Source organism: Carcharhinus amblyrhynchos, chromosome 22 (genome assembly GCF_965287045.1).
Source record: "Carcharhinus amblyrhynchos chromosome 22, sCarAmb.v2.hapA, whole genome shotgun sequence".
Taxonomy (NCBI): domain Eukaryota; kingdom Metazoa; phylum Chordata; class Chondrichthyes; order Carcharhiniformes; family Carcharhinidae; genus Carcharhinus; species Carcharhinus amblyrhynchos.
Genome location: NC_137345.1, coordinates 17,986,268 through 18,058,356, shown reverse-complemented (window position 1 = coordinate 18,058,356; position 72,089 = coordinate 17,986,268). Strand labels below are relative to the sequence as shown.

At 41.7% G+C, this 72,089-nt stretch overlaps 1 protein-coding gene across 3 annotated transcripts; it reads right to left on the bottom strand.

Annotated features, from left to right (window-relative positions):
- Positions 1–28,529: 28,529 nt before the first annotated feature.
- LOC145356981 (C4b-binding protein alpha chain-like) lies at positions 28,530–71,809 on the bottom strand. 3 transcript variants are annotated; one of them, XM_080210005.1, is made up of 14 exons: positions 71,442–71,808; positions 67,787–67,978; positions 66,723–66,819; positions 64,926–64,999; positions 63,256–63,438; positions 61,857–62,042; positions 59,940–60,131; positions 49,057–49,153; positions 47,258–47,331; positions 45,590–45,772; positions 44,191–44,376; positions 42,281–42,472; positions 33,226–33,255; positions 28,530–30,340 (listed from the first exon to the last, which is right to left on the bottom strand). In XM_080210005.1, exons 1-14 carry the CDS (start codon positions 71,494–71,496, stop codon positions 30,285–30,287), a joined length of 1,797 nt encoding a protein of 598 aa, XP_080066131.1. In that variant the 5' UTR covers positions 71,497–71,808; the 3' UTR covers positions 28,530–30,284. The 3 variants fall into 3 exon arrangements, with proteins under 3 accessions (XP_080066131.1, XP_080066132.1, XP_080066134.1); XM_080210006.1 differs by lacking the exons at positions 47,258–47,331; positions 49,057–49,153 and having other exon boundaries at positions 71,442–71,807; XM_080210008.1 differs by lacking the exons at positions 45,590–45,772; positions 47,258–47,331; positions 49,057–49,153 and having other exon boundaries at positions 71,442–71,809.
- Between the last annotated feature and the right edge of the window lie 280 nt (positions 71,810–72,089).

Genomic DNA, 72,089 nt, shown 5'->3' with positions numbered 1-72,089 from the left:
TCTTCAGAAATCCTAGAAGAGCAGAGGGATGCCAGAGCTGAAGGTTCTCACAGACTTTGAGGAGACAGCATCCAGCTGGCCATGGAGGACATTTAATTCTCAGAAACCAAAGTGGAAGAATTGTGATAGCACTTACTCACACCCTCCACCAGTGCAGAGACAAATAACTTGGGGGATCTATATTAGAGTACCCTCAGGTTCACAATCCAGAAAGCACATGACACTATCAGATCACAATAGGCAAGAGAAAGGCACTCCTCAGGGTGTCAGCAATTGGAAAATTATTGGCGACCAGGAATCTGCTGTGTCCCAGTCAGATGACGAATCTCTGGATTCAGTCATCCCTCACTTGCTGGAGTTATAAAGTCAAGGGAGAGAATTGAAAGGCTGTATGAAGGAGTCTGTCTCTGCCTTCAGTCTGAGGTGATTATGCCTATACTCCAATGCAAAAAAGTCACCACAGTGAGAGTGGTGCTCGCTATGGAGAACTTGATCAAAGGAATTCTTCTGCACTGCTGCAGGACATGCAGTTCATGACACAGGGACTTGTGTCAGGATATCCATCAATGCCAATGCCAGAGGATGGTGAGGCTTCTCCAACCCAGCTACCCAGTCGCCCAATGAGGAAATCAGAGGCCCTCAGGCACCAAAGGGGAGAAGGATCAGCTAATGGACATCTGGTAGCATCCACACAGAGTGTCCTTCCCATCTAGAACTCCACTTCTTGTGACCACCTCAGTTCCAACTCTACAGCCCAAGGAGGGTGGCACTGCCACACAGTAGGACCTTGAAAGCTGGCTGGCACACACAGTCTCAGGCCTCCAGGGGACACTGGTCATCACGCAACAGGTATGACAGACTAAAGGCTGCCTCCACCTCCATATGTGGATGCTGTGAATGCACCAAGGCGCAATAACAACATTAGAAAGGTTCAGAAGCTCTAGTTGCACAAAATGGTCATACATGTTAAGCACTTTAACATAACGTTCATCCTGTAAATAAATGAACTTCCACTAATTGCATCTTTTCTATGGCCTCTCGTTCTGGTGAGCTGTATTCCTGTAATTCTTCAGTGAAAACATGATTCCTGCATGGGATAAAGGCAGGGTGCACAGTCCTGGGCTTCAATATGCTTTGTGCAAAGTTCCCAGTTTAATGATGATGTCTTTTCACAGTGACTGAACACAAGTTCACAAGAACACAAGATTCATGCCTGTATCTCATTGGGACTGAGGATGCCTCCCACAATGTACATAGATAGCATCACTCATTCCAGTCATTGTTCAGAAAGGATGCTGTAAGATCAGGAGAGGTAATGCTTTCCTCACTGCATCACCGAATGATGACCCTAGTCATTGAGAGCAAGCATGCTGGCAGCAGACAGACAGGAGTCAGATGTTCACAGAAGCTCTATGAAGATCTACGCACTGTTCCTGTTGTTAATGTTCATCATTCTCCTGGAAGGTAGAGACTATGGCAATCGCTCCATCCCCATCAGGAGCCTTATCACAGAGGATGTGCGCTGCCATTAGTCAGACTGAAGTGCAATGCTCACAAAAGCCATGTGAAGATAATGGGGTGTACTCACTGGATTTCCTCATCACCCTCCATGAATCTACTGACAGTGAGATTGTCTTCCTCGTCTGAACATCAGCATTGCCTCTCCTGAGGACATCTGCAGCCTCATCCCCTTCGATGTGCTCCTCAGTGGAGTGAAAGTGCAGTTCCTCCATCACCTCTTCAAGCAGCTCCTCCCCCAGCAGTCGGGGGAAAGCTGCTGCTGGTAGTGGGCTTATAGACATCGGGACTCAGTGCTTACCAGGGCCAGCAATGAGGGTATGCTGGTTTGTGCCATTTGGGGGGTGCAGAGCTCGTTTAGGTGCTGGCTAGTGTTGAGTGCATCTCCCCCTTGCTGTTGAGTGAATCCCAAAACAGCTCGCTTGTGAGTGCGGACACCAACCCTAGTGCTGTCGCCATGGCAGTCTTCAATCTGTCAACTAAACAGGCTATCCGACTGACAGATGATATTCCATTCCAGTAACCTCACTAACACAAACAAGCAGCAGGTCTCAAAGCTTCCACTCTAAGCAAAGCAGCACAGGTGTCAATATGACTTCTCACACAGCACTAATTTGTCAGTGCTGTCCTCCATGGGAACCTATCCCGTAATGGTAACGAGGGTGCCCCTCCCTCGTGGACCTATATTTTCAGCTAGAGATCCGGTAGGTCAAGGAGCCTGTGCCAGGTCGATTGCTACACAGATGCACGGGGGAGGGGGGGCGGCGCACGCGCAGGGGTGGTGGTGTTTCACTCTGTAAGGTTTCTCCTCCTTGAGGCTATGATGGGATGTGGACTACATTCACATCTATACCTTCTGCCAGGAGTACACAAGGGGGTTGACAAAGGAAAGGAAACCCAGGATCAAGAAACTGGACAAGGAGATTTTTGACCTAGGGTTGCGTCTTGTTCAATCCGATGATGACTCAGCCTTGCGGTTGGTGTACAGTGCAAAGAAGAGTGCAGCGCAGGACCTGCAACTTATCGGATCCTGTGGCATGTCCGTAAGACGCATATGGACCTGGACAGCGGCTCCCCTTTCTTCTACTCACTAGAAAAAAAAACATTGGATCTATCAACAACTCCTTATTCTACTGGCTGAAAACTGATTCCCTGCCTCAGATCTGGAGGGCATCAGGGCTCTCACCTGCAATTATTACACTGCACTGCTCTCTCTGGATCCATCCAGTAAGGTTGCCCATAGAGTTCTGTGGGAGGACCTGCCGCAGGTTGGTGCAGAGGAAGTTGGTGGCTTGATGCTCCTATTGACCTGGAGGAGCTGTCCGGCACCCTTGACAGCTTCTCTCGGGGAAAAGCCTGGGGCTGGACATGCTGACAGTGGACTTCTTCAAGGCATTCTGGGACATCCTGGTGAATGACTATGCAGCAGTCCTGGGGGAAAGTATTGCAACCGGGGAGATGACCCTTCCGTGGTGACGTAATTGCCCTGCTGCCCAAGAAGGGGGATCTCCACCATCTCAAAAACTGGCGCCTGGTGTCCCTCCTCAGCCCGGACTATAAAATCTTTACCAGGAACACGTCATCACACTTTGGCCCCATGCTAGATCATGTGATCCACCCTGACCTGTCCTACATGGTCCTGGGCTGGACAATCCATGACAATCTTCACCTGGTCCAAGATCTCATCCACCATTCCCAGGAGGTTGGTCTATCAAGCACCTTCCCGTCTCTTGACCAGGAGAAGGTGTTCAACAGGGTGGCTCACGACTATCTGTTCAGAACTCTACGGGCATTCGGGATTCAGATGCACTTTGTCACCCAGATCTGATTATTGTATCCTGCCACAGAGTGTCTCATTAAGATTAATGGGCCCCTTACCTGTGCCGTTCACTTTGGGAGATGAGTGAGGCAGGGGTACCCTTTGTTTAACTAACTTCATCTGCATGGAGCCACTCCTGTGCCTCTTGCAGAGGTTGTCAGATTTGACTCCGTGCAAGCTGGGCATCAGAACAGCCCTGTCAGCTGATGCTGATGACTTATCACTCGTGTTCATAGACGCAGCTGAGCTGTGGAGGATGCACGAATGCCAGACCATGTGTTCTGTCACGTCCTCTGCCAGGATCAACTGGGCCACCAAGTGTTCTGGGCCCTGGTCAGTCCTTGGCAGATGGACCTGCTCCCAAATGAGCTCAGGCCTTTCACCTAGAGCAGGACCAGCCTCCTCAACTTGGGTGTTCATCTTTGCCTAGCTGAGAAATCCTGGATGGCAAATTGGCAAGAGCTGGAGGCAAAGGGCAGCGCTCGTCTGAATCATAAGATAGGATTGTTTCAAGTGCTGTCTTACAGAGCTCGAGTTCTTGTCATAATCAGCTGATTGCCTCCACGTTGTGGTACGTGCCGGTCACATTGACCCTTCCCCCTGACTTTGTCACAAACATCCAGAAAATTTTCATACAGTTCTTCTGGGCCAAAAGACTGCACTGGGTTCTGACCCTGCAGCGATACCTTTATGTTGAGCCCCCTCCTCGATGGTGTGCCCTGGTGATGTATTTCTGCTGCCAGGTGCACGGCCTGTACTATGACATGCAGCTCCATGTTCATATACTGAGTTCCCGGGTCCGGACGTGATGTGGGGTGCGGCCCTGAGCCAGTGGCTACTCTCTCAAGGGTTGATGAGCCCAGGCCCAAAAGGCAGACCAGCAGGGGCGGGGGTGGGGGGGTAGGGAGTATGGCAAGAAGGGCACCCAAAGCAATTTTTCTGCAAGATGAAATATTTCAAAGAAAAGTTTTTTTAAAACTACCCAAAGAGGCAGATAATACACAGGGACAACTATAGAAAACAAACAAATATCTATATGGATTGAATGACGCAGCAAGGGTTCGGTATTTTTCTGTACGATCTGTATTGCTAAAAACTGGCTGTGTCCAGTTAAAAGCAGATCCTGCAATGTTCTACTGGAAATCTGAAGTAAGACTGGCCAGAGTTTTTGTGAAGCATGTTGATGACTTCCTATGGGGTGGCACGGAATAAATTGAAAAGATGGTAATTAGTAAGTTAAACACAGAATTTAAATTAGTGAGTCAAGCGGCTAGTGCTTTTCGATGTCTTGATAAACAACAACGCAAATCTGGGATAACAATGAATCAACATGGATATCTAAACAGCTTTGATCTTATTTCCATAACCAGAGAAAAGTTGATTAAAAAAGAACCAACCAATGAAAAAGAAACTGAATTGTTGATGACTATGATAGCACAGATAAGTTGGCTATGCACATAGACATGGCTGGATGGAAGCTATAATGTCCTAGAGCTAAGTAATATATTGAGGCTCGCTTCAGTCCAGGAAACCTTGCAAGCAAATACAACCTTAAAAAAGCTAAATTTAGAGGAATGTGTAATTAAATTCCTAACACTTGGAGAATTGGAAGACACGAAGTTAGTTATATTTAGCGATGCTCACATGCCAATCTACCAGATGGACATTTGAACAGTCCCAGATTCCTAATATTCTTGGTAGGTAAAGAAGGAAAATATTGCCCCCTAGCCTGGAAAGCAAAGAAAATAAAAAGGGTAGTCAAAAGTACATTGGCAGCCAAAACCCAAGCTTTAGTGGAGTCAGTAGATATAGGGATATATCTGTCTGACACATTAAGAGTTATTTTTCAAGTGCAACATTGGGAAAGAAGGTACCAATTGAGTTTTATGTGAACAATCAGTCCTTATGGGACAAAGTTCATTTGACAAAAAATAACAGCAAAGTGACTGAGAATTGATTTGGCCAGTGTTTAACAAATGCTGGAAAACAAGGAGGTGTCAAAGCTCAACTGGATTGGGGTAAATCTACAGTTACCCACTGTATTACTAAAACGGTGCATGTACTGAAAAGAATACTGGAAAATGGTTACTTAATCTTGATTCTAAAAAAAGGAAAAACGGGAATGTGTTATAATATAACCAACGATAACACTGGAATCTGTAATAATATAACGAATGGTAACATTCTGTGACCCATTAGACAATGTAACCAATGGCAAAATGACGTGGTGGTTAGCTGACCAGCTGACCAGGTATAAATCAATAGCAGATGGGAATTGTGCGAAGCTCTGTCAAGACAGAGTAGCACCCGAATTGGACTAAGATAGAGCATGCCTGTTTTGCGCTGATTCCAGATGGGAGAACACGGTGATAAAGGGGAAGTGCCAATAACATTGGGCATGCAGCCCATTAAGTCAACTGAAATGCACACAAATGCATTTAAGTGGCCAATTAGTGCATATGCGGCCATTTTTGGGCCTGGTAAAGAGGGAACCAGTGCGGAGGCAGTCACAGATCATGCTTGTCACCTCACACCCAACTTTAGCAAGTTTTTGTGCCTGAAAACAGGCGCAACTCGAGGTAAAATCGGGCCCTGTGAGTCTGATCTGAAGTGATTTCATTTATTGCTAGTATTTTATTAGTGACTTAAGTCCTGATTATTTGAAATTTCTCTAAGCTACTTGGATTTTCTCGCCAACACTCTCCAGCTGCCTGGACTGAGTACAGCTCCAACTGCACTCATGAAGCTCAACACCATCCAATGACAAAGCAACCTCCTTGATTGCCACATAAGAACATAAGAAACAGGAACAGGAGTAGGCCATCTAGCCCTTCCAGCCTGCCCCGCCATTCAATAAGATCATGGCTGATCTGAAGTGGATCAGTTCCACTTTCCCACTTTCTCCCCATAACCCTTAATTCCCTTGTCTGTCAAAAACCTATCTACCCGTGACTTAAATATATTTAGCGAGGTAGCCTCCACCACTTCAACGGGCAGAGAATTCCAGAGATTCACCACCCTTTGAGTGAAGAAGTTCCTCCTCAACTCCGTTCTAAACTGCCCCCCCTTATCTTGAGGCTGTGCCCTCTAGTCCTGCTGTCCTTTCTGAGTGGGAAGAATCTGTCTACTTCTACCCTATCCATCCCTTTCATTATCTTATACGTCTCTATAAGATCCCCCCTCATCCTTCTAAACTCCAACGAGTACAGACCCAGTCTATTTAATCTCTCTTCATAGTCAAACCCCCTCATCTCCGGTATCAGCCTAGTGAACCTTCTCTGCACTCCCTCCAAGGCCAAAATATCCTTGCGTAAGTGCGGCGACCAAAACTGCACACAGTACTCCAGCTGCGGCCTCACCAGTGCCCTGTACAGTTGCAGCAAGACCTCCCTGCTTTTATATTCCATCCCCCTCGCTGTAAAGGCCAGGGTCCCATTTGCTTTCTTGATCACCTGCAAACTGGGTTTTTGCGACTCATGCACAAGGATCCCCAGGTCCCTCTGCACCGTAGCATGCTGCAGCTTTTCGCCCTTTAAATAGTAATCCCTCCTACTATTATTGCTGCCAAAGTGGATAACCTCACACTTGCTAACATTGTACTCCATCTGCCAGGTCCTCGCCCACTCGCTCAGCCTATCCAGATCCTTCTGCAGACTTTCCACACCCGCCACACGATTTGCTTTTCCACTTATCTTCGTGTCATCAGCAAATTTCGTCACCCTACACTCAGCCCCCTCCTCCAGATCATCTATGGAAGAGCTACCTCTTCCACAAACATTCAATCCCTCCACCATCGATGAACAGTGGCAGTCATGTGTACCATCTATAAGATGCACAATAGTCCACAGATGTGCAGCTTCGGAGGATTGGCCGTGCTAAATTTTCTCCTAGTTATCAAGATATGTAGGTTAGATAGATTAGCCATGGTAAATGTGTGGAGTTACGGAGATAGAGAGGGCCTGGGTAAAATAGTCTCTCAGAGAGTCGGTGCAGAGAATATGGGCCTAATGGCTGTTTACTGCACAGCAAGGTTCCTTAGGCAGCACCCTCCAAACACCGACAACCACTACCAGAAGGACAAGAGCAGCAGATATCTGGGAACACCACCTGGAGGATCCCCTCCAAGTTGCTTACCATCTTGATGTGGAAATATATTATTGTTCCTGTTGTTGGGTCAAAATCTTGGAACTTTTTCCCTAGCAGCATTGAGCATCTACCTATATCTCAGGGATCACGGTGATTCAAGAAGACATGACCACCTCTGAAGGGTGGCCCGGAATGGGCAATAAATGCTGCCAAACCACAGATTCCCACATTCCATAAAAGAAGTCTACAGGTTTTATTTTCACTTTAAATTTTCCTTCCATTGTAATAAGGATTTACAATATAAAAGCAATTATGGGGGTCAAAGAAAAGTCAAGCTATTGCTTAGCAACCAAAGGTTCACACTTAAAAGTAGAAGCACTTGAGTTTTCAGTCTGGGAAAAAAAATAGTCTAGAGGCAAGAAGTTTTCCACAGGAGCTGCTGAATCAGGCAGGCCAATGCAAAGAGATAAAATGGAAATTCCAGAAACTGAAGTAGAAAATCCCAGAAGCCAGAAGATAAAAAAAGGAAGATTGCGAAAGTAATGGGACAAAGAACTGGAATCTGAACAAGGTTTTGGTCACTAAAACTAAACAGCAGAGAAAAGACTCTGAATTAAAGAGACAGCTGCATAAAGTCAGCTGGGTTAGAAGACAGACATCCATGGTGATCTTAACTTTGCTTCACAGGCTGTGTTAGGGTGTCACCAATGTGTTTTTTTTAGGATGGCTGGGTTCCTGAGAGACTATGTGGCAGTTTGAATGGTAAAAAGTCTTACAACACCAGGTTTTAGTCCAACCGATTTATTTGATAATAGACTCACAAGCTCATGGATCTTGGGCTCATGTCGCACTATCTTGAATGCACATGATCGAGGACAGTGGAACACCAAAAGGAGAGACTGAAATCCTGGACGTTGATCCTTGGTGAAGACATTGCGGAGAAAATGTTGTTTTCAACATTATTCCAAATGTGTCCTTCAAAAGGGGAGTTTGGAAACCCTCATATGAAAGACAGAGTTCCAGTGAGACCAGTTCACTTAGTGTGACAATCCACAGAAGCTGTTTTCAGTGGTATCTGTCAATTAGTTTCTGAGTATGGTGCATCTGACCACATTTCACCAATTGGCTTATATGGACAAGTACTTATTGTGAACATTAGATTATAAGATTATAATGCAAATGTTTAATTTTGAGAGAGAAAGACAGAAAGAAAGACAAAGACAAACAAGAAAGGAAGCTAGATAGACTCCTACAGTGCAAAAGGAGGTAATTCAGTCCATCAAGTCTGCATCGACCACAATCCCACCTAGGCCCTTTCCTATTATCCCATGCATTTACCCTAGATAGTTACCCTAACACTAACAGGCAATTTAGCATAGCCAGATCCCCTAAGCCACACATCTTTTGATATAGTTGAGGTAGAGGAATCATGCATTTTTTGCTTAATAAATACTTAATACTTTTGTTAGAAGTTAATCTACCTCCTATGATTCTGTTCACCTACATATCTAAACAAAAAATATAAGGTAAGATCCATCAAGCTGAATTCCAACCTGTGATCTGACTTGCCCAGTAGCAGTCATATTAGCTGAGATCATAATAATATCCAGGTGGATTTAAAGGAATAATGCACTTAAATAAACAGGCATGCAAAGAACAAGAGTAGAAAGAATCTTCTTCATAATCTATGCTGCTGGTTGGAGGAAATTTTAGGGAACTAATTAGTCCCTTGGGTCATAATAGCCAGCTTCTAACCTATTCCTGGAATTAAAGTTTTTAAGCACCAAGACCAGCGCGCACCAAACCCTGCACTGAGTACATAGGGTAGAGGTGCTCTGTCCCATTGACACTAACACATAACCCTGAACTGGGTACAGAGGGCAGAGCTGCTCTGTCCCATTGTCATTAACACCAAACCCTACACGGGGTACAAAGGGCAGAGCTGCTCTGTCCTGTTGACATTAACACCAAACCCTACTCTGGGTACAGAGGGCAGAGCAGCTCTGTCCCACTGACATTAACACCAAACCCTACACTGGGTACAGAGGGCAGAGATGCTCTGTCCAATGACATTAACACCAAACCCTACACTGGGTACAAAGGGCAGAGCTGCTCTATCCCGTTGACATTAACACCAAACCCTACTCTGGGTACAGAGGGCAGAGCTGCTCTGTCCCACTGACATTAACACCAAACCCTACACTGGGTACAAAACGCAGAGCTGCTCTGTCCCGTTGACATTAACACCAAACCCTACTCTGGGTACAGAGGGCAGAGCTACTCTGTCCCATTCAGTAAATCTGCCCCATCACTGATCCGAAAACATCGCCGAGAAGCAGCAATGAAGGGCGGGGACGCCGCTTACCCATGACCCGGGCCATCCAGATGGCCATTAGAGTGAGAATCAGTCTCTCTGACATTCCCCAATTCTCTCGATCTCTCATCTTCGGGAAAACTTTCCCTCAACCGGGACCGGGAATTTGAAGGAAAAATCGAGAACGTTCACTCCCGTTCGTCTTCAATTCGGTTTGTTTGTCGTCTCCGAAAGTGGCGAGGCTCCCGCATCCATCAATGTGCTGATGTTTTATTGATCGCTCGGTCTCCCTGCGCCCCGCGGGTCCGTTAATTTTCGGTTGGATTTTCACTCCCCTCGCGCCAGGGACTTCCCGCCATTTTCCTGGCAGATGCCGCGCATGCGTGATCGCAACCTGCCATTGTGCTCTGCGCGTGACTTATGTGGACGAAGCTCCCAACCAACTCCATCAGCTTCTTTGTCTTTGATGTACTACCCTTAAAAAATAATCTGTGTAATTTTTCTCAACCACTCCCCTTATCCTCCTCCTTGTCAACCATTATTCTCACCACTTTCTGGGCATAGGAGTTTCTTTTTAATCCTCCATTTGATTAACCTTTGATGTTCCCTTTGGAAACATGTGCCTAGCATCAACCACGTTACCCGCCTCAACCCTTTCTGTTCCCCTTTATCTTTTTATTAATTTGTTCATGGGACACGGGCATCGCTGGCTGGCCAGCATTTATTGCCCAACCTTTGTTGTCAGAGGGCAGTTGAGAATCAACCACATTGCTTTAGTTTTGGAGTCACGTGGGCCAGACCAGGTAAGAATGGCAGATTTCCTTCCTCAAAGGACATTAGTGAACCAGATGGGTTTTTCCAACAATTGACAATGGTTTTATGGTCATCAGTAGACTCTTAATTCCACATTTTTTTTATTGAATTCAAATTGCACCACCTGCTGTAGTGGGATTCAAACTCAGGTCCTCAGAAAATTAGCTGAGTTTCTGGATTAATAGGCTAGCATTAAAACTGCTAGACCATTCTCCTCCCCTTCTCTTCCTTATCACAAAAATCAAATATGATGAACATGATTGATTTATTATTATCACATGCATTGGAATACAGTGAACCGATTTACCCTTAAATCCATGCTTCATCCATATTTGTACAAATCACTGGTGACTTTGTTCTGGATTATCTTTTTGAAAAGCTTTCCCACCACTGAGATCAAATTGACGAGCCCATATTTGGTGGATGTATCCTATACCTTTTTGTAATAAGGAAGTAACATTTGCAATTTTCCAGTCATCTGGCATCAGCCCTAAAAAGAGAATTGGAAGGTTAACGATGGCAGACAGCGGAGGCAGACACTTCCAAGAAGGAACAGGGATTGAGAGAACACCTCAATCCTGAGGCACCTTGGAGAGGTAAGTAAACAATTGAAGATGGGGGATTGATTAATGGATAGAATGCAGAGTGGGGATAAATGCCCAGGTAGGCTGTGACTAATGGAGTGCAGCAAGGATCAGTGCTATTTACAGCCTTTACTCATTACTAAGATGCACTGCTCTTACTCTTTTTGTCTAAGTTTACTGACAAACAAAACTAGATGGGAGTTTACACTGTGAGTAGGACATAAAAAAGCTGCAATGCGATGCAGATGGGTTAAATGAATGGGAAAGTATGAGGTTGTTCACTTTTTTTTAAAAGAATAGAAAAGCTAAATATTTTTTACAAGTCATGAAAATTGTAGGAGTTGATGGTCAGAAGGACTTGTGTGTACTTGTACAAGTAAAACAGAGGCCAGCATTGCAGATACAGCAAGTAATTAGGAAGCCATATTACAAGAAAATTGGAGTACAGGAATAAGGAAGTCTTGCTATCGTTGTACAGGGCTTTGGTGAGATCATGCCTGCAGTAATGTATGCAGTTTTAAAGAAAGGATATACTTGCATTTGAGGTGGTATAGCAAAGGTTCACTAGATTGGTTCCTAGGGTGAGATGCTGAGTAAATTGGGCCTTTATTCTCTGGAGTTTAGAAAAGTATGAGGTAAGTGTAGCCCTCAAGTTAAATGCTAAAATGGGGGAAAGCTAAGTACAATAATATTAGGCAGGAACCGTAGAATGTAGATTGGGGGTAAATGATTGAGGGCAAATCAACATCTGGCTTATGGGAGGCTTTCAAGTGTAAGTTGATAGGGATTCAGGCCCAGCACATTCCTGTAAGGATGAAGGATAAGGATGGCAAGTTTCACAAACTTGGATAACAAGAGATATTGTGAACCGAGTCAAAGAGAAAAAGGAAACGTTTGTCAAGGCTAAGAGGCTGGGAACACACAAAGCATGTATGGAATTCCAGGAAGTAGAAAAAAACAAAAATCAAATACGAAGAACATGATTTGATTGATTTATTGTTATCACATGCATTGGAATACAGTGAACCGATTTACTCTTAAATCCATGCTTCATCCATATTTGTACAAATCACTGGTGACTTTGTTCTGGATTATCTTTTTGAAAAGCTTTCCCACCACTGAGATCAAATTGACGAGCCCATATTTGGTGGATGTATCCTATATCTTTTTGTAATAAAGAAATAACATTTGCAATTCTCCAGTCATTTGGCATCAACCCTATAAAGAGAATTGGAAGATTAAGGATGGCAGACTGCTGTAGTTGCTTCCATCAAGACCGTGAGAGGGCATGCAGCTGTAAAGCCTCTGCAGCTATCAGCGGGCGTACAGATTTCTAAGACAGGTCAGGGATTGAGAGAATAAGGCGAGCTAAAAAGGATCACGAAAAGTCATTGGCCAGCAGGATTAAGGAAGAAAAGCATTTATGAAAAGCAAGAGGATAGCCAGGGAGAGGGTTAGCCCTCTCAAAGACAGGGGAGGGAATCAATGCATGGAGCATGAGGAAATAGGCGAGGTATTAAATGAGTACTTTGTGTCAGTTTTCTCCAAAGAGAAGAACTTGGTGGATAATGAATCTTGGAAAGGGTGTATAGATAGTTTGAGTCATGTTGAGATCAAAAAGGAGGAGGCATTGGTGTTCTTGAGAAACGTTAAGATAGACAAGTCCCCAGGGCCTGATGGGATATATTGCAAAATACTGAGAGAGGCAAGGGAGGAAATTGCTGGGGCCTTGAGAGAAATCTTTGTATCCTCACTGGCAACAGGGAAGGTCCCAGAGCATTGGAGAATAGCCAATGTTGTTCCTTTGTTTAAGAAGGGTAGCAAGAATAATCCAGGTAATTACAGGCTGGTGAGCCTCACATCAGTGGTAGGAAAATTATTGGAGAGGATTCTTTGAGACAGGATTTACTCCAACTTGGAAATAAGTGGACGTCTTAGTGAGGGGCAACATGGTTTTGTGAAGGGGAGGTCATGTCTCACTGCCTTGATGGAGATTTTCGAGGAGATGACGAAGATAATTGATGAGGGTAGGACAGTGGATGTTGTCTATATGGACTTTAGCAAGGCCTTTGACAAGGTCCTCATGGCAGACTGGTGCAGAAGGTGAAGTCGCTTGGGATTGGAGGTGAGTTGGCAAGGTGGATACAGAACTGGCTTGGTCATAGAAAACAGAGGGTAGCAGTGGAAAGGTGTGTTTCTGAATGGAGGGCTGTGACAAGTGGCGTTCCTCAGGGATCAGTGTTGGACCTTTGCTGTTCGTAAGATATATAAATGATTTGGAGGAAAATGTAACTGGATTGAATAGTAAGTTTGCAGACAACACAAAGGCTGCTGGATTTGCGGATAGCAATGAGAATCATCAGGGGATACAGTGGGATATGGATAGGTTGGAAGCTTGGACGGAGAGATGGCGGATGGAGTTTAATCGCAAAAAATTTGAAGTCATGTATTTTGGAAGGTCTAATAAAGATAGGAAATATACAGTAAATGGCAGAATCCTTAAGTGTGTTGCGAAGCAGGGAGATCTGGGTGTACAGATGCACAGGTCACTGAAAATGGCAATGCAGGTAGAGAAGATAGCCAAGAAGGCATACAGAGTGCTTGCTTTCATTGGCCAGGGCATTGAATTTAAAAACTGGCAAATTGTTGCAGCTTTATAGAACATTAGTCAGGCTGCATTTGGATTATAGTGTTCAATTCTGGTCGTCAGCCTACCAGAAGGATGTGGAGACTTTGGGGAGAGTACAGAAAAGATTTACCAGGATGTTGCCTGATGTAGAGAGCATCAGCTATGAGGAGAGGTTGGAGAAACTTGGTTTGTTCTCAATGGAACGACGGAGGATGAGGGGCAACCTGATAGATGTCTATCAGATTATGAGGGGCATGGACAGAGTGGATAGTTAGAAGCTTTTTCCCAAGGTGGAACAGTCAATTACTAGGGGGTATAGGTTTAAGGTGTGAAGGGCAAGATTTAAGATGTGCGAGGCAAGTTCTTTTATACAGAGGCTGGTGGGTGCCTGGAACTCTCTGTCAGGGTGATATTGGAAGCAGATACCATACTGTGTTTTAAGAGGCATCTGGACAAATACATGAATAGGATTGGAATAGAGGGATATGGTCCCCAGAAGGGTAGGGGTTTAATTCAATTGGGCAGCATGATCAGTGCAGTCTTGGAGGGCTGAAGGGCCTGTTCCTGTGCTGTAATTTTCTTTGTTCTTTGTTCTGATCTCATCAAAAAATATACAAATCCAAAATGGGTTGACCAGGTAGACACAGAAGCTATTTCCCTTAGCTGAGGAATCTAGAACATGGTGACACAGCTTCAGGATAAGAGGTAAAACACATAGAACTAAGATAAGGAGAAATTTCTTTGCTCAAAAAGTTGAGCATGTTTGAAATTCACTACGTACTTATGGATCTCCCATTGTTAAAATATATCTAAGGCTGAGATAGACAGATTTTTGGTCTCACAATGATTCAAGATATATGGGAGCAGATGGAATGGTGGAGGTAAGGCTGATGATCACCCTTGATTATATTGAATTGTGGAGCAAGCTGAAGAGTCCCATTTTTATAATCCCACTCCTATTTCTTAGGTTTCTATGTTCTTAAAGTCCAAGGGATCAAGGAAAAAGACATGCTTAGAAGGCCTTCCCTGCTCACACTCATTTCGGACACAGGGCCTCCTACTTCAGTGGCTGCAGTTAATTTGCCTCCATGAAACTGGCATTATCCCATATGTTGTGAGAATCGCCCTTAATAGGGACTGTAATTACTTAATTTGGCTGTCTCCAGTTTGTCCTGACACTGGGAAATGTCCCCAGTGGCAAGGCAGCATAGGACATCTGTCCTGATGTTTTACCAGGAACATGAGATATATCCATCAGGAAACAATGAAGAGGCTTGATCATTTTTCTTTTGAAAGTGAAAGCTGAATGGTGACCTCATAAAGATCTATAAAATTCTGAAAGGTTTTGATAGAACAAATACTTGTGGGGAAGAACCAAACTAGAAGTTAGTCACCAAGAAATCAAATAGGTAATTCAGAAGGAACTTCTTTATCCAGACAATGGTCAGAATATTGAACTCACCATTGCAGGGGAGTGGTTGAATGAAACAGAGTAGATGCATTTAAGGGAAGGTTGATAAATGTGTGCAGGAAAATGGAAATGCAGGGTTATGTTGGTAGAGTTAGATGAGGAATGACAGAAGAAGGCTCAAGTGGAGTATAAATGGGAGCATGGATGGGTGAGCTTAATGGTAACAAGCAACATGAATAAAGAAGAATCTTTGGATGTGTTGTACTTAGATTTCCAGAAGGCATTTCACAAGGGGCCACATCAAAGATTATCACGCAAAATAGGAGTTCATGGTGGTGGGGCTAAGAGTTGGAAGCAGAGCATTGATTTTATGCAGGTTCTGGGGAAATCCCATAAGCAGGGGGAGAAGCTAAAGACAGGAGACTGCAATGGGGAACACAGGAAAGATTTGGTTTGATTTATGTCACATGTATTAACATACAGTGAAAAGTATTGGTTCTTGCGCGCTATACAAACAAAACATACCGTTCATAGAAAAAGAAACGAGAGAATGCAGAATGTAGTGTTACAGTCATAGCTAGGGTGTAGAGAAAGATCAACTTAATGCAAGATAAGTCCATTCAAAAGTCTGATAGCAGTAGGGAAGAAGTTGTTCTTGAGTCGATTGGTATGTGATTTCAGACTTTTGTATCTTTTTCTGGAAGGTGGAAGAGAGAATGTCTGAGGTCCTTAATTATGCTGGCTGCTTTGCTGAGGCAGTGGGAAGTATAGACAGAGTCAGTGGATGGGAGGTTGATTTACATGATGGATTGGGCTGTATTCACAACCTTTTGTAGTTCCTTGTGGGCTTGGGCAGAGCAGGAACCATACCAAGCTGTCATACAACCAGCACAAATGCTTTCTATGGTGCATCTGCAAAAGTTGGTGAGAGTCTTCTGAGAATGTAGAGGCGCTGGTGGGCTTTCTTAACTATAGTGTCAGCATGGAAGGACCAGGACAAGTTGTTGGTGATCTGGACACCTAAAAACTTGAAGCTCTCGACCTTTTCTCCTTCGTCCCCGTTGATGTAGACAGGGGCATGTTCTCCTTTATGCTTCCTGAAGTCAATGGCAATCTCCTTCATTCTGTTGACATTAAGGGAGAAATTATTGTTCCTGCACCAGTTCACCAGATTCTTTATCTCTTTCCTGTACTCTGTCTCGTCATTGTTTGAGATCCGATCCATTACAGTGGTGTCATCAGCAAAGTTGAAAACCAAAGTGGAGGGGAATTTGACCACACAATCATAGGTGTATAAGGAGTCTAGTAGGGGGCTGAGAACACAGCCTTATGGGGCAGTGATGCTGAGGATAATCATGGAGGAGATGTTGTTGTCTATCCTTACTGATTGTAAGCTGATTGACCAGGACATTGGATATAGCTTCCCTGTATTCTTTGACAAAGTGGCATGTCATCTCAGAGCCAACAAAGCTTTGGTTGGATGCCTCATCTTAAACATGACTTCAGCATTGCACTGTAGTATCAACCTAGATTTTCATGCTCAAATCTGACATTTGATACAATCAACTACATCATACTGGATCATTTTGCAGCTTGCCAGTTTTAGCCTTAGGAATTTCATCCAGGTCCATGCTGAGCCAATTTAGAAGTTCCTGGGAGTTGGAGGAGAGGAAGTGAAGGTAGTGAGATCTGGCCCGTAGAACCCAATTTCTTACCCTGCTGCAGAGGACATTCCCCCAAAAATTGTTGAAATTAAATTGAACTTCTTCCACAAAGTTTCCTCCAACAGAGTAATTGGAACAACACATTAATAACTAGTAATATTATTGGTGACTAATAAATAGGTGGTATTGTAGACAGTGAAGAAGTTAATCAAAAATTGCAGCAGGATCTTGATCAGTTGGGGAAGTGGGCCAAGCAATGGAATTCAATACAGATAAGTGTGAGGTGTTGTATTTTGAAAAATCAAAATCAAAGTTGAAGTTTCACGGTGAATGATAGGATCTTAGGGAGTATCACAGAATAGAGACCTTGGAGTTCAGGTGCATGGTTCTCTTCAGGTAGAGTCACAGGTAGATAGGAAATTGAAGAAGGCTTTTGGCATACTGGCTTTCATCAGTAAGGACATTAAGTATAGAAGTTGGGAAGTTATGTTGCAGTTGTAGAGGATGTTGGTGATGTCACACCTAGAGTATTTGATTTGATTTATTATTGTCATATGTATTAACATATAGTGAAAAGTATTGTTTCTTGTGCACTATACAGACAAAACATACCATTCAAAGAGAAGGAAACGAGAGCATGCAGAATGTAGTGTTACAGTCATAGCTAGGGTGTAGAGAAAAATCAACTTAATGCAAGATAAATCCATTCAAAAGTCTTACAGCGGCAGGGAAGAAGCTGTTCTTGAGTCGGTTGGTACGTGAACTCAGACTTTTGTATCTTTTTCTTGAAGGAAGAAGGTGGAAGAGAGAGTGTCCGGGGTGCGTGGGGTCCTTAATTATGCTGGCTGCTTTGCCGAGGCAGTGGGAAGTGTAGACAGAGTCAATGGATGGGAGGCTGGTTTGCGTGATGGATTGGGCTACCTTCACAACCTTTTGTAATTCCTTGCAGTCTTGGGCAGAGCAGGAGCCATACCAAGCTGTGATACAACAAGCACGAATGTTTTCTATGGTGCATCTGTAAAAGTTGGTGAGAGTTGTAGCTAACATGCCAAATTTCCTTAGTCTTCTGAGGAAGTAGAGGTGTTGGTGGACTTTCTTAACTATAGTGTCGGCATGGGGGGACCAGGGTAGGTTGTTGGTGATCTGGACACCTGAAAACCTGAAGCTCTCGATCCCTTCTACTTCGTCCCCATTGATATAAACAGGCGCGTGTTATCCTTTACGCTTCCTGAGGTGGATTCCAGTTGAGAACCAATGCAAACTGATGAAGGGGAGAGATTAACTGATCAAAAGAATGAGGACCAAAGGCTAGAAAAGGATTTTGGTGAGGATACAACCAGCAGTGCCAATCATGTGATTGGGATAGAAGAGGATTGGTCAGCTAGCAGGAAGCAAAGCATAGGAATAAATGGATCTTTTTCAGGTTGGCAAAATGTGACAACGAGAATGTCACAAAGATTAGTGCTGGTGCCTCACTATTTACGTTTTATATCAATGATATAGATGAAGGGACCACATGTCTGGTTGCTGAATTTACTGATGACACAATCATAAGTAGGAAGTAAGCTGTTAAGGCGGCACAGTGATTAGCACTGCTTCCCTATAGTGCCAGGGACCTGAGTTCAATTCTGGCCTTCGGTGACTGTGTGGAGTTTGCATGTTCTTATCATGTTTGCGTGGGTTTCTCCAGGTGTCCAGTTTCCCCCTATAGTCCAAAGATATGTAGAGTAGGTTGATTGGCCAAGCTAAATTGCCCCTTATTGTCGGGCGATGAGCAAGGTAAATACATGGGGTTTCAGGCTTGGGTGCAATTGTTGTTGCTGTGGGGTCAATGGGCCGATTGGCCTCCTTCTGCACTGTAGGAATTCTATTCTTCTGTGCTATAAGGAGTCTATGAAGAGGCGTAGATAGGTCAAGTGTGTGTGTGGAAATTTAGCAGATGGAGCATAATTTGGAAAAATGTGAACTTTTTGGTTGGAAGAATAGAAAAGCAGTAAATTATTTAAATGGGAAGAGATTGCAGAACTCTGAGGCACAGAGTATCCTAGTACATGAATCAGCAAAAGTTAATATGCAGGTCCAGCAAGTGATTTGGAAGGCAAATGAATGTTGTCGTTTATTTCAAGGGGTATAGAATATAAAAGCAGGAATGTTTTACTACAGCATACAGGACATTTGTGGGTCAGTTTAGCTCAGTTTGCGGGGCAGATGGTTAATGATGAAAAACAACACTAACAATGCCAGTTCAATTCCTATACCTGCTGAGGTTTTTCATGAAAGCCTGCCTTTTCAACCTTGCCACTCACGTGAGTTGTGGTGGTCCTCAGTTTAAGTTGCCACCAGTCAACTCTCCCCCTCAAAGGAGAGAGCAGCCTATGGTCATTTGAGACAATAGCCATTATCTTTAGAATATAAAAGCAGGGATGGTTACTACAGTTGTACAGAACATTTGTAAGACTACGGGAGGCTTCTCTGGATTTCAAACCAGCCAAGGATCCTGGTAGCCTGTCAAATTGGACAGGAGGGCCAAATCGGAATTCCTGTTGGGTGTCCAGCTCGTTACAGGTCTCAGAATTGGGGAGAATCTGATTTGAATGCATTTAAATACATTTTAATGTGATGGCGACCTTGAATCCTAATTCAACATCCTCTGATATCCCCATCCCCTGCCACCACCCCTCGGCTGGAAATCCCACAGGTATCAGTTATCCCTGAACAAGAGAGACAGTAACTGCATTTCTATGCTTTAGTTCATTAATTGGACAAACTTAATAATGTGCAATTTGGGATAATAATGTTACAGCCCAGTCCTTAAACAAAGCTACTTCTGAGTTTGAGAATTAAACTTCCATGAACTGATTTGAGAAGTTACTGTGTCACTTGATAAGATGCAATACAATTGAGGTCCTTCCTTCCAGCCTTCCTTTCTTCCCTCCCATTTCCTTCCTCCCTTCTGTCCTCTCTCACCCTCCCTTTGCAATTTTTATCTTTCATCTTTGTCCTCTCTCCTTCACTCTTCTTCCCTCCCTCTCCTTCACTATTTCTCCCATTTTAGTCCAACATTGTCATTCTGCTATTCCCACATGCAATCCACTATGATTTGTAGATCCTGTGTGGTGACACAAGTCTTCCGCTCCATTAAATGTTAAAGCTTGTGCACTAAGAAAAATATTTAAATATCCTCACAAATGGGAGGTTGGTGGAATATGCTGAATCAAAGAGCTGTCCATTTCAGCTAACACTGTTGAAATGTGAAGGAGACGCACTCACAACATAGGCCAACAAAACAGCATCAAATCAGGAAGTCCTCTTCATTGTGTTAAAGGAACAGAAAATTCCACCCATTATCTCATGCTTTGACTTTTATAATAATTACAGTTCTGCGACATTGTTTTGTTATTTCAAAGTTGTCCAACAATGTTGTTTGTTCATTTTTCCCATCAACTCCAGCTGTTATTATTTTTGGTAGCTGTTGGCACTAAAATTGCACCACACAAACTGATCGTGGATTCCTAAGCTACATGATTTAGCTGCCAACAGATACCTGAAGTATTTTGTACACATCAGTAATTTCACCCAGGACCTATATTTATACACGTGTTCATTTGGGGCAGAATGATCTGCAGAGAACATCTGGATGGAATTGGCAGCTCCTGTTGAAATAATGGAAACTTGCCGTCCACTGCGAATCATCTGCACAGTTAATGATCTGCATGTGAATTCTTGGCATGATTGTGGTCCTGTGCGTGCATGACAGTGCAAACTGGAAATTTTTCTCATTCCCTGGCAATTCAGGCAACTGAACCAAATCAGCTCCAGGGGACATTAAGCATTTGCAGCATGCACACACATACGGCGAACAAGAGCAAATTGAATTGCTTTACCTTTCCCACCCTTTCTCTTACCATAACCTGAGTCAAAGATTAGGTAAACCCTATGGAAATACTCCCTTTTCAATGTCTCAATCTTTGTTTCATCCTAGACCAAGGCCTTCCTCCATCGGTTTTAATCACAGAAGATCAGTGCATAAAGGTTCTTTCTTACCCTTGGATCTCATCTTTCCAGATTACCAACCCATCCATCTTCCATTATATTACACAGCTTAACTGTTTATTGACCAACAACACCTAATACTCAGCAGAATAATCTTGATTTATTTGACACTCCATACTCACGGTTCCAAAATTTGATAAAATTCCTCATTACAGATTCTGAAAAAAATTCAATGTTGTGGGGATATTAAAGTAGATTAATGGTGGAAAACAATAGGTGGGTAAACCAGCATCATTTTAAGCAATAGAAGGGTAATATTGGAATGTGGGCGGGGAGTGAGAGGTGGTGTGTTGGGTGGCCCAGGTCTCAGCAATGGGATTTCTGTTGAGACAAGAACCAAATTTCTGGAAGAAGCAGCATTTACATGGCAGCCATGGCAGCAGGGAATTGCGACTAAATATTCAAAGTTTAGGTGAACCAACTGTTGTGAGATGTGCCAAACAACTACTTTGACTAAGGAGTGGCAAACTGCATGGCTGTCGAAGCTGTCACCGTGTAGACTTCACCATGTTATCTGGTGATGACACACCTTCAAATGTCCAGAGACTCTGGGTCCAATTTTACCATCAAGTTGTGGCCATTTTCAAGTATGAAAATATGGTAAAGTTGGGCGTGAGGTGAGTAGCGCAATCTGTGCCTGCTTCTGCACCGGTTCCCCCTTTACCAAGGCCCAAAATTGGCCATGATTGGGACTGCGCCTAAAACAGGCATGACGGCCATTTGCATGCATTTAAATTGATTTAATGGCTGCATGCCCAACCTTACCAGCATTTCCACTTTAACACTTCATTCGCGCATCCAGAATCAGCACGAAACTGACATGCTCCACAAACGTCCGATTCGGGCGCTTCATTTAGGGAAGACGTAAGTGCCAAGTGTCCAACAGCTCTCTGCTTGAGATCGGCGGGGATTGTGGGGAGGTGGAGGTGGGTCCGATGGATTTCTGTTGAAATCAGTGGGTGGAGGGGGAAGGGGAGGTCTGCTGCCACTCTGTCTGCAATCACTGAGGGGGAGGGAGAGTCTGCTGCTACTCTGCCTGTGATCAGTAAGGGGCAAGGGGAGGGGTCTATTGCCACTCTGAGATTGGTGGGGGGAAGGGGATCAGTAATGTTGTGGGGGTGGTGCAATATCTGTGGGGGCCAGAGGGAGGCATTATCCAGCCTGGGAGCGATGTGGCAGGGGAGCCGCATTCTATTTTCTTTTCTGCACATGAACAGTTTGAGGCGCCAATCAGAGTTGCAGGATTTCGGGCATGTTAAGCCCCGCCCATAGACTTCTGCAGCTTGATTTGGAATTGCTGATATTTTTTCAGGCAGGGGGCGTATGGCAACGCCTGAAAATGGGTCTAAAAATCAGATCTGAAACACTTTTAAGTCTGCCCAGCATTTAAAATCAAAATGGGCCCTCTGCTACAAAGCAAGACCTGATGAAAAGTCTGAATATGGACAGTAAAGGTATTACCACTGCTGCAGCATGTATCTCTGGTGTCCAATGCGGTACACACATTGAAGAATATGTAGTGCAATATCCCTGTTATCTCACTGGCAGCCAGTTTTCCTGTTGGACAGACACCACTGATGATATGTTTTCAGGAGATAAAATAGATTTTTGAGAAAGCTGATCGTGTAATTGATATTGACTTAACAGATCCTTGGTGCTGGGAAGAACCGTCGTATGTTGTGAAGGCCACCTTGGAGAATGTTTATCTGAAGATCAGAGCGCATAATCGCTGAGCAGAAACTGATAGCCAAATTCTGCACATGAGGACGGCTTCAACCGGGATCTTGGGTTCATGTAACACTGTCTGTAACCCCATGACTTGCTTGGGCTCACAACATCTCACTTACTGTCTGGAGGCAATACACATCTCTTTAACCTATGCTTAATGCTATCTCCACTCACAATGTCTGTACCTTTAAGACTTGATTAGGTGTAAAGACTCGCATTGTAATCAGTATTCTGTAAACTGTGTGTGCCTTTATATGCCCTGTTTGTGATTAGAACACCCCACTCACTTGACGAAGGAGCAGCACTCCGAAATCTAGTGGCAATTATTACCAAATGAACCTGTTGGACTTTAACCTGGTGTTTTGAGACTTCTTACTGTGTTTACCCCTGTCCAACACCAGCATTCCCACATCATGACTGTCCCTTGGCACATTTAAATGACTTGAATAGGATAGCAAGTAGTGCCAGTGGGAGCACTTTAAACAGGAGAATAGACCTCTACATCTAGAGTTCAGGTTTCCAAAAAATGATATGAATGTGTCAGAAGCAGATCAAGGAAGGGTCGCACAACAGAAATAGTTGGGGGGTGGGGTGGTGCAGTTATCTTACAAGGAAAGAAGGCTCAGATTGGGCCTCAATGTTTATATATGTCACAAGTACGCTTACATTAACACTGCAGTGAAGTTACTGTGAAAATCCCCGAGTCATCACACTCTAGTACCTGTTTGGGTACACTGAGGGAACAAGGCCAATGCGCCTAACCAGCACGTCTTTCAGATTATAGAAGAAAACCAGAGCATTTGTGAGAAATCCACACAGACATGAGGAGAATGCGCAATCTCCACACAGTGACCCAAGCTGGCAGATGGCCAGGGAGGCGGGGGGGGGGGGGGGGGGCGGAAATGGTTGGTGATCTTGTCAATGATTAGGCAAACCCTGTGGAAATGCTCCCTTTTCAATGTCTCAATCTTCATTTCATCCTAAATTGCAGGCTTCCTCCATCGGTTTCTGAACTAATAACGAAGTCAAAGGTTATTGGGGTGGGTCAGGAATGCGGAGTTGAGGCCACAATCAGATCAATCATGATCTTTTTGATCAACAGAGAAGGCTGGAGGGGTCAAATGGCCTACTCCTGTCTGACTTCATATGTTTGCAGTGCCATTTTTTGCAATACATATCCTGTATAACCTTAAGTAAAATTCTAACCAGAAAGCCTGAAAATGTCTCTGGCATAAGATGCTCACAAAGATCAAAATACACAATTTTTCAACACTAAAACAATAAAACACTGGGAGAAAATATAAAACTAGAAATGCAACAGAAAACAATTTTTAATGCAGTCACAGGCTAAAAATCACAATACTCCCACAAAGCTCCTAAGTGACAGAAATCAGATGCTGGAATACTCCTCAATTCTTTCCTAGTCTACTCTCCACTTTCGCTATTTTTTTTCCTGACCCCCCTCTTATGCTCTTTTCTCTCATCCCTCCATTCTCTTTTCTTCATTTCCTATCATCCACTCACTCCACTCTCATCCCTGCCGCATTTTGTTCTCTTCACAGCATTAGTTGGGTTTAACCTAACATTAATTTAAAAGTCATAGTTATACCAGATATTACAGCAGAGTTTTGACTGCAAAATTGAAAGAGCATTCTTTCAGGTTAAGTTTTTTAAATGGACCTCTTGACATTAAAAGAGAAATCAGCTCAAGTCTAAAGGTTGGGCACAATTTTCTCAGAGAAAAGTATCAAACAAGCAAAAAAAGGAGGTAAATCATGTGAGTTTACGGCATTCTGTGCAATAGGAGGTGGAGCCTATTCATGCCGGGAAGCCAGCTGCAGATTGTTAGGGTGCCATTGTACTGGTGCCCTGATGTCCCAGTCTAGTATGCACACAGAGTACTTGGAGATTTATCGGTCCCCTCCCCCTCACTGACCTCCACGGATTGCTGGTCCCCCCCAGTCACCAGCCCTCTGATCACCACGCCCCTTCCACCGCCCCCCTCCCTTCTGCCTCCCTCCAATCACTGGCCTCCTGATTGCCACCCTCGACCTCCGATTGCTGGCCCACTGATCAGCCCCCACCCACCGCTGCAGAGTTCCCCACTTCCCTCGCTTCCTACAGACCTCCCCCATCCTGGCTCCGCCTGGTCAGGTCTGCCCTCCTTGGCACTGACTGGTGGGCAATGACAGGGTGCCCAGTGAGTAGTATCAGTCTGGCACTGCCCCCAAACCGCCTAGGGAGCTTTGATGGCCTCCAGTCCCATCAGCAAGCCCCTGTTGGTGAGGACCATCTGTAATCTTTGCCAGTGAGAATCTCCACCAGCGAGATCAGAAAGGTGAGGCTGAGCTATTACGCTCTGGCTTGTTAATGATATGCAATGCACAACACGTCATTGATATTGAAATCATCCTCACATCCTTCCAGACACGAGGCTGATTGCACCGGCTGAATGTGGTCGGCAATATTGGAAGTAAGAAATCAGGCATGAACCTGTTTTTTGTCCTTTGCTCATATTTCCCACCCTTCTAGTCAACCAGCACAACGGGGTGGAAAAATCCCACCCGTTCTCTTTTACATGCAGCCATGGACTGCTTTACATGAGGAATTGCAAAAAGTGCTGAATATGTTGCAATTATCAGTGAACATCCCTACCTCTGACGTTTTGTTAGAGGAAAGGTCAGAAGAATTAATTTACAATGTCTAATTTTCCCTCTCTCTATCCATCTGTAAACAGAAATTTTTCTTTTGTTTTCAATTTTCCCATTTTCAATGGTGATATATTTTTTCCCAACTCTTAAATATGGAGGGTTCCAATTCTCTATGATTAACTTGCACTGCAAGCTCAAGGTAAGATAAAATCAAAGGAGTTGGTTTATTTCACACAAACATGAAGAGGAATTTTGCAACATCCATGCCTTTTCACTCTTGTATAATACAAAGGGAATACAGAAAAGGAAGGATAAAAATCAAAGGAGTTGGTTTATTTCACACAAAAAAAAATGAAGGCGTTTTGCAACATCCATGCCTTTTCACCCTTGTATGATACAAAGGGAATACAGAAAAGGAAGGAGGTTCAGGATCACAATAAAATGTAAGTCAGATTTTCATGTGTGTCCAGAGTCATGAATCAAAAGTCCAATGGAATGTTTCTTTAGAAATGAGGGTGATCCATCTTTTCAGAAATGAGATTTCCACTAGGGGAAAAGGCACATATAATTGCATGGCTAGTACTAATTCCACATGTACCAGTGTGGAAAAGGGCCAGAGGTCATTCTGCTACCAACTGCTTGATGGTAGACAGTGCTATCATTTCTCTTTGTAGATCAAACCATAAGTGGCTGTTAGATTCAATAGCTGCAGCACCTCAAAATTTCCCAGCACGCCAGTGGTATTGGCAGCAAGAGGAGAAGTAGAGAGAGAATTTGCATGAGGCGTCAAGGTAGAGGCAGTGTGCAGATGGAGTGGAGGTGGAGAGAATGTGTAGAAAATTCCAGAGATTGCCATCCAAGAGAGAAGGCATATTAACCATGGTCCCCAGTTGCCAGTCATTGTGATGAAACAGGTAACACTGAGGCCAACAACAGCAGATTGGAGACTAGGAGTTATTGACAGATGCGTTTGTTCATAGCTGGCTGGGACAGATAGCTCATCTGCTTAGACACGTTTTTTATTAATTCATTCATGGGCACAGCCGTTGCTGTATTGCCAATCCCCAATTTACTTTGCTAGGCCATTTCAGCAAGCCTTTATGAATCACCATTGGAAGATTTCCTTCCCTAAAGGGCATTAGTGAACCAGGTGGGTGTTTTGATCACCCTATTTGGATTCAAATTTCATCCTCTGCAGTGGAATTCAAACCCTAGTCCCCAGACCAATACCCCTGGTCTCTGAATTATTAGTCCAATGACAATACCATATTCCACCACCTCTCCAGAATATATTGGCTTGATTGGGATATTTATAAATGCTAGTGTCAGTTGCACATGCACACGCACAGAATTAACCAGCTTGGTCAGTAATGGTGCTACTGAGCCACTCTTGCCACCTTCAGTGTTTCCTTCAAGTACTGTTCAATATGGAGAAATTCTGATACATCAGCTAAGGACAGGTGTGGTTTGGGGGAAGCAGGGAGGAAAACCAACAGTAATCATAGGATCCCTGCAATTACAGAAGGAAGCCATTCAGCCCATCGAGTCTGCACTGACCACAAACTCACCCAAGTCCCATCCCCACGAGTCCCTGTATTGACCCTAGCTAGTCCCACTATCACTATGGGGCAACTTAGCATGGCCAATCCACCCAACCAGCACATCTTTGGACTGTGGGAGGAAACCAGAGCACCCAGAGGAAACCCATGCAGAGACAGGGAGAACATGCAAACTCCACACAGACAGTGACTGAGGCCAGAATTGAACCCGGGTCCCTGGCGTTGTGAGGCAGTCATGATAACCACTGTACCACCCATGGTGGCATGACAGTAATCAGTATGGCCTGATGCCATGATTCTTCACAGAGTCAATGTTGAGAGCAATTCCCTCCTGATTGTACGCCACTGTGCCACCACATGTGCTGGGTCTGTACTGGCAGTGAAGCAGGACATTCCCAGGCATCACCACCATCTCTAGGTCAGTCTGTTGAGGTAGGATTCCATGACTATGACTGTCAGGTTATTGCTCAACTAGTCCATGAGATAGCTCTCCCAGTTTTGGCACAAGGTCCCAGATGCAGAGATGGCAAGCTCAGCTCTGTCATTGTTGCTTGCAGTGTCTATGTTGATATTGGATGGGCCAACTTGTTTCATTCCTTTGAGACTTTGCAGGCCTAGATCTCAGATGCTATATTCGTGGCCAGTGTAAAGTCCAGGCCTTGAATTCTCCACACCAGTTTGTTATTAGGCTCCAGAAGCTTCCTTGGGCATGTCACACCCTTCTACATAATTTCAGAATTTAACTTCTACTGTCACTTATTTTTAAGATTGTGGCTGTTAGCAATAATTCTGCTGTGCCATTTACACCTCTGAAGCATCGGTGATATTACACTTGCCCTACTACCATCATCTTTTGCCTTGCAACATCATCCCTTTTGTTATTTAATCCCTTCTGCCTTCCCCCTTTGACTTGAGGTCTGTTAAGTACAGAGAGCAAGGGACGATTGGAATGTCAACTCTCCTCTCCATAAATGCTGTCAGACTGAGTATGTGTTTTGTTTTTAAATTCAAAATTTCCAATATCCAAGGAATTTATGTAAGTCATTCAAGGCCTTAGCATTAAAGTTCCAAAACACAACTTCTTCCAACTAGATAAACAAGGGTAACACATACATGGGAACACCATCACCTGGACATTTCTTTCCAAGTCACTTACCATCCTGACTTTCTTTCACTGACATAAGGTCAAAATGCTGGAACACTATCCCCAACACGGTGGGTGTACCTACACCACAGGACGGCAACAGTTTGAAAAGGCAGCTCACCACCTTCACAAGGGCAATTAGGATGGGCTAAGCCAGTGAAATGCATGTCCCTTGCATAAATTAATTAACTTTTGAGAAATTAGCTATTTCTTAGTTTCGGCTCAATGTTAATGGATTCAAATAATCAGACTACAGGAAAATTCAACATTAAAATTAGCTTCCATCTTGGGGTATTTCCTCAGATAGTGCAAGGACTATATTAGTCTGAATGTTCAAATGATTGTTAAAATAGACATTTTGTCATCCAATGGTGGTGTTCAAACTGGTTGAAATCAACACCCATTGCCCAGGCCATCATCTTCCCTGGCCTTTCTGCATTCTTCAAGAGTATTTTCTGGAGTTTAATTGTTTTTGGCAGCATCTGTCAGAATCTACACCCTGACCTAGTCACCAAGCTAGTGGGGTTGGGCACCATATAAAGAACAGGATGTATGCTTAATATGTAACAATTTTCTTCTTTCTTCTGTCATGCAACTTGAAATGATGATTTTGTACATCAGATTTGTTTTTATTTAACAGAAACAGTTCAAATCCATTGGCAAGTAATGTATTTGCAATAACATTTTATAATCACAAGAAGAATACAGAAGAGATTCTTAAGGCACTAAATACTTGGTTGCTTTGCCACTTGGCTGTTTGAAACATTTAAAAAAGGTGTTCATTATCAGTGCAACATTCAAACAACAAACAAGAGTTGCCTTCTGTAGTCTTACAGGGCAATGGCCCTTGTAAAAAATAATATAATTATTCTCATCTTTGTATTCTGACCAATTATCTGAAGCTTTCCAACTGAAAAAACCCAGATAAAAATGTTCCAATCTTACAGGTCTAAAAAGTGCACACAATATATATTTTAAAAATTTAAGTCAGATTTATTTCATAAATACAGTCTTATTAATTTCAGTGAAAAATGTCTCAACTGTAAATTAGAATAATACTAGATAACATTTTGATCTGTATAGAATCCAAAAGATTGCACACAAGACTAATTCATCAGAACTGGCTAATAAGGAGATGCAAAAACCTGAGAAACTAGTCATTATTTCCAAAGTCACTATTTTAGGAGAAAAATATGTACTCAGCCCATGTGGGTAGCAATAATAATGGAAATCAAAAGAAAATGATCTGAGGTCTGCTGAATTGATACAATTCAGGCACAAGAGGGATTACAAAAATGAATCCGATTTTTAAATAGTTAGAACCTGCACCCTTTTCTCATGTCCTGAAGACTGAAGCATGAATTGTCAACAAAGCAAAGAATCATTAACTGGCTGTAAAACACTTGAAATATCCTATTCTTTCTTAAATACAGAAAATATACAATGAAGGATTACAAAAACATTTTTGGAACATTTAGATCTATAATAAACATCAGTTTAAATTACAATTAAAGTTAATACACTCCCTTCATTTTCTCCTCTTCAAGACAGGCTCGAAATGGATTACATTCACAGGTGGAAAACAGAATCACCAAACTTGAATAGTTGATCACACTTCTGCACTGAGTAACATTTTTTCATTACAATTGCAAGCTTCAGAAGATTTTCTGTTTTACCTGTTCAGTTATTGAATTATGCCTGTAGCGAGTGTAGTGAAGACGAAATTTTTAAAAACATTACAAAATGTCACTTTAGATTCTGGCGAGTTTTGATGCCTTTTACACTAGACCTTTAAGTGGAAAGGTATTTTGGTATGAGTTACCAGCCCATGAGGTAGAATGTTATGAATGGTTTTAGTCACATTTACTGAGAATTGTTTTTACAATGATGAATCACCTATATGTTTAATGCATTGTACAAAGACTGATCAGATATCAGCACACAGTGACCAAAATTCAAAGCAAACAGTTTTCTGAAATCTGATTCAGATCAACTAAACCAGTTTCAGTACATATTAATGCAAAATAAACATTCAAATGTGCAAGGCTAACATTAGCCAGTGATTTGAATTGAGTGACAGACATTTTTTAAATTAATCAAATTTAGCAATTATATTGAAACAAACTTTGCAAGTGAATCAATATTGGTTCTTTTTAGAAGACCCTAGTCAAGTGCTCAATGTACACAACCTATATCCATCCAGAAGACATTGCAGTGCAGCATTTACTTCTTTCAACTGGGATTATCCCAAAAATACTGTGCAAAGATTGATCATAAAAAAGTGTTTCCGTTCATTGCAGGCAGGATCAAATTAGATCATAAATACAGTGAGACCCAGGACCAGGAGGAGCAGTTCAAACTGTTGACCTGTAAGGAAATAAGAAGGTTTAAGAAAAAAAAGACAAAATACAGAAAGGCAAAGTCAATATTTAAATTTATAATTGATTGTTAAATGAGAAATTTCAAGAGTAACCCATAAATTTTATTTGAATTTTTGATACAAGGCAAATTCACTCAAGCTTTTGAAAAATATTGCAAATTGTGGCTAACCTATTAGGCAGAACAGCAGGATGGCAATAGTTCCAATTAAGGACTACATTCTGGTTGGCAAAGGTATTGCTGTTTTTTTAAGATACATCTAACAATTTTAATGTTGACCAAACACATCAAATGCTCTTAACTGAAAAAAAGCCCATAAAACATGTGGATTCTATCAGCAAATATCAGGAGAGGAAGAGAAGTTAAAAAGTTACAAGGTCACATTCTGGTAAATGAGTTTTGTTTTGCTGTGTGCCTGGGAAATTGACCTATGGTGCTGGTGCAAAGGAAAATAAGATCAGATTTGTAGAACTGTTGAGTACCCTGCTGTAGGAGCATCTCAAACATACTTAGTGCAAGAGCATATTCAGGAACCAAAATAATTAGGTAGCTTTGGAAAAGGCAGGCCATTTGAAGCAATGGCCAAATACAACCAAACTAAATTGCTTCCTTCTGTACTCTAAACCACTATGGTTTTGCTGATTTTTAAAATCACAGAAAACTGATGAGAAGAGATTCTAGACATGGAGAAAAAAATCTGCATTGTGGAAACTTGTACATTGGCCATTCATTTAAAAAAAAGTGCAAAAAACATCTGCATTGCTGACCATGTGACATACTGAACAATTAAAGAAGACCACCTTCGTGAAAGGGTGGTGGAGGCAAGTTCAACTGAGGTATTCAAAAAGGCAATTGGATTCCTACCTGAAAAGGAATGGGTGAAGTGATGGAAATATGGCTGGGGAGTAGGATTAGGTAGAATCATCTTTTTGGGCCAGTGATACTCAATGGGCTGCACCTTCTACACTATTTGCACTGATTCTGTGAAGACTAGCAAGATCAACACATGTCTGTAGAACTGATGCAGAAGAGGTTCCACATGGGAGGTTAGTTAGGAAGGTTCAGTCGCTAGGTATACGTGGAGAGGTAGTAAATTGGATTTGACACTGGCTCAATGAAAGAAGCCAGCGAGTGGTAGTGGAGGATTGCTTCTGAGTGGAGGCCTGCAACTAGTGGTGTGCCACAGGGATCAGTGCTGGTCCATTGTTGATTGTCATCTATATCAATGATATGGATGATAATGTGGTCAATTGGATCAGCAAATTTGCTGATGATACAAAGATCAGAGGTATAGTGAACAGTGAGGAAGGTTTTCAAAGCTTGCAGAGGGATTTAGACCAGCTAGAAAAGTGGGCTGAAAAATGGCAGATGGAGATTAATGCAGACAAGTGTGAGGTATTGCACTTTGGAAGGACAAACCAAGGTAGAACATACATGGTAAATGGTAGGACACTGAAGAGTGTAGTAGAACAGAGGGATTTGGGAATACAGATACATAATTCCCTAAAAGTGGCATCACAGGCAGAGAGGGTTGTAAAGAGTGCTTTTGGAACACTGGCCTTTATAAATCAAAGTATTGAGTATAAAAGAGTTGGAATGTTATCGTGAGGTTGTATAAGACATGGGTGAGGCCGAACTTAGAGTATTGTGTGCAATTTCAGTCACTTAATTACAGGAAGGATATTAATAAAGTTGAAAGAGTACAGGGAAGATTTACAAGGATGTTGCTGGGACTTGAGAAACTGAGTTACAGAGAAAGGTTGAATAGGTTAGGACTTTATTCCCTGGAGTGTAGAAAAATGAGGGGAGATTTGATACAGGTGTATAAAATGATGGATATAGATAGAGTGAATGCAAGCAGGCTTTTTCCCCACTGAGGCTAGGGGAGAAAAAAGTCTAGAGGACATGGGTTAACAGCGAAGGGGGAAAATTTAAAAAGGGAATATGGGGGGATTCTTCACACAATGTTGGGAGTGTGGAATGAGCTGCCAGATGAAGTGGTAAATGCAGGTTCACTTCTAACATTTAAAAACTTGCACAGGTACATGGATGTGAGGGGTGTGGAGGGATATGGTCCAGGTGCAGGTCAATGGGACTAGGCAGAAAAATGGTTCAGCACAGCCAAGAAGGGCCAAAGGGCCTGTTTGTGTGTAGTGTTCTATGGTTCTAGGGGATGAAACAGGTTTTTATACAGCTCTTCAGGACACTGTTCTCAGTCACTAACTACAGCCACACAATCAGAATGTTCAGATGCATGTTAGATTTGATGAGTTCTATCATGGAAGGAGATGGAGTAACCTGGGACCTACTGGACTCCACATTCTCATCAACTTTATTCCTGCACAGTACAAGCTACTTGGAGTACTCCTGAAGAGAACAGCAAGTTTCTTTAATTAAGTTCTAATTCTTGGGAGATGACATGACACCTGAACTGAAATGACACCCATTCTAGAGGAGAATGAAAATAGTTTAAATCTTTCCCAAATGTTCAGATATGACAAAAGTTGGAAGTGTAGAGAAAGTTACAGGATTAAATGAAGCTGTTGAAGCAGAATTCATGCAGAAATACCATAATCAATGAAAATACCAAATCCTCATCACAGATTTTCATATTTGTAAACCCATTTAGTCCCATTAAACGGCATAGCATGAAATGAGCAGGAACTATTTACTGTGTTAAAAGGAATTTTATAGATAAATAGTAAAAGTATGCAGAAAATGACATTAAACTATTGATGCTTAAATTTAGAGGAGCATAGAGAATCCCAAATTAGCCACTACTTTGAATATTTGGAATTTTGCTTGCATATCCCCATTAAAAATGAACTGTAGAAATGTCAGCAAGTTTGTACTACCCAGTTCTCCATACTCACCAGCTCTTGAAGATCCGCCTTTTGATCCATCTGTTGAGAAATTAAACAAGTTAGTAAACTGCTTTCTGTGCATTGTCAATGTACATATTGTTCAGTATATGGCAGTCAATCCTTTAATCATGCAAGTAACAAGTCTCCCTTGTAATGAGCTAATCCATTGATACCTCTACCACAGGATATAGAAGAAATGGGGGCTACACTTGTTCTTAAAGCAAAAGGATGGTCAAATCTTGCTAAAGGACATATTTCAGAAACAAAAGTACTGTCAGAAATGGTCACAAATGTGTTCCTTTGACAAATGAAAAATGATGCATTCTGTTAATGTTTCAGTATGTGTTTACTAACTAAACACCAATTTAGAAACTAGCAGTTTGAACCCAACATTTCCTCACTCAAACATATCTTCCATGCTTCCAATATCACTAACTAGCATCCAGTTTTCATTTTTTTCTCTCCCTCCTTTCTTGCTACATTTGCAACCATCCAATTAATTGAACTTGAAGAATTCAAGAAGATCAAAACCAATGCACTTACCATTTCTGTATCTACCTTGTTTAAAACCCTAGAATGCAACTGATCAAGTCCAGAGGATTTGTTGACTTTGAGACTAATTAATTTCTCCAGTTCTGTTATTTACTGATTTCTCAAAACTTTATTCGGTGCAACTTTGATTCTCTAATTCCTGAAATTTGTAACTTTTCACAGTAGACATAAGCATCCACTTAATATCTCTGCATTCTCTCTCAGAAACCCTGTCACGCACAGCTTTTTTGGTTTTATTTCAGATTCACAGCATCAGTATTTGACATTTTTAAACACACGGTCACAGGATCTTAAATGCAGAATTGGTTTAACCTGTTCTTTGATAAATTGGTCAATTGATTTTTTTTTGGAGGAAGGAATACCCTCCATTACCAAACAGTGGCTGTAGTATGTACCACTGACAAAATCCACTCCAGGGACTCATCAAGCCTGCTTAGGCAGCACTTTTCAAACTTGCAACCACTACCATCTAGCAGTACGACAGCAGAGACATAGGAACACCACCACCTACGTGTTCTTTTGTAAATCCTGAAGTCTGTGTCCCATCAAGCTTGATTCTTTTACAAGAGGGAACAGTTTCTCCCTCTACCAAGTCCTCCCACTCATTCTTTTGAGCATCAGGTTACCGCTCAGTCACCTGCTGTCCAAAGAAAACAGTCACAACCTCCCTAGCTTTCTTCATAACTGAAGTTTCTCATCCCTGGAAACATTCCTGTAAACCTCTTCTGCACTCTCTAAACGCATCATATCCTTCAGCATAACCTCCTTTCTCTTGTATTCTATGCCCCTAGTAATGAAGGCTCAGACACTATAGGCTTTATTAACTGCTCTCTCCACCAGTCCTGCCACCTTCAACAATCTATGCATATATACACACATGCAGGGGGTTGCTGTGCCTGCATCCCCTTAAGAATTCTACCCCTTATTTTATATTGCATCTCCCATGTTATCCCTACCAAAACGCATCACCTCACTTCTCCGCATGCAACTTGATCTGCAATCTGTGCAAACTCCGCACATTCTCCCAGCATCTGCATGCATTTCCTTTGGGTGCTCCAGTTTCCCGCCACAGTCCAAAGATGCATGGGTTAGGTGCATTGGCCATGCTAAATTACCCCTTAGTATCCCAGGATACATAAATTAGAGGGAATAGCAGGGTAAATGTGAGATTATGGGGATAGAGGCTGGGTGGGATTGTTGTTAGTGCAGAGTCAATGGGCCAAATAGCCTAGTCCTGCACTGTAGGGTTTCTATGATTTTATCTGCCCTCTCCACCAACTCATCCTTATCCTTTTTAATTGACATCCTCAGCTTACAATTCTTCCAAGTTTTATATCATCTGCAAACTTTGAAATGCAACCCTGCACACTAAAATCTACTTCAATAATATGCATTAGGAAAAGCAAGGAGACCTCCATGACAAATCTTTCTCCAGCCTGAAAAATATACTTTGCTCTGTTTCCCACTATTCAGCCATTTTGTATCCACATTGCTACTGTCACTTTTATTCCATCAGCCATAACTTTACTCAAGTCTGTCATGTGGAACTTTATCCAATGTCTTGTGAAGCTTGATGTACGTCACATCAACAGCATTACCTTCATCTACCCTATTACTCCAAGAAAACTCCAGCAAGTTAGTCATGATTTCCCCTTCAGAAATCCATGCTGGCTCTTTCTAATTGACTCACATTTTTCCATGTGCCTACTAATTCTATCCTTTTTTTGGCCAGGAAGCTTGCCTACCACAACTGACTAATTGCAACACTTATCCATACAGCCTTTTCTGACCACAGGCATAAAGTCAGCAACCCTCCAGTCCTCCAGCACCTCACCTGAGTTGAAGGGAGACTGAAATATTGAAACAGTACAGAAGATTGTGGCATTCTAAGTGCTCAATGTTTGCGACATGCACAAAAATGGGCTATGGACAAGGATAATTTACATACCACTGGCAATTATATTACTAGTACTAGCTTGCAAGACTAAATTAAGCTTGATTTTATGGGCACTGTTTAGATTCTGGGCACAAAAATCAAGGTATATTATGAAGCCAAACTAAACCTCAATTCTTCTATTTTGGCATAAACATGCCTCACTCCAGAAGTAATTCTGCTGACTAATTTTGTTTTAAAAACACTAATATAAATTCAATTTAATAGCTCAGTTTAACTATAAAAAATGAAGCAACAGTTGAACAATGTTTAAAAATGAAATGGAACAATTTTAATTTCAAACTTACAAATAAGCAACATTTTTCTTAAACTTGAAATGCCACTTTAAATACAGTTAGCACCCGTAAATAAACTTGCTATTACAATTGTATAGTCCTGAAGCTTTGAGAGACTTTGTGGAGAGAGAACACCTTACAGAAAAGCTTGTTTTCAAATAAATTGCAGCCAGAACTGAAAAACTGTTTTCTTCCCCCTCCAAAAACAGACCTAGCTTTTCCAATTAACTACAATATTACATAACCTTGCATACATAAACCCACATTCCATTCCTTTAACCACAGCTCCAATAAAGAAAAATCCATTAGCTCTATCCCAAGGAAACCCTATGGCTAAAGCGATCAATTATCCTGCTCTCCCGGCATCCGAGTCAAATGTTTACCAGACACACCCACTGCCTGCAAGAAAGGAAACTGAATCTTCAAACATTCTTAAAATAAAAAAAGTATCTACATAACAATTGCTTACTATCATCAGAGCACAAGGAGCCCAACTAGGTAAATTTTAAAAACTCCAAATCATTTTTTCATTACTAGGAATGGAAAATACACCCAAACTAAAAAAGAAGTTTAATAAATAACCACTGCCAAAAGACATTCAGGAATAAGAGTGCAGACATGGATTCTATCTAACGTCTCATCCAAATGAATGTACCTCTGACAGTTCACTACTATCAGCCTGTGTGCTTCAGGTCCTGGAGTAGGACTTTAACTCACATCCTTTTGATTAGGATGCAAGACTGGTACCAACAGGGGCATAGCTGGCAGTCAACTCCAGAGGTAACAAATTTGTGAACTGGCTGATTCAACTTCAGACAGTGGTCAGTAGGGTCAGAGACAAAGTTTGTGGTGGGGGATCAAAAGCCTGGTGCCCTGGCAAACATCTGTAGACTGCCTTTAAAGAGGAGCTAGTTCATCCATTATTTCTGGTATCACAGTTTGGTATGGCTCCTGTTCTGCCCAAGACCACAAGAAACTACAAAAGGTCATGAATGTGACCCAATCTATCATGCAAATCAGTCTCCCATCCATTGACTCTGTTTATGCTTCCCACTACCTCAGCAAAGCAGCCAGCATAATTTAGGACTCCACGCACCCCAGACATTCTCTCTTCCACCTTCTGTCAGGAAGATACAAAAGTCTGAGGTCATGTACCAATCAACTCAAGAACAGCTTCTTTCCTGCTGCCATCAGACATTTGAATGGACCAATCTTACATCAAGTTGATCTTTCTCTACACTCTAGTCACAACTGTAACACTACATTCTGCACTCTCCCCTTCTCTACGAATGGTATACTGTCTGTATAGTGTGCAAGAAACAATACTTTTCACTGGACACTAATAAATGTGACAATAATAAATCAAATTCAAAAAATATTCCCAAAATGGGGAAGAAAGAAAGAGAAGACCAGAGGTCCCTGGAAGACAGAAGAAGACGACGACAACGACGAGGAAGAAGAAGAAGAATTATTTCAGGTCAGAAGTGGGTTGATGAGGTTATTCAAGTGTAAAGGATTTCCAAAATGCATTTTCATATATGTCTCAAAGAGACTGTCCTGCCAGGGACAATGAGCATTCAGCATAGAAAATTGGCTGAGTGAAAGAGGGTAATAGTGAATGGTTGTTTTCAGACTGGAGAGTGACATGCGTTGGGGTTCCTCAGGTTCACTACCTTCTCAATCTATATTCCATAACCTAGACTTTAGTTTGGGTGTGGAAGGCAACATTTCAAAGTTAACAGAAAAGATTGTGAAAGGGGGTGCAGGGGGTCAGAATAATGCTGAGTGAATAGAAAGGCAATATATAAAAAAAAGTTCATCAAAATACTGTGACAACTGACTGATGTTGCTGCCAAAGCACTGAGTAGATGAGAAACAGGAGGGTGCCAAGAATAGATCCAATGATTGGTACCAAAGTCAACACTGTGAGACTGAGAAGGGAAGACATTGCACCAAAATCTCTGGCTACCATTAAACAGAAAAGAATAGAACCAATGAGTGCAGTGCCAAACAGGTAAACAAATGAAGCACTGGACTATAGCATGAGAGCACCTAATTGTGCAAGGTATCGTCAGCTAGGAGGAGTACAAGGGGGAAGCATTATCACACCCCCTCAGTTGGTTTCCCCTCAAAGTAATGGTGCTAATCTGATCCTCCACGTTGAGATCATAGATGGAAAGGGAGTTTGTTTACAAGTGAGTGGACCTTCTGTAGGATGAATACTGATAGTGATAGCTGATCCACTATCCATTGGGGGTGGGTTAGAACGTAATAAAATTAGCCTTCAGTAGACAACCTTGACCTGGAAGCACCATGATGGAATTAGATAGAGCGCCAGTTAGTAGGACTGTCTGACTTGTACAGGAAACATCTCTGGCTCCAAATCTATGTTGCAATGGACAGTGTTGAGGGCTTATGGGTGGATGAACAATTACAACCATTGACAATAACTGGAAAGTAACTAAAAACCCCATATATAGCCTCTACAGAGATGTGAAACTATGGGAGTTTGTAAGCAGTGAGGTATTACGTGCAGCCACTGTTCTTTAAATATACTGTCCATTCTATACACTGGAAGCTCCCACGGATAGAAATGAGATAACTTGACTGGCTAATCTATTTTTAATGCCATGGCACCATGACACCAAGAAAAGCATTTTGCAAATAAAACAAGAAACACACAGCATCCACAGAAAGAAACAGTTAACATTTCTAGTCACTAATCCATTCCTCCTGAGGCAATTCTCTCTCAGAAACCCTGCAAGGCACATTCAGTATTTTTGGTTTTATTTCAGATTCACAGCATCAGTATTTAGCATTTTTAAACACCTGGTCACAGGATCTTAACAAATGCAGAATCGGTTTAACCTCTCAAAGGACAAACCCTGGCCTTGCGTCAACCTCAAGTCTAGATTATATAATCCCATCCTGTTGTGAGATGGTGCATCATTCACATCTTTTATAGCTCAATAGGAAACTTGTTCAGTCACTACTGACTTTCCGACTTCCACAAGCAGCTCTGTCTTTGCCTTCTAAGCAACTAGCTGAATTGCCTGGTTTACATTCTTGCCAATTCTCAACAGCACAGCATTGACTGGCTGCGTGGACTTCCGCTTCAGGAATAATCCCAACACTTCATATTGCATATGACAACAATATATAGGATTGGCTACACAGTCACATGAACAACTTTGCAAAGACTATTATAATATTTCAAATGGTGGTCAGGTGAACATGGTGAAGAGTGTTTCTCATTCTGTGTTATATCAATGATGAAAAATTAGACAGTCACATTGAAGCCTGGCTAAATAGATGATTACGGTTCACATCTCTGGGTAAGGCTGCCAATTCTTTCCAAGGACTAACATGTATGAATTAACGTGCACAGTTTGTAAATTGGTACAGATCCGAGAGAAACGGGTTTGGATGGGGAGGAGTTTGTTAGGTGTGTTCAGGAGGGTTTCCTGACACAGTATGTGGATAAGCCTACAAGAGGAGAAGCTGTACTCGATCTGGTACTGGCTAATGAACCTGGACAGGTGTCAGAACTCTCAGTAGGAGAACATCTTGGGGATAGTGATCATAACTCTATCTCCTTTACACTAGCATTGGAAAGAGATAGGATCAGGCAAATTAGGGAAGTGTTTATCTGGAGTAAGGGGAAATATGAAGCCATTAGGAGGGAAATTAGACAAGTAAATTGAAAGGAGGTGTTCTCGTGAAAAAGTACCGAAGTAAGGTGGCAAATTTTCAAAGAATTTTTGTCTAGAGTTCTGCACGAAAACATTCAGGTGAGACAGGGAGGTTTTGGTAGGTTACAGGAACCGTGGTGCACAAAAGTTGTAATGAACCAAGTCAAGAAGAAAAGTAAAGCGTACAAAAGGTTCAGAGAGCTAGGAGATGTTCGGGATCTGGAGGAGTATACGGCTTATAAGAAGGAACTTAAGAAGGAAGTTAGGAGAGCCAGAAGGGGTCATGAGAAGACCTTGGCAGGTAAGATTAAGGAGAACCCTAAGGCATTCTACAAATATGTGGAGAGTAAAATGATGAGATGTGAAGGAATAGGAACTATAAAATGTGAAGGTGGGAATGTTTGTATAAAACCAGTAGAAATAGCAGAGGTGCTTAATGAATACTTTACCTCAGTATTCACGGTTGAAAAAGATCTGGGAGGTTGTACTGCAGGCTTGCAGTGCACTGAAAAGATTGAGTATGTGGACATTAAGAAAGAGGATGTGTTGGAAGTTTTGAATAGTATCAACATAGATAAAGTGCCAGGACTGAATGGGATACACTCCAGGTTACTGTGGGAGGCCAGAACCTCTGGCGATGATCTTTGCGTCGTCGATGGAGACGGGAGAGGTTCCGGAGGATTGCGAATTTGGTTCCTATATTCAAGAAAGAGAATAGGGATAGACCAGGAAATTACTGACTGGTGAGTCTAACCTCAGTGGTTGGTAAGTTGATGGATCAGAAGGACCTTGGGATCCGGGTCCATAGGACTCTTAAATCGGCCTCACAGGTAGAGGATGTGGTTAAGAAGGCGTATGGTGTACTGGCCTTCATCAATCGAGGGATTGAGTTTAGGAGTTGGGAGATAAAGTTGCAGCTTTATAAGACCCTAGTCAGGCCTCTCTTGGAACACTGTGCTCAGTTCTTGTCACCTCATTACAGGAAGGATGAGGAAGCTATTGAAAGGGTGCAGAGGAGATTTACAAGGATGTTGCCTGGATTGGGTGGCATGCCTTATGAGGATAGGTTGAGGGAGCTTGGTCTTTTCTCCTTAGAGACAAAGGATGAGAGGTGACCTGACAGAAAAGTGTATAAGATGTTGAGAGGTATAGATCGGCCATGCTAAATTCTCCCTTAGTGTCAGGGGGACTGGCTAGGGTAAATGCAAGGGGTTATGGGGATAGGGCCGGGATGGGATTGTGGTCGGTGCAGACTTGATGGGCCGAATGGCCTCTTCTGCACTGTAGGATTTTATGATTCTGTGCATGTTGATACCACAAGAATCCCATGGACTGTATTCATCAGCCAGCTGTAGCTCGATACACAAATAATGATAGAATTCTCTGAGCTTCACCCTACCACTGCTGCCAACAAGAATGTGGTGCTCAGCCAAAACTCCACTCCCTGCAGCAGAACCAGAGAATCCAAGCCATGGGTGAGGTTGAAGGTTTCCAGCAAAAACATATTTGGAGCAAGGAGAAAGGAAATAGATTTTAAGTGAATAGGCTTTCCTTGGCTAGCCGGGATAGCAGGATTTGGGATATGCAGTTTTACAAGGGATAAAGTTAGCTGTATAAATAGATGAGATAGGAATAGACAGAGATGTATAATACAAAAACAAGGAGGTAACAAATGACAAGATCAGAAATCTGCCATTCTGGGGAAGTGTGGTCCATGAAAAGACAGAGGATCCCATGTCACTTTGGAATGTTCTTTTCAAGTGACCCGAGTTATGCAAATGCCTTTTTCTAAGCAGCTCAGTCAGTGACTTACCTTGTGATGCCAGTTTGGCAGCTTGCAAATCCATTTCACAGTAGATACTGTAACAAGCATTAACAGTACTGATATAGATGTCAACCATTTGAAGACACATATACTATATTCATTAGGGAAATAAAATTCTTCTGTTAATTTTTGGCAGGTTATGTTTAACCTCTCAAAAGGGGTCACTCTTGTTTTCCATGTTAATGAATGTTTTGAGACAAATCAGTCTTCCATTAGGATTAATTAATCATCCAAAGATGTGCGAGTCAGATGGACTGGCTATGCTAAATTGCCACTTAATATCAAGGGGACTGGCGGGGTAAATATGTGGGGCCACAGGGATAGGGTGGGTGGGATTGTGGTTGGTGCAGTCTCGATGGGCTGAATGGCCTCCTTCTGCACTGTAGGAATTCTACGGGTCTAACGCTGGGAAGCAGAATTCCAGCAAAGATACCACTAAATAGAACATGAGGTAACAAGTAGTTTTAGCAGATTAGTTAATAAATGGACAAGATAATCACAGTGGGGTATAAATTAACATTTTAATTCTAAAGAATACAGCACCCAATAGGGAGTCTGCCACAATGTTCAGCCAGAAATTAAATCAAAGCCAAGTTATACTGAAGCCTACATTTGAGCACCTCACTATCACCCGGACTTTCATACGAGTATAGTCAGAGATGCTGTCCTGTAAGACTGCATATTCACATGGAAATGAATGCCAGCAAGTTGGACCAAGGGAAATTCAAACGAGGGAAAGGAAGGGAGAAAATAAATTCTTACTTACGTTCACAGACAGCCCGTAATGGTGACCAAGTTTCATTTGTCCTGCAGGTAATACGTCTTGAACCTCCTGCCTGAAACACGTAACCAGGGTGACACTTGTAAGTGACTTGAGAATCCACAGGAAAGACAGTCTGAAAAATATATTCTTCAGTTGGTGACCCATTTTTCAATGCTGGAGGCTTGCCACACTGACCTATTACAACCAAAAAAAAAACAATAACAGTTTCAATTAGTCCCCGTTCCGGTACTTTCAAGTCACGTTTAAAAGATAAATGTGAAGTAGCTCAGGTCTTAATTTTATGCTAGAATTTGAGTCTTCTAAACCTACACTTGGACTTTCTCATTGCTTAATCCATTGGGCTGAAGAGAGAAAGCAAAAAAAAAGTAGTAGGGAAAAGGACGCACTGAGGAGTCTTGGGCAGATGTGGGCTTTGGAACATAATGCATCAAATAATACCAACACTTCACAGAACCTGATTTAGAGAGTAGCTGCAGATTGGAAGGAAGGAATCCATGACAAAAAAGTAGAGCTTATTGCAGTGATAACAACAGCTCTTGTCTTCCTGATGTTCAGTTGGAGGCAAGTTTCACTCATCCACAACTTTATAATCACACATATTGACAGCAGAGATAGCAAAAGATGGAGGCATACAGCAGTTTTTCCTCAGCACTTCATTCCAACTAGAAGAGAGTGTCAATTGTATTTTGTTTACTCCAAAGGGAATTCTTTGAGAAAGTGACAGAAAAAAAATGCAAGAGCGTGAATTTTAGCAGTTTCACACGTCATTCTTTAACAGCGATGTTGGAGCCTTTGCCCAGACTTCATTCTGGATCAAGAGTGCAACTCACAATCCAAACACTTACTGCAGCACTCGAGGGAATGCAGTATTGGGGTAATTCTGTTACATCATTGGTGGTTCTTCACTTATCCAACTAATTTCCAATGCTTACATTTTAAATTATTTAATTGATGGTGGCCCAAGTGTATTAGTTTCACTACATTCAACAGCATTCCTGCCAATCATTTTAAAACAACCATTACATTGATACATGATAATGTCCCGATAATTGTAAAGAGACCGAAAGCCTGCTCCTGTCCGTCCATTTCCAGGCATTCAGGGCAATCACATTGAACAAATGCCAAAAGAGAAATGCATTAGTTTCTATCAAGCATTAAATAGGTCTCCATGCTAAAAAACTGGGCTTCTGGGGAAAAAAAGAGGAAGTGGGGACAGAAAAAAAGTCCAATTTGGTGCCACTTTGTCAAAAGGTAATCAACCAATTTAAGAGCCATTTGGGCAGCACACAGTGGTTAGCACAGCTGCCTTACAGCGCCAGAGACTCAGGTTCAATTCTGGCTCAAGTTAGTGCGGAGTCTGCAAGTTCTCCTTGCGTTTGCGTGGGTTTCCCCCAGATGCTCCGATTTCTTCCTGCATTCTGAAAGATGTGCTGGTTAGGGGCATCGGCCGTGCTACATTCTCCCTCAGCGTACCCGAACAGGTGCCAGAGTGTGGCAACTAGAGGATTTTCACTAACTTTAGTTTTTAATGCAAGCCTACTTGCGACACTATCTCTCTAATCATTTTCAGTTAGTTACTCATTTGCTTTAATGTATCATGCTTCCTGTTGTCACACCTTGTGCATGTGATGCATCATGCACCTATTCAAATTATTTTGCAATTGGATTAAGTGGTCTTTAATTTTTAATAAACAATAAAAAAAAAATCAGAAAATGTCCTGAGCACCCATGCGCACGCAAGTTACCAAACAATTCAAAAAGTCACTCCCCAGAAAGATGAACTGCTACATGCTAAAAGATGTTAATAAACCAAATCACTAAAGAATGGTTCCATTTTTAGGTCATAATTCATTTTATAATGAATAATTTAAATCAAAGGAATGGTTACTCACATGGTTCACAAGTAGGTGGTGGTGGTACAAATGTGTTATTTTCTTTACACTCAATAATACTTTTCCCAACCATTTTAAATTTGTTATTACATTTATACTTGATAGTGTCTTGATAACTGTAGACAAGTTGATGACGTGACTCCACGTGCGCATTTGCAGGTAGTTTAGGGAAAACACATTGAACAACTGTCAAAAGAGCAGTGCATTAGTTTATGTTAATATTAAACAATTGCAAGTATAAATTCCTCCAGTCTAAAGCAGGAATAAACAGGCTCTGTGTTACAACAGCTATATTTAGTTAAGTAGCGAGCTTAATCCAGTTGCTAGAAGATTATTTGTACTAGCTGAGATTCCGATGAGTTAGAACGGTCTCAGGGGATCCTTACAACGGAGTGTGGCAATTTGGGGAAAGCAGTATTCCATTATTTTTCAAACCTTTTCAGGTTCTTACTTTGGTACAAAATAACAAACCGATTTGTGGGTCACTGGTAAATTATTCCCCCACAACCTTTGCAAAATACTTTTTATTAACGTACAGTAGGGGAGCTTGGCCAAGTGGAATGTGCCTCCTGCGTCGTAAGGGAAATCACGGGTGCAACAAGTGCCCTGCAAAATGTATCACCAATCACAGGAGCTAGAGTTCCAGGTTTCTCACTTCAAGTAGTGATTGGTGTCAGTGTAGTATATCCGTGGGACAGAAAAGTTAGTGGATAAAACTACTGGGGATGCAGTCACACTGCAGGTTAGGAACATGCAGGCAGAAAGAAGAGGTAACCACTGGGCAGGCGAAGAGAACACAGCAAATAGCGCAGCAGCTCAGTTCATTATATTTGGTGACCATTTCGGACACCAGCGGAGGTAGCGATTCCTCAAATGGATTGTGTCAAAAGCCAAATCCATGGCATGACAGGCAGCTCAACGTGATAGGCAATAGAAAGAAGAATGGAAGAGAAATAGTGATATTGTTATTAAGGAAACACTTGTCTATTCCCTTGGCTGTAGTCGTGAAGCCACAATAGTACCTTGAACCCACTGGTGCCAGGATCAAGGGTGTCACAGATTGGCTCTGATAGTCTTCTGGTGGAGTTTGAATAGCCAGAGGTTATGGTCAATATTAGTATCGATGACATGGGTAGGAAGGGAATGAGGTCCCAAAGCGGATTTCAAATCCATGTTGTAATAGAGCGTGTAGAGGGCTTTTGGGGAATGCCCGGTAGATGACCAATTACAATCACTGACAATAGCATCTGTATATTCACAGAAAACCCACTTCATTTGTAATACCCCAAAAGATTACATCAACAGCTGTTAATGCCACTGACCCATAAACCTGTTGCGTTCAAAATTCTTCATTTCAGCTGATGACAATTGAAACTAACTCTGATCTATAATTCTTTACCTTGACACCTTGGTGGATGCTCCTTCCATTCTGCAGTTGCAGTACAGGTGATGGTGTCTTCACCGATCAGGGAATGGCCTGCAATGCATGAATATTTAGCTATGCTTCCAAATGTCCAGAACTCTCCAGGTGGTGATGAAACTGTCCCATTGGCAACAGGTGGAGGATCGGGACATTTGACAACTAGAGAAAAACAAAATTCAGTCAGACTGTCAAATCGCATACTTAAGTGGCGAAGCACACTAGCTCACCAACACACAAATAGGTATTTTCACTTCTTTTCCATTAGCCTATAATTGAATGGAGAACAAATTATATGTAGATTGCTTATGGTAGTGGGGTGGCAGCAGGGAGAATGAAGGAATTCTAGTTGTGTTTATGTTGCTACTGCTTCATATTGCATTTGAGATCATTGGATGCGAACCATCTGCATTCTCCTGAAATATAGAAGATCAAAACAAATCTCTGAACTAAGCTTTCTGCAAAGCAAATTAGAATATCAAAACCAACAGCCAACATAGACTGATGCAGAACAGCAACTGTACTTTATAACCATGACCCCTTCATTAGTTCTCTCATGCTGAGCAACCTATTGTCCTTTCAGCATTCTCTTCAAATTGAGAGTTGATAAATTTAGTCATCAAATTACCAGACAGGGGTGAAGTTTGTACATCTTGACATGAGAGTAGCAGTCTTGATGTCACAACTGGATGCCTGAATGCAAATTATCAACACAGAGGTTTACCAAGGACTCCACAGCAACAATGAAATAGATAGTGCGCAGTTTTGCAGGTCAGGCTATTTACCATCTTTCCCTGCATCCCTCTCTGGAATTTGTAAATGTTACTTGCATTACTGCATCGCAAAGATGGTGTGATGCACACAGTCATTAAAAAAAGGTATACGACTTAATCCAGTTATATGTCTCCCACATCTAAATGCACTTCTTGTGTAGCTTCTAAATTCAGGAAGTGACATTCAGTAGTTGTCAAAAATAATTAATGCAAATTAACACTTCATTACACAATATTTCTAATATCTGAGGAATGTTTTTTCTTCTACTCCAGCCAATGATCGTGGAAGGTTGTTTCCTACTGATCCCTTTGAGAGTCCATATGATAGCAGAGACTGAATAACAGATGAAATAGTTGCTTGATTGAAAAGCTGCTCCTTCGGTTTAAGAATGAAATGTCAACATCAAAATATTAGCTACACTAGAAATTTGGCACCCCAATTTAGGGGGTTTCAAAATGAGGAACTTAAAAAAGGCACGGTAGCACAGTGATCAGCACTGCTGCTTCACAGCTCCAGGGACCTAGGTTCAATTCCCAGCTTGGGTCACTGTCTGTGTGGAGTTTGCACATTCTCCTCATGTCTGCATGGGTTGCCTCTGGCTGCTCCGGTTTTGTCCCACAGTCCAAAGATGTGTGGGTTAGGTTAATCGGCCATGCTAAAATTGCCCCTTAGTGTCCTGAGATGTGTAGATTAGAGGGGTTAGGGCCTGGGTGGGATTGTGGTTGGTGCAGACTTGATGGGCCAAATGGCCTCTTTCTGCACTGTAGGGTTTCTATGAAAATATGAACCAAACACTCCACATACTTTAATTCAATCATTGCTTTCTTTTAAAAAAAAGGTATAACTTTGTGTAAATTTGAATTCTGAACTTACATTCACATGTTGGAACCTGGCCATCCCAACCAGCAGCTGTGCATGTCCGATAGGGCCTACCAACCATGACGTACCTGGAGAAAAAAAACTTGATTTGTTAGTGGGAAGTCCTAGCCTGGCCTTGTGGCTCAAGCTCATTGTCCAATACTGGTCAAATGAAGCACTGTGGAATGTTTTAAGTTCTTAAAAGAACACACATCAATATCGCTGGTTTTCAGAAATAAATCAGATTTGACAAATTTATTTGAGTTGGGAACCAGTAGATGGAGCACATTTATATTTTCTGAACACAAACGCTTCCTTCAAAATACCTCATAGCATTTGGAGTGATATATTAGCACGGACAGATAATTAGCTGACTAAACATTCAGACTAAAATAGGTCATTTTCAGATTTCCAAACTAACTAATTGGGTGCCACTGGGATCAATGATGGGCCTCAACTATTTACAATTTGTATTAATGATCTGGATGAAGGAATTAAGCACATTCTAGCTAAATTTGCTGAACAAAGACAGCCAGTTAAAACACAAGGACAACAAAAAATATTTGCAAAGGAATTGGGATCAGTCAAGTGATCGGAAATAAATATTTGGCAGATGGAGTATAAATATGGGGAAAATGCAAGGTTGCCCATTGTTGTGGGAAGGATAGAAAAGCTGAATATTTAAGTGGGGAGAGACAGAATGCTGTTGTGATGCCATTCACTAACAGAGCCTATAGATACAGCAAACAATAGGAAGACAAATGAAATGTTGGACTTTATTGCAAGGGTATGGAGCACTAAAGTAGGGAGGCCTCACTACAACTGTGCCAAGGCATCGGCAAGACCACACTTGGAATACGGCATACAGTTTTGTGCTGGAATTCTACCACTTCACCCGCCACGGAATCAGGGTGGTCGAGGAGTGGACGTGGAAATGTTGTTGACCACAGACAGGTATTTCTGGTCTTGCTCAAGTGATACTGTAAAATCCCACCCCTAATATCTATACTGAAGAAAAAATATACTGGCACTGGAAGTAGTTCAAAGATTCATCCCAGGAACAGTCTAACGAAGGCGTTGGAGAAAAGGTTGAGTAGATTACACCTATACGAATTGGAATTGAGAAAAATATTAAAAGATTTGGAAGAGGCTTGATGGACAGAAGCCAGGAGGGGGATCTTTCCCTTGTAATGAAATGTAGAACAAAAAAGGGACATAGTTTCAAATTCAAGACGGAATTTCTTCTGAGAATCAATCAATCAATAGAATTATCTGCCCTAGATAGTGACGACTGAGTTATGGAATACATTCAAAACCAAGTTAGACTAATACGTTGTCCAGGAGTCAAGAATGAGTACCAAGCAGGAAAGTAGCATTAAGACCACCGTCAGACCAGGGTAAACAGCTACTCCTCATGATCACATGCTGGATTTTGGCACCTTATCAAAGGGGAGAATATTCATGCAACTTGACTCATTTGAATAGTAGCTTTAAACCCCCAGACAACACATTCCTTTTCACAAGTTGCCAAAGGACCCAATGGAGGAGATATGAACACTCAATCCAGATGTTATTGGGCAAGATATACATCAGCATTAAATTTCCACAGTTTAAAATAATTCAACAACCAAGCTACAGATCAGGAAACCCACATTCAGACACCAGACACAGAAAACCACCACCAGAAATAAACTGAGCCAGTTTCCTAAAGGTGCAAAAAAATCCCATGACAGACTTCAGTTTAAAATTTGAACAGAATATAATTTTTATTAAACAAGCAATCTCATTTAGTATTTGATAAACTGGACACTTACCCTTCATCACAATAAAAGGTAGCTTTCATTCCAAAAGTGGTATCTGGTACAATATAATCGCCATTTGAAATGTCACCTGGATTACCACAGTTTCTTGCTGAGAAAAAGTAGTAAAAGATGTTAAAGTACACCATCCTTCCCAGCTGGGTTTTGAACACCATTCACAGATTAAATGTTAGGAAAAATAAGAGATCTCTCCAACCCTTCTTTGCATTAGGGAAGGGTAGGTGTGGCAAAGGTATTCCCAAGCTTGAGATTCAAGCAACTGAAGGCATAGTCATCAATTAAAACCAGGGTTGGACATGAGGCCAGAAGCAGAGGTCTGCAGATATCCTCAAGGGTTTATTTGGCTGGAGGCAATTATGAAGAATTCTGGGCAGGATTTGAAAACAAGATTGAGAATTTTAAAGTCAAGACATTGCTTGAACAGTGGTTAACGTGGATCCGGGCACATAGGTGAAATGTGTGAAAAGTTTAAGGTATAATATGACAAAGTACATGTGAATGAGGATGGTTAATAAAAGTATTCAAACAAATTGTAAAATTCAATGCATTTCACAGTTTAATAATTGGATTGTGTTACTATCTTTAGCAACTTTTAATACTGGAGATAAGGGGAGACAGAAACCAAAAGGGGTCATTTTAACCTGATACACAGTTAATTAAAATTGCCCCCAAGACTCATCCGCTTATTTAATGCACTGTTCCCACTATCTTCTGTGCAGGCGGCAAAGACACCTATTTGAAACTGACTGATCTTTAATTTAAAAAGAAACATACAAGTTGGGATTTAAAGTGGTTAGCAAAATTTGATTCCATTTTTAAGTTGTTACCAGAAGATAAGGTCAGTGTAGCTTTTCTGCCAGTTGCAGACAGTGGGAAATGGACTCAGGGACAGATGTGGTCTAAACACAGTTTAATCCAATCTTTCTATATCTGACCTGAAATGCCAGTTAAAGTTTGTGAACAGATAGAATTTGAGAAACCAAGTTTAAATATGACCAATAGTCAGATGGTGGGGAAGGATGAAGCAAGTTCAATGTCCACAGAAGATCTGCTGAGCAAACCAAATCCCAGAGGGAATCTTCTCTTACGGATTATAACTTTTTTGAATTCTGAAAATAACAGGAATAAAAAAAACTACTGATTCCAAGAGCATGGAATTCCAGTAACATTTGAGACTTTTAAATTAAAAAAGCATTCACAAAGTGAAAACTTAAGTGCACAAGATTAAAATTACACAGTTAAAACAGTTGTACAAAGCAGCACTCCCCCCAAAAGAAAACCTCTGTTAGAACATTAAAGGAAACATCTTCTTGGTAACAATTCCTTGTAGATTTCTAACTCCAAATCCAGTATTAGCCAAAGTAAAACCGCTGTCACTTTAGTAAAGGTATGACACACAATTTCCTCAAACTCTTCCACTTCACTCTGAAAATCCAAGAAAATCTAGAGACAAGACTGCTTTCTGACAATGGCTGTATTGGCTTCTGAATGGCTCTCAGATTTTGCACCTTCTCAGCACAGAGCTGTCCCCACGATATCTTCCCCACACTCAACATCTCTCCTTACATATTGTTTGTCCACTTCATCTTCATTTCATTGTCCTTACCACCTCTGAACTCAATTTTTGCAAAATATAAAAAAAATCTTGCACACATGCTTATCAACTTTCCTTTTGGGTCAAATGAAATTGAACAACCTTCTCTTGTTCACATTTGAAACCTTTTCAAAAGGTCCCTTACTCCCTTTTCAAATTTGCAGCTGAAGAGCCAAGTCCCAATCTATTTCCTAATGCGATTTTCTTTTTTAAAACTAACCTATTTACAAATCCACATCACCATAGCTCTATTACAAATGTACGCATTTAACACCTTCACCCTTTTTTATCTCAAACACTCCCAGAGACATTGCCTCCATTAACTTTTGCCTAGCTTATTTAAATAATTGGCATACACAGCCTTTTTTTAAATAGATTATTCTCCAACACAATATTCTCCAAAATCCTCACAGTAAACCATGCAAATATATACTGTGAGGAAGTCAGTCATGCAAATGTGTACAGTGGCATAGTCCAGTGACTTGGGTTCCTGCCCGTGCAGAGTTTTCATGTTCTCCCCATGTCTGCGTGGGTTTCCTTCAAGTGCTCTGGTTTCCTTCCACAGTCCAAAGATAAGTAGGTTGGGTGGGGTTCGGTGGGGAGGGCAACGCAAGGCATGTCATGGGACTGGGAGTGTTCAGATAAGAAGCTCTTTTGAAGAGTAGGTGCAGACTGGACTGGTCTCCTCCTTCAATATAGGGAATCTATTGGTTCCATAAATAGTCTAGGAGATGTCCAGTGGAGTTTTCTCAGCATACATCTAAATAATGACTCCATAAATAAGGAAAGTCAGATATAGTTTTAAAACTGCATATGATTAAGCCAGACTGGTAACTAGAAACAGACAATTCTAGAATTACTCAGCATCTGTGGAGAAAAACAAAGTTAGTGTTTTGGGTCATTAATCTCAGCTTTTCACCAGGTGTTCAAGGAAAACAACTGTCTTAAGCAACTTAAGTGTATTAGTATTCCAAGTTCAGCATCAACTAAAAGTGATTTTAACATTGTTTCAAACAAAACCTGGGGAGGCGATAGCCTAGTGGTATTATCTCTAGACTATTAATCCAGAAACTCGGATGTTCTGGGGACCCGAGTCTGAATCCCACAGCAGATGGTGGAATTTGAATTCAATTTTTAAAAATTTGGAATTAAAGATCTACTGATGACCATGAAATCATTGTCAATTGTCAGAAAAACCCACATGGTTCACTAATGTCCTTTAGGGAAGGAAATCTACTCCAGAGCCACAGCAATGTGGTTGACTTGAGCAACTAGGGATGAGCAATCAACATTGCAAATAGTCTCAATACACCAGCTTAAAGTCCAACAGGTTTATTTGTAACAAAGGCCACTAGCTTTCAGAACTCGCTGGCCAACACCAGCATCTCCACATCAATAAATGTGGCCAGTGACATCCATTTCCCACAAATGAAAACAAAAATTGGAACTGGTATTAAAGTAGCAACATGAGAGTATCATACTCAACTTGATCAGGCAACTCAGACTCCAGGGGCACAACCTTACTGGTAGTTCACACCTCACCACCTCTGCAAGCAAGGACGGAGACTTTGGCATTCAGCCACCTCTCCATTTCCTGCAGCAGGATCAGAATTAGGGCACTGACATTAACACCAAATTCTACACTGGCTACCGAGGGCAGAGCTACTCTATCCCATTCAGTAAATCTGCCCCATCACTGATCTGAAACCATCACTGAAAAGCAGCAATGAAGGGCGGGGGCACCGCTTACCCATGACCCGGGCCACCCAGATGGCCATTAGAGTGAGGATCAGTCTCTCTGACATTCCCCAATTCTCTCGATCTTTAATCTTCGAAGAAACTTTCCCTCGGCCGGGAATTTGAAGAAAACTCCTGGATTTTTTTTCCCGCTTGGGAGACGCAATTAATGCGGTTTTGCTTCCTTTTCCACGAGTTATTCCGGGGTGGTAGACTCGGTGCAACGTCAGTGCTCTCAGACAAGTAGCCCTATTTCAATCCCAACCATCCCATTTGAGTGCGTAAGCAGTGACGGAAACATGTTCCTCCATTAGAATCAACCCATGCAAATTGCTGGCTTTGCTCCAGGAATATATTATAAACCGGATTGAATCGCAATGCAATTAGTAAACCGTAACACAGGCTAAAAATGAAAGCGTAATGTAACTCACACCCAGTTCACACAGGGCAGAGTTCCGTTTAAATTTCAGGGAATTCGTGCAGAAGGTTCAATGGCAACGGAGGCAAAAGACGAAGAGTAACTTCATCAGTCCCACCCCATGCCGTCCATTCATTGGAATGACAACGACTCATTTAACAAATTACCTCTTCATTTTAATTCAGGACATTAGAAGAATTCTACAACTAAGGATTCAAAAGAAATGGCAGTAGAGGGGACATGAGGATTAACTTTTTTTACCCAAAGGATGTTGGGTGTCTGCCCAAATTGGTGGTGGGGGCAGAGACTCGAAACTCTTTTAGAAAGTACCTGGGATCTGCACCCTAGCTATGTTATAATTGTAACACTACATTCCTTCTCTTTGTCTGGTATGCTTTGCCTATATAGCGCGCAAGAAGCAGTATTTTTCATTGTGTATTAATACATGTGACAATAATAAATCAAATCAAAAACCTTAAGTGCTGTAAACTACAGGGCTAAGGGCCAGGTGAAGGAAGGTGAGATTAGAAAGGGCACCTGGGCGTCCTTGGGTTGGTATGGACCAGATGGACCAAATGGCCTCAATCTATGTTGTAACATTTCTATGGGGCAGAAGATTCCCAAAATTTGCTAAGTGTCATTTTCGGCATGATAACCTGAGTGAGTTTTGCCGGCGTTGTCAGTGGGATCTAGACTGGAATTGTTACAGCACTTGAAAAAAAATTCCCAGGAGAAACACCAAACTCAGGCTCTACGCATCTGCCTCACCTGCACTTGGGTCATCTGAACACATCATTTAAACTGCTTCACAGCACTTGCTCACGATCTCGCCAAGATGGCTGTTCGAAAGCTAGCACCAAGGTTCACTGAGGGAGCCCTGACATTGTTGCTGAATACTGCGGAGGGGAGGACAACCCTCTACCTGCAGGCAGGCAAAAGACTCCAGTGAGGTCACAAACCTCACCTGGAAGGCAGTGGCCATGCTGCTGAATGCCAGCAGAGGTCAGGGATGCAGCGCTGGAAAAAGATGAATGACCTCTCCCTTCTTCTTGTCTTCCATCACCCCTTTCCCACTCACACGCTCCTCACTCACTCGTTCACACACACATTCCTCACGCACGCACACCTCACTCACATGCTTTTCAGACACACACACACACACCTCACTGACTCACTTATACACGCACTCCTCACACACTCTTCTCACTCACACTCCTCAAACTCACTCATACACATCATACATTCATCACTCAGACACTCTCCTCACTCACACACTCTTCACTATACCACTTGGACCCCACTTGCTGCCACCCTCTTTCTGCTCCACCATTGGATCTCCCAAAGACTTCCTCATCTCCCCTGAGACTTCCTCATTGTTCAACCCTGCTCATGTGTTGTGCCCACACACACCAGGCACCATTGCATCTGATCTGGCTTGTGGCCTGTTCACAACCTCCCTATCTGTTTCCATGCAATACAAGCTGACTCGCAACTGACACAAGAGTGCATTGATGGGTGGTCGAACTCCAGATCGTCATACCATTCAAGGAGAAAGCATTGGAGCTTTCAGGGAGTGGATCTGTGTGGAAAGGAAAGTGAGCAGGAGACAGAGAAGTGTACTTGTGCACTCTGCACTTTTGCCCATCTCCACAAACACACATGAGCTTTGTCTCTCCAAGATTTTTGTTCTTGCCATGCACTAATGCCATGCCTCTTCCCTGGCAGGAAAGTCACTTGAGCAACCTGGCCTGTCCTCCAGAAGGGATCCTGCTCCGAGTCACACCACCTGTTTGGATGAGCTGATGGTGGAGGAAAGATTACAAACTGGATTCTCAACATCAAGATTTGTGTTTTCGGCATCTCAAGAGATTTGAAGTTTAAAATGTATTTATTAGTTACAAGTAAGGCTTACATTAACACTGCAACAGAGTTACTGTGAAATACCTCTAGTTGCCACAGTCTGGCACCGGTGTGGGTCAACACACCGAGCCAGCACGTTTTTCAGACTGTGGGAGGAAACCCATGCAGACACGGGGAGAACATGCAAACACCACACCGACAGCGACCCAGTGGGAATCAAACCCAAGTCCCTGGCGCTATGAAGCAGCAATGCAAATCATTGTGCTACCGTGTTGCCCCATTTAGCAGCCACGAGGGGAATTATATGGCTATCATGGTTGCTAAATTACAGGTGGAGATGCCGGCATTGGACTGGAGTAAACATTGTAAGAAATCTCAACACCAGATTAAAGTCCAACCAGTTTATTTGATAGTAAAATCAAATCTTATCAAATAAACTGGTCGGACTTTAATCTGGTGTTGTGAGATTTCTTACTGTGCTAAATTACAGCCTGGAATTCCAAAGAGAATCCAGCACTTACACAGAAAAGAGAATCTACTGAAATGCAGTACTAATGAAGTTCTGCATCATTGGTGGTGCCTGACCACAAAGTAATTAACTAGATACAAATTTCTTTAGGGCATTTTTGATAGCCATGATAAACTTAACCTGATTTATTTAAGTTTAATTTAACTTTGTTCTCTCTTTCTACTATTATTTGAAGCACAGCTTAGCACACTTCATGTACCACCATACTTCCTGTATGGCATGGAAAGTAGTGATCTAGTGGTATTGTCACTGGATTAGTAATCAGGGACGCAGGGTAATGCTCTAGGGACCCAGATTTGAAGCCCACCGTGGCAGGTTGTGAAATTTGAATTCAATAAATATCTGGAATTATAAATCTCATGATGCCCATGAAATCATTGTCGATTGTTGTACAAAGGATCTTTGTTTACTAATGTCCTCGCCTGGCATGGCCTATACGTGACTGCAGACCACACTGCAATGTGGTTTACTTTGAAATGGCCCAGCTTACTTTCTGAAGTAAGGGGGCCAAAACCGCCCACAATATTCCAGATGCGGTCTAACCAAGCTCCTATACAATTAAAACAAGACCTCACTACCCTTGTACTCAAATCCTTTTGTGATAAAAGCTAACATTCAGCCTTCCGAATAAGTTATTAAAAAGCAAACCAGGCACAAGGATTTATTTCCAGAGGATTAGAATTGGGAAGTAGAGGATGTATGTCACACTTGCAGCAAAGGTTGGCAGGACCAAATGGGATACTGTTTACAGTTCTGGTTGTTCTATTATAGAATGGTTGTAGAAGCAGTGGATAGGATGCAAAATAAACAACAATCAGAAATGTGAAGAATCTGAGCAGGAAAGGATCATCAGGCGGGGGTTCTTTGATCTTTACAAGGGAAAGGTATACAATGTCCTAGTAGAAGTTAAAATTATTACAGGGATTTGATCAAGTGCCTCCCTATCTGTGTAATCTCTTCCAGCCTGTGAACCTTCCCAGGTATGTCCATAGAATCAAAGAATCATAGAATTCTTACAGTGCAGAAGGAGGCCATTTGTCCATCGAGCCTGCACCAACAACAATCCCACCCTGGACCTATCTCCGTAACTCCATGAATTTAGCTTGCTAATTCCCCGACACTAAGGGTCAATTTAGCACGGCCAGTCAACCTAACCTGCACGTCTTTGGGGTGTGAGACAAAACCACAGCACCCAAAGGAAACCTACGCAGATACGAGGAGAACAAGCAAACTCCACACAGACAGACAGTCACCCGAGACTGGAATTGAACCCAGGTCCCTGGCTCTGTGAGACAGCAGTGCTAACCACTGTGCCACCATGCCACCCCTTTCAACTCACTCTGGCCTCTTTTAATCACTCCACCATTGGGGGCGGTCATGTTTTCAGTTGCCTGAGCCCCCAAGCTCTGGAAATTCCTCTCTTCACCGTTCGCCTTTGTTATCTTTAATACACTCCATACAGTCCACTTGCTTGACCAAGTCTTCATATATAGCATGTTGTCATACTTTTTATAATGCTACTGCATTACGCCTTGGTATATTTTATTACATTAATGGTCTTGTAGTGTAGGCTGTTTTTGAGTGGACACAGAAAGGGTATTTCCAGTTGTTGGGTAGAGCAAAACTTAAGACTGTCAATATAAAATAGTCCCCAATAAATCTAAGAGGGAATTCAGAAGAAACTGCTTTGTCATTATAACAGTGTGAATGTGGAATATACTTATGTTATTCATGCACAACTGATTACAAAACCTGGGCCTGATATAACAGTGCACACCACACACTGACAGGAAGTCTCCCTCTCCCCATTAAATTATATGTCTATAATATATATATAAAATATATATTAGGAATATCCCTAGAGAAAGGGGTTTGGATGGGGAGGAGATTGTTAGGTGTGCTCAGGAGGGTTTCCTGACACAGTATGTGGATAAGCCTACAAGAGGAGAAGCTGTATTCGATCTGGTACTGGCTAACGAACCTGGACAGGTGTCAGATTTCTCAGTAGGAGAACATTTTGGGGATAGTGATCATAGCTCTATCTCCTTTACACTAGCATTGGAAAGAGATAGGATCAGGCAAATTAGGAAAGTGTTTATCTGGAGTAAGGGGAAATATGAAGCCATTAGGAAGGAAATTAGACAAGTAAATTGGAAGGTGGTGTTCTCGTGAAAAAGTACCGAAGTAAGGTGGCAGATTTTCAAAGAATTTTTGTCTAGAGTTCTGCACGAAAACATTCAGGTGAGACAGGGAGGTTTTGGTAGGTTACAGGAACCGTGGTGCACAAAAGTTGTAATGAACCAAGTCAAGAAGAAAAGTAAAGCGTACAAAAGGTTCAGAGAGCTAGGAGATGTTCGGGATCTGGAGGAGTATACGGCTTATAGGAAGGAACTTAAGAAGGAAGTTAGGAGAGCCAGAAGGGGTCATGAGAAGACCTTGGCAGGTAAGATTAAGGAGAACCCTAAGGCATTCTACAAATATGTGGAGAGTAAAATGATGAGATGTGAACGAATAGGAACTATAAAATGTGAAGGTGGGAATGTTTGTATAAAACCAGTAGAAATAGCAGAGGTGCTTAATGAATACTTTACCTCAGTATTCACGGTTGAAAAAGATCTGGGAGGTTGTACTGCAGGCTTGCAGTGCACTGAAAAGATTGAGTATGTGGACATTAAGAAAGAGGATGTGTTGGAAGTTTTGAATACAATCAACATAGATAAATCGCCGGGACTGAATAGGATATACTCCAGGTTACTGTGGGAGGCCAGAACCTCTGGCGATGATCTTTGCGTCGTCGATGGAGACGGGAGGTTCCAGAGGATTGCGAATTTGGTTCCTATATTCAAGAAAGAGAATAGGGATAGCCCAGGAAATTACTGACTGGTGAGTCTAACCTCAGTGTTTGGTAAGTTGATGGATCAGAAGGACCTTGGGATCCGGGTCCGGGTCCATAGGACTCTTAAAATCGGCCTCGCAGGTAGAGGATGTGGTTAAGAAGGCGTATGGTGTACTGGCCTTCATCAATCGAGGGACTGAGTTTAGGAGTTGGGAGATAAAAGTTGCAGCTTTATAAGACTCTAGTCAGACCTCTTTTGGAATACTGTGCTCAGTTCTTGTCACCTCATTACAGGAAGGATGAGGAAACTATTGAAAGGGTGCAGAGGAGATTTACAAGGATGTTGCCTGGATTGGGTGGCATGCCTTATGAGGATAGGTTGAGGGAGCTTGGTCTTTTCTCCTTAGAGACAAAGGATGAGAGGTGACCTGATAGAAAAGTGTGTAAGATGTTGAGAGGTATAGATCGGCCATGCTAAGTTCTCCCTTAGTGTCAGGGGGACTGGCTAGGGTAAATGCAAGGGGTTATGGGGATAGGGCCAGGATGGGATTGTGGTCGGTGCAGACTTGATGGGCCGAATGGCCTCTTCTGCACTGTAGGATTTTATGATTCTGTGCATGTTGATACCACAAGAATCCCATGGACTGTATTCATCAGCCAGCTGTAGCTCGATACACAAATAATGATAGGATTCTCTGAGCTTCACCCTACCACTGCTGCCAACAAGAATGTGGTGCTCAGCCAAAACTTCACTCCCTGCAGCAGAACCAGAGAATCCAAGCCATGGGTGAGGTTGAAGGTTTCCAGCAAAAACATATTTGGAGCAAGGAGAAAGGAAATAGATTTTAAGTGAATAGGCTTTCCTTGGCTAGCCGGGATAGCAGGATTTGGGATATGCAGTTTTACAGGGGATAAAGTTAGCTGTATAAATAGATAAGATAGGAATAGACAGAGATGTATAATACAAAAACAAGGAGGTAACAAATGACAAGATCAGAAATCTGCCATTCTGGGGAAGTGTGGTCCATGAAAAGACAGAGGATCCCATGTCACTTTGGAATGTTCTTTTCAAGTGACCCGAGTTATGCAAATGCCTTTTTCTAAGCAGCTCAGTCAGTGACTTACCTTGTGATGCCAGTTTGGCAGCTTGCAAATCCATTTCACAGTAGATACTGTAACAAGCATTAACAGTACTGATATAGATGTCAACCATTTGAAGACACATATACTATATTCATTAGGGAAATAAAATTCTTCTGTTAATTTTTGGCAGGTTATGTTTAACCTCTCAAAAGGGGTCACTCTTGTTTTCCATGTTAATGAATGTTTTGAGACAAATCAGTCTTCCATTAGGATTAATTAATCATCCAAAGATGTGCGAGTCAGATGGACTGGCTATGCTAAATTGCCACTTAATATCAAGGGGACTGGCGGGGTAAATATGTGGGGCCACAGGGATAGGGTGGGTGGGATTGTGGTTGGTGCAGTCTCAATGGGCTGAATGGCCTCCTTCTGCACTGTAGGAATTCTACGGGTCTAATGCTGGGAAGCAGAATTCCAGCAAAGATACCACTAAATAGAACATGAGGTAACAAGTAGTTTTAGCAGATTAGTTAATAAATGGACAAGATAATCACAGTGGGGTATAAATTAACATTTTAATTCTAAAGAATACAGCACCCAATAGGGAGTCTGCCACAATGTTCAGCCAGAAATTAAATCAAAGCCAAGTTATACTGAAGCCTACATTTGAGCACCTCACTATCACCCGGACTTTCATACGAGTATAGTCAGAGATGCTGTCCTGTAAGACTGCATATTCACATGGAAATGAATGCCAGCAAGTTGGACCAAGGGAAATTCAAACGAGGGAAAGGAAGGGAGAAAATAAATTCTTACTTACGTTCACAGACAGCCCGTAATGGTGACCAAGTTTCATTTGTCCTGCAGGTAATACGTCTTGAACCTCCTGCCTGAAACACGTAACCAGGGTGACACTTGTAAGTGACTTGAGAATCCACAGGAAAGACAGTCTGAAAAATATATTCTTCAGTTGGTGACCCATTTTTCAATGCTGGAGGCTTGCCACACTGACCTATTACAACCAAAAAAAAAACAATAACAGTTTCAATTAGTCCCCGTTCCGGTACTTTCAAGTCACGTTTAAAAGATAAATGTGAAGTAGCTCAGGTCTTAATTTTATGCTAGAATTTGAGTCTTCTAAACCTACACTTGGACTTTCTCATTGCTTAATCCATTGGGCTGAAGAGAGAAAGCAAAAAAAAAAGTAGTAGGGAAAAGGACGCACTGAGGAGTCTTGGGCAGATGTGGGCTTTGGAACATAATGCATCAAATAATACCAACACTTCACAGAACCTGATTTAGAGAGTAGCTGCAGATTGGAAGGAAGGAATCCATGACAAAAAAGTAGAGCTTATTGCAGTGATAACAACAGCTCTTGTCTTCCTGATGTTCAGTTGGAGGCAAGTTTCACTCATCCACAACTTTATAATCACACATATTGACAGCAGAGATAGCAAAAGATGGAGGCATACAGCAGTTTTTCCTCAGCACTTCATTCCAACTAGAAGAGAGTGTCAATTGTATTTTGTTTACTCCAAAGGGAATTCTTTGAGAAAGTGACAGAAAAAAAATGCAAGAGCGTGAATTTTAGCAGTTTCACACGTCATTCTTTAACAGCGATGTTGGAGCCTTTGCCCAGACTTCATTCTGGATCAAGAGTGCAACTCACAATCCAAACACTTACTGCAGCACTCGAGCGAATGCAGTATTGGGGTAATTCTGTTACATCATTGGTGGTTCTTCACTTATCCAACTAATTTCCAATGCTTACATTTTAAATTATTTAATTGATGGTGGCCCAAGTGTATTAGTTTCACTACATTCAACAGCATTCCTGCCAATCATTTTAAAACAACCATTACATTGATACATGATAATGTCCCGATAATTGTAAAGAGACCGAAAGCCTGCTCCTGTCCGTCCATTTCCAGGCATTCAGGGCAATCACATTGAACAAATGCCAAAAGAGAAATGCATTAGTTTCTATCAAGCATTAAATAGGTCTCCATGCTAAAAAACTGGGCTTCTGGGGAAAAAAAGAGGAAGTGGGGACAGAAAAAAAGTCCAATTTGGTGCCACTTTGTCAAAAGGTAATCAACCAATTTAAGAGCCATTTGGGCAGCACACAGTGGTTAGCACAGCTGCCTTACAGCGCCAGAGACTCAGGTTCAATTCTGGCTCAAGTTAGTGCGGAGTCTGCAAGTTCTCCTTGCGTTTGCGTGGGTTTCCCCCAGATGCTCCGATTTCTTCCTGCATTCTGAAAGATGTGCTGGTTAGGGGCATCGGCCGTGCTACATTCTCCCTCAGCGTACCCGAACAGGTGCCAGAGTGTGGCAACTAGAGGATTTTCACTAACTTTAGTTTTTAATGCAAGCCTACTTGCGACACTATCTCTCTAATCATTTTCAGTTAGTTACTCATTTGCTTTAATGTATCATGCTTCCTGTTGTCACACCTTGTGCATGTGATGCATCATGCACCTATTCAAATTATTTTGCAATTGGATTAAGTGGTCTTTAATTTTTAATAAACAATAAAAAAAAAAAAATCGGAAAATGTCCTGAGCACCCATGCGCACGCAAGTTACCAAACAATTCAAAAAGTCACTCCCCAGAAAGATGAACTGCTACATGCTAAAAGATGTTAATAAACCAAATCACTAAAGAATGGTTCCATTTTTAGGTCATAATTCATTTTATAATGAATAATTTAAATCATCAAAGGAATGGTTACTCACATGGTTCACAAGTAGGTGGTGGTGGTACAAATGTGTTATTTTCTTTACACTCAATAATACTTTTCCCAACCATTTTAAATTTGTTATTACATTTATACTTGATAGTGTCTTGATAACTGTAGACAAGTTGATGACGTGACTCCACGTGCGCATTTGCAGGTAGTTTAGGGAAAACACATTGAACAACTGTCAAAAGAGCAGTGCATTAGTTTATGTTAATATTAAACAATTGCAAGTATAAATTCCTCCAGTCTAAAGCAGGAATAAACAGGCTCTGTGTTACAACAGCTATATTTAGTTAAGTAGCTAGCTTAATCCAGTTGCTAGAAGATTATTTGTACTAGCTGAGATTCCGATGAGTTAGAACGGTCTCAGGGGATCCTTACAACGGAGTGTGGCAATTTGGGGAAAGCAGTATTCCATTATTTTTCAAACCTTTTCAGGTTCTTACTTTGGTACAAAATAACAAACCGATTTGTGGGTCACTGGTAAATTATTCCCCCACAACCTTTGCAAAATACTTTTTATTAACGTACAGTAGGGGAGCTTGGCCAAGTGGAATGTGCCTCCTGCGTCGTAAGGGAAATCACGGGTGCAACAAGTGCCCTGCAAAATGTATCACCAATCACAGGAGCTAGAGTTCCAGGTTTCTCACTTCAAGTAGTGATTGGTGTCAGTGTAGTATATCCGTGGGACAGAAAAGTTAGTGGATAAAACTACTGGGGATGCAGTCACACTGCAGGTTAGGAACATGCAGGCAGAAAGAAGAGGTAACCACTGGGCAGGCGAAGAGAACACAGCAAATAGCGCAGCAGCCCAGTTCATTATATTTGGTGACCATTTCGGACACCAGCGAAGGTAGCGATTCCTCAAATGGATTGTGTCAAAAGCCAAATCCATGGCATGACAGGCAGCTCAACGTGATAGGCAATAGAAAGAAGAATGGAAGAGAAATAGTGATATTGTTATTAAGGAAACACTTGTCTATTCCCTTGGCTGTAGTCGTGAAGCCACAATAGTACCTTGAACCCACTGGTGCCAGGATCAAGGGTGTCACAGATTGGCTCTGATAGTCTTCTGGTGGAGTTTGAATAGCCAGAGGTTATGGTCAATATTAGTATCGATGACATGGGTAGGAAGGGAATGAGGTCCCAAAGCGGATTTCAAATCCATGTTGTAATAGAGCGTGTAGAGGGCTTTTGGGGAATGCCCGGTAGATGACCAATTACAATCACTGACAATAGCATCTGTATATTCACAGAAAACCCACTTCATTTGTAATACCCCAAAAGATTACATCAACAGCTGTTAATGCCACTGACCCATAAACCTGTTGCGTTCAAAATTCTTCATTTCAGCTGATGACAATTGAAACTAACTCTGATCTATAATTCTTTACCTTGACACCTTGGTGGATGCTCCTTCCATTCTGCAGTTGCAGTACAGGTGATGGTGTCTTCACCGATCAGGGAATGGCCTGCAATGCATGAATATTTAGCTATGCTTCCAAATGTCCAGAACTCTCCAGGTGGTGATGAAACTGTCCCATTGGCAACAGGTGGAGGATCGGGACATTTGACAACTAGAGAAAAACAAAATTCAGTCAGACTGTCAAATCGCATACTTAAGTGGCGAAGCACACTAGCTCACCAACACACAAATAGGTATTTTCACTTCTTTTCCATTAGCCTATAATTGAATGGAGAACAAATTATATGTAGATTGCTTATGGTAGTGGGGTGGCAGCAGGGAGAATGAAGGAATTCTAGTTGTGTTTATGTTGCTACTGCTTCATATTGCATTTGAGATCATTGGATGCGAACCATCTGCATTCTCCTGAAATATAGAAGATCAAAACAAATCTCTGAACTAAGCTTTCTGCAAAGCAAATTAGAATATCAAAACCAACAGCCAACATAGACTGATGCACAACAGCAACTGTACTTTATAACCATGACCCCTTCATTAGTTCTCTTATGCTGAGCAACCTATTGTCCTTTCAGCATTCTCTTCAAATTGAGAGTTGATAAATTTAGTCATCAAATTACCAGACAGGGGTGAAGTTTGTACATCTTGACATGAGAGTAGCAGTCTTGATGTCACAATTGGATGCCTGAATGCAAATTATCAACACAGAGGTTTACCAAGGACTCCACAGCAACAATGAAATAGATAGTGCGCAGTTTTGCAGGTCAGGCTATTTATCATCTTTCCCTGCATCCCTCTCTGGAATTTGTAAATGTTACTTGCATTACTGCATCGCAAAGATGGTGTGATGCACACAGTCATTAAAAAAAGGTATACGACTTAATCCAGTTATATGTCTCCCACATCTAAATGCACTTCTTGTGTAGCTTCTAAATTCAGGAAGTGACATTCAGTAGTTGTCAAAAATAATTAATGCAAATTAACACTTCATTACACAATATTTCTAATATCTGAGGAATGTTTTTTCTTCTACTCCAGCCAATGATCGTGGAAGGTTGTTTCCTACTGATCCCTTTGAGAGTCCATATGATAGCAGAGACTGAATAACAGATGAAAGTAGTTGCTTGATTGAAAAGCTGCTCCTTCGGTTTAAGAATGAAATGTCAACATCAAAATATTAGCTACACTAGAAATTTGGCACCCCAATTTAGGGGGTTTCAAAATGAGGAACTTAAAAAAGGCACGGTAGCACAGTGATCAGCACTGCTGCTTCACAGCTCCAGGGACCTAGGTTCAATTCCCAGCTTGGGTCACTGTCTGTGTGGAGTTTGCACATTCTCCTCATGTCTGCATGGGTTGCCTCTGGCTGCTCCGGTTTTGTCCCACAGTCCAAAGATGTGTGGGTTAGGTTAATCGGCCATGCTAAAATTGCCCCTTAGTGTCCTGAGATGTGTAGATTAGAGGGGTTAGGGCCTGGGTGGGATTGTGGTTGGTGCAGACTTGATGGGCCAAATGGCCTCTTTCTGCACTGTAGGGTTTCTGTGAAAATATGAACCAAACACTCCACATACTTTAATTCAATCATTGCTTTCTTTTAAAAAAAAAGGTATAACTTTGTGCAAATTTGAATTCTGAACTTACATTCACATGTTGGAACCTGGCCATCCCAACCAGCAGCTGTGCATATCCGATAGGGCCTACCAACAATGATGTACCTGGAGGAAAAAAAAACTTGATTTGTTAGTGGGAAGTCCTAGCCTGGCCTTGTGGCTCAAGCTCATTGTCCAATACTGGTCAAATGAAGCACTGTGGAATGTTTTAAGTTCTTAAAAGAACACACATCAATATCGCTGGTTTTCAGAAATAAATCAGATTTGACAAATTTATTTGAGTTGGGAACCAGTAGATGGAGCACATTTATATTTTCTGAACACAAACGCTTCCTTCAAAATAACTCATAGCATTGGGAGTGATAGATTAGCACGGACAGATAATTAGCTGACTAAACATTCAGACTAAAATAGATCATTTTCAGATTTCCAAACTAACTAATTGGGTGCCACTGGGATCAATGATGGGCCTCAACTATTTACAATTTGTATTAATGATCTGGATGAAGGAATTAAGCACATTCTAGCTAAATTTGCTGAATAAAGACAGCTAGTTAAAACACAAGGACAACAAAAAATATTTGCAAAGGAATTGGGATCAGTCAAGTGATCGGAAATAAATATTTGGCAGATGGAGTATAAATATGGGGAAAATGCAAGGTTGCCCATTGTTGTGGGAAGGATAGAAAAGCTGAATATTTAAATGGGGAGAGACAGAATGCTGTTGTGATGCCATTCACTAACAGAGCCTATAGATACAGCAAACAATAGGAAGACAAATGAAATGTTGGACTTTATTGCAAGGGTATGGAGCACTAAAGTAGGGAGGTCTCACTACAACTGTGCCAAGGCATCGGCGAGACCACACTTGGAATACGGCATACAGTTTTGTGCTGGAATTCTACCATTTCACCCGCCTCGGAATCAGGGTGGTCGAGGAGTGGACGTGGAAATGTTGTTGACCACAGACAGGTATTTCTGGTCTTGCTCAAGTGATACTGTAAAATCCCACCCCTAATATCTATACTGAAGAAAAGATATACTGGCACTGGAAGTAGTTCAAAGATTCATCCCAGGAACAGTCTAACGAAGGCGTTGGAGAAAAGGTTGAGTAGATTACACCTATACGAATTGGAATTGAGAAAAATATTAAAAGATTTGGAAGAGGCTTGATGGACAGAAGCCAGGAGGGGGAATCTTTCCCTTGTAATGAAATGTAGAACAAAAAAGGGACATAGTTTCAAATTCAAGACGGAATTTCTTCTGAGAATCAATCAATAGAATTATCTGCCCTAGATAGTGACGACTGAGTTATGGAATACATTCAAAACCAAGTTAGACTAATTCTTGACTCCTGGACAACGTATGAGTACCAAGCAGGAAAGTAGCATTAAGACCACAGTGAGACCAGGGTAAACAGCTACTCCTCATGATCACATGCTGGATTTTGGCACCTTATCAAGGGGAGAATATTCATGCAACTTGACTCATTTGAATAGTAGCTTTAAACCCCCAGACAACACATTCCTTTTCACAAGTTGCCAAAGGACCCAATGGAGGAGATATGAACACTCAATCCAGATGTTATTGGGCAAGATATACATCAGCATTAAATTTCCACAGTTTAAAATAATTCAACAACCAAGCTACAGATCAGGAAACCCACATTCAGACACCAGACACAGAAAACCACCACCAGAAATAAACTGAGCCAGTTTCCTAAAGGTGCAAAAAAGTCCCATGACAGACTTCAGTTTAAAATTTGAACAGAATATAATTTTTATTAAACAAGCAATCTCATTTAGTATTTGATAAACTGGACACTTACCCTTCATCACAATAAAAGGTAGCTTTCATTCCAAAAGTGGTATCTGGTGCAATATAATCGCCATTTGAAATGTCACCTGGATTACCACAGTTTCTTGCTGAGAAAAAGTAGTAAAAGATGTTAAAGTACACCGTCCTTCCCAGCTGGGTTTTGAACACCATTCACAGATTAAATGTTAGGAAAAATAAGAGATCTCTCCAACCCTTCTTTGCATTATACACAAGTCCTTGTGGCAGTGTTAAATTGCATATAATTTTTAATCATCACTTCAGTTTTAATGCAAGCTCAAGGCAATCTCATAATGAAGGCATTTACCACTCAACCCAACTTAGGGGAATGATTCAGCTTTATTGCATTCACAGTCAGCTCCATTAAGACCATTGCAAATATGGACAGATTAGTAAATAAATGTGGTGCAGAGATTCAGCAGTTTTCTTAAAGAAGACAGAAAGCAATTTGAATGGCCTCTTTATCACTTTACATGGAAGACACGTTGGGTGATGGTGCACAATTAAATATTTGTTTGAACGGTCGGTTATTAAACTAAATATGGCAACCATTCTGAACACCAAAAGCTCCCACAGATAGCAATGACTGGTTAATCCATTTTTAACGCTGCTGTTAGCCAGGACACTGAGCAAAAAACACTAAGTGAAAACAAATTATCTGAGGTATTTAACATGTCCGCCAGCCAAAATCTATCTCCAGTTTCAATTGTTGACAAGATTTGTTTGATTACCCATTGGTAAATACGTGTTTCAACTAACAGCACATAATACTCTGATGTTATTCACACCCAAGGTAGGACACAGGTGATTCCCTTTACTAAATCAATACCCAAATGATTCTTGCTCAGATTTTCACTGTTTGTTGGGTGAGAATAATCAAAGCCTACATTTCAGACATTCACCAGCACCCAGACTCTAAGAAGAATGGTCACTTTGGATACGATAACCAAAAGGTTGCTTGCCCCAGCACAAGTCATTTCCTTAGAGAAAAATCGATTGAGGGGAGAAAAAAATAAGGGCAGTAGAAGAGGGGAAATACAATTATTCATCACTTACATTCACAAACAGCCCGTAATGGTGACCAGGTTGAATTTTCCCTGCAGGTAATAGATCTTGAACCTCCTTCCTGAAATACGTAACCTGGGTAACACTTGTAGACAACTCTAATACCCACAGAAAAGTTGCGCAAAGAAATAAATTTATCAGATAGAACGCCATTTTCCAATCTTGGAGGTTGATTACAGGCCCCTTTTTTAATAAAAAAAAAATCAGGTTCAGAATTGAGAAATAAGTACATCAAGATCACATCTAAAATACCTCAGTCTTTCTTCTCAAAGCAGGAACTTTTGGGGTCTCTTAAAACCTTACATTTCTCACCATTTTCAAATCCACCTTTTTTTTAAAACCACCTTCGTTTACTAAAGTGTAAAGGTTGTAATGCTAAACATCAAAAAATACAATTACTTATAATACAAACAACTTTAACAAAATGTCCCAAGGTGCTTCACAGGAGCATTATAAAACAAAATCCAACAGGGAGGCATTTTCAATGGAGGAAGATGAGCTATAGGGAAGGGTAGGTGTGGCAAAGGTATTCCCAAGCTTGAGATTCAAGCAACTGAAGGCATAGTCATCAATTAAAACCAGGGTTGGACATGAGGCCAGAAGCAGATGTGTGCAGATATCCTCAGGGGTTATTTGGCTGGAGGCAATTATGAAGAATTCTGGGCAGGATTTGAAAACAAGATTGAGAATTTTAAAGTCAAGACATTGCTTGAACAGTGGTTAACGTGGATCCGGGCACATAGGTGAAATGTGTGAAAAGTTTAAGGTATAATATGACAAAGTACATGTGAATGAGGATGGTTAATAAAAGTATTCAAACAAATTGTAAAATTCAATGCATTTCACAGTTTAATAATTGGATTGTGTTACTATCTTTAGCAACTTTTAATACTGGAGATAAGGGGAGACAGAAACCAAAAGGGGTCATTTTAACCTGATACACAGTTAATTAAAATTGCCCCCAAGACTCATCCGCTTATTTAATGCACTGTTCCCACTATCTTCTGTGCAGGCTGCAAGGACACCTATTTGAAACTGACTGATCTTTAATTTAAAAAGAAACATACAAGTTGGGATTTAAAGTGGTTAGCAAAATTTGATTCCATTTTTAAGTTGTTACCAGAAGATAAGGTCAGTGTAGCTTTTCTGCCAGTTGCAGACAGTGGGAAATGGACTCAGGGACAGATGTGGTCTAAACACAGTTTAATTCAATCTTTCTATATCTGACCCGAAATGCCAGTTAAAGTTTGTGAACAGATAGAATTTGAGAAACCAAGTTTAAATATGACCAATAGTCAGATGGTGGGGAAGGATGAAGCAAGTTCAATGTCCACAGAAGATCTGCTGAGCAAACCAAATCCCAGAGGGAATCTTCTCTTACGGATTATAACTTTTTTGAATTCTGAAAATAACGGGAATAAAAAAAACTACTGATTCCAAGAGCATGGAATTCCAGTAACATTTGAGATTTTTAAATTAAAAAAGCATTCACAAAGTGAAAAACTTAAGCACACAAGATTAAAATTACACAGTTAAAACAGTTGTACAAAGCAGCACTCCCCCCAAAAGAAAACCTCTGTTAGAACATTAAAGGAAACATCTTCTTGGTAACAATTCCTTGTAGATTTCTAACTCCAAACCCAGTATTAGCCAAAGTAAAACCACTGTCACTTTAGTAAAGATATGACACACAATTTCCTCAAACTCTTCCACTTCACTCTGAAAATCCAAGAAAATCTAGAGACAAGACTGCTTTCTGACAATGGCTGTATTGGCTTCTGAATGGCTCTCAGATTTTGCACCTTCTCAGCACACAGCTGTCCCCACGATATCTTCCCCACACTCAACATCTCTCCTTACATATTGTTTGTCCACTTCATCTTCATTTCATTGTCCTTACCACCTCTGAACTCAATTTTTGCAAAATATAAAAAAAATCTTGCACACATGCTTATCAACTTTCCTTTTGGGTCAAATGAAATTGAACAACCTTCTCTTGTTTACATTTGAAACCTTTTCAAAAGGTCCCTTACTCCCTTTTCAAATTTGCAGCTGAAGAGCCAAGTCCCAATCTATTTCCTAATGCGATTTTCTTTTTTAAAACTAACCTATTTACAAATCCACATCACCATAGCTCTATTACAAATGTACGCATTTAACACCTTCACCCTTTTTTATCTCAAACACTCCCAGAGACATTGCCTCCATTAACTTTTGCCTAGCTTATTTAAATAATTGGCATACACAGCCTTTTTTTAAATAGATTATTCTCCAACACAATATTCTCCAAAATCCTCACAGTAAACCATGCAAATATATACTGTGAGGAAGTCAGTCATGCAAATGTGTACAGTGGCATAGTCCAGTGACTTGGGTTCCTGCCTGTGCAGAGTTTTCATGTTCTCCCCATGTCTGCGTGGGTTTCCTTCAAGTGCTCTGGTTTCCTTCCACAGTCCAAAGATAAGTAGGTTGGGTGGGGTTCGGTGGGGAGGGGAACGCAATGCAAGGCAAGGGACTGGGAGTGTTCAGATAAGAAGCTCTTTTGAAGAGTAGGTGCAGACTGGACTGGTCTCCTCCTTCAATATAGGGAATCTATTGGTTCCATAAATAGTCTAGGAGATGTCCAGTGGAGTTTTCTCAGCATACATCTAAATAATGACTCCATAAATAAGGAAAGTCAGATATAGTTTTAAAACTGCATATGAGTAAGCCAGACTGGTAACTAGAAACAGACAATTCTAGAATTACTCAGCATCTGTGGAGAAAAACAAAGTTAATGTTTTGGGTCATTAATCTCAGCTTTTCACCAGGTGTTCAAGGAAAACAACTGTCTTAAGCAACTTAAGTGTATTAGTATTCCAAGTTCAGCATCAACTAAAAGTGATTTTAACATTGTTTCAAACAAAACCTGGGGAGGCGATAGCCTAGTGGTATTATCTCTAGACTATTAATCCAGAAACTCGGATGTTCTGGGGACCCGAGTCTGAATCCCACAGCAGATGGTGGAATTTGAATTCAATTTTTAAAAATTTGGAATTAAAGATCTACTGATGACCATGAAATCATTGTCAATTGTCAGAAAAACCCACATGGTTCACTAACATCCTTTAGGGAAGGAAATCTACTCCAGAGCCACAGCAATGTGGTTGACTTGAGCAACTAGGGATGGGCAATCAACATTGCAAATAGTCCCAATACACCAGCTTAAAATCCAACAGGTTTATTTGTAACAAAGGCCACTAGCTTTCAGAACTCACTGGCCAACACCAGCATCTCCACATCAATAAATGTGGCCAGTGACATCCATTTCCTACAAATGAAAACAAAAATTGGAACTGGTATTAAAGTAGCAACATGACAGTGAGTATCATACTCAACTTGATCAGGCAACTCAGACTCCAGGGGCACAACCTTACTGGCAGTTCACACCTCACCACCTCTGCAAGCAAGGACGGAGACTTTGGCATTCAGCCACCTCTCCATTTCCTGCAGCAGGATCAGAAAGTCAGAGGGCACTGACATTAACACCAAATTCTACACTGGCTACCGAGGGCAGAGCTACTCTGTCCCATTCAGTAAATCTGCCCCATCACTGATCTGAAACCATCACTGAAAAGCAGCAATGAAGGGCGGGGGCGCCGCTTACCCATGACCCGGGCCACCCAGATGGCCATTAGAGCGAGGATCAGTCTCTCTGACATTCCCCAATTCTCTCGATCTTTAATCTTCGAAGAAACTTTCCCTCGGCCGGGAATTTGAAGAAAACTCCTGGATTTTTTTTCCCGCTTGGGAGACGCAATTAATGCGGTTTTGCTTCCTTTTCCACGAGTTATTCCGGGGTGGTAGACTCGGTGCAATGTCAGTGCTCTCAGACAGGTAGCTCTATTTCAATCCCAACCATCCCATTTGAGTGCGTAAGCAGTGACGGAAATATGTTCCTCCATTAGAATCAACCCATGCAAATTGCTGGCTTTGCTCCAGGAATATATTATAAACCGGATTGAATCGCAACGCAATTAGTAAACCGCAACACAGGCTAAAAATGAAAGCGTAATGTAACTCACACCTAGTTCACACAGGGCAGAGTTCCGTTTGAATTTCAGGGAATTCGTGGAGAAGGTTCAATGGCAACGAAGGCAAAAGACGAAGAGTAACTTCATCAGTCCCACCCCATGCCGTCCATTCATTGGAATGACAACGACTCATTTAACAAATTACCTCTTCATTTTAATTCAGGACATTAGAAGAATTCTACAACTAAGGATTCAAAAGAAATGGCAGTAGAGGGGACATG

Excerpts from the sequence above, each read along its gene's own strand:
- LOC145356981 (XM_080210005.1), bottom strand. The coding sequence starts at position 71,496 with ATGTCAGAGAGACTGATCCTCGCTCTAATGGCCATCTGGGTGGCCCGG. Across the intron at positions 63,439-64,925 it reads CCAGGTTCCAACATGTGAAT|TTGTCAAATGTCCCGATCCT; the intron begins GTAAGTTCAGAA and ends GTTTTTCTCTAG. Across the intron at positions 45,773-47,257 it reads CCAGGTTCCAACATGTGAAT|TTGTCAAATGTCCCGATCCT; the intron begins GTAAGTTCAGAA and ends GTTTTTCTCTAG.